The 72,089-nt window shown below is 43.6% G+C and overlaps 1 protein-coding gene across 2 annotated transcripts; it reads left to right on the top strand.

Annotated features, from left to right (window-relative positions):
* Nucleotides 1–34,816: 34,816 nt before the first annotated feature.
* LOC125522456 (KH domain-containing protein SPIN1-like) lies at nt 34,817–38,739 on the top strand. 2 transcript variants are annotated; one of them, XM_048687517.1, is made up of 7 exons: nt 34,817–35,152; nt 35,351–35,439; nt 35,755–35,918; nt 37,027–37,140; nt 37,226–37,342; nt 37,593–37,742; nt 38,314–38,739. In XM_048687517.1, the coding sequence occupies exons 1-7, from the start codon at nt 35,058–35,060 to the stop codon at nt 38,485–38,487; spliced, it is 903 nt and encodes a 300-aa protein (XP_048543474.1). In that variant the 5' UTR covers nt 34,817–35,057; the 3' UTR covers nt 38,488–38,739. The 2 variants fall into 2 exon arrangements, with proteins under 2 accessions (XP_048543474.1, XP_048543481.1); XM_048687524.1 differs by having other exon boundaries at nt 34,823–35,152; nt 37,593–37,736.
* The last annotated feature ends 33,350 nt before the right edge of the window (nt 38,740–72,089 follow it).

Raw genomic sequence — 72,089 nt, 5'->3', positions numbered from 1 at the left:
TGATTTTTTCACCCATTATATTATGCTACTTATATTCAATAAATATTTTCAACTATACAACAATAAAATAGAATATGTAGTATGTATTTTTAGGTTTAGTTCGTATCACTAGTAGAAAAAGAGTCATTTGTCCCGGTTCATAAGGGCCTTCTGTCCCGGTTTTCGAACCGGGACTAAAAGGTCGTTACTAATGCCCTTGGCCTTTAGTCCCGGTTCTTACACGAACCGAGACAGATGGGCCTCCACGTGGCCGGTGCGGCGAGCCCAGGCAGGAGGCCCTTTGGTCCCGGTTGGTGGCACCAACCGGGACCAATAGGCATCCACGCGTCAGCTGTTCAGGGGCTAGGGTTTTTGTTTTTTTCTGAAGGGGGGGGATTTGGGGGGTTTGTATGGTTAATTAAGGTGTTTCATATATTGTGTTAGGTAGCTAATTAATTAATAGAGAGAAGTGTCCTCTCTTATCTCCGTGCTTGGTCGACACTACGTACTATACGTATAGAGAGCACTCGACACGCTAGCTAGTAAGCAAAAATGAAGGAAACAGAAGATCGTCATGAACATATGCATACAGAGAGAAGTGATGTCGACATCTCCTTCTCCGAGAGATTGGTCGAATAACAAGTTTTCGTATATCTATCCGACGCTACTGGCTACATATATATAATATAAGATCTCTTACAATATAATCCCCTAATTATATATGAACATAGGGTCCACATAGTATTCTCCGTCTTTATCGATCACGTGGTCAAGAAAGAATGCCGCCAATTCCTCTTGAATTCCTCGCATGCGATCTGGTGCTAGGAGTTCATCCCGCATCCAAAACATCTAATTTGAAGAAGGGGGTCAATACATATATATGAATGAATGAAACTCAACACAAAAGATGGTAAATAAAGTTAAATTCTGAATATTATTGCTTACGCACTTCATATTATTTTTTAGTGTAGCCCCGCTCACAGGTCGTGTGGCGGATGGACTCGCAAATGTAGTATCCACAGTAATTATTCCCGGCTTCCTGCCACAACCACTTTACAAGAAATAGAGGTCAATCAAATTGATAAGAAAGCATGCTAAAATGGTATTGATGAAACTAGCACTTGAATCACTAGGAGATGCGCGGAACATGCTAGTAGTACTTACTTTCGGGTGTTTAAATTCCAGCTTCTTCGGCAGTCCCGGAGCTTTTGAGGTGAATTTTTTCCAAACCCTGCCAGACAAAGAAAACAATTACTTGATATCAGGAAGTGAACAAAGTTGCCGATATGGTGCGATAATGATCGATTTAACTTACTTCTCGAGAATTTCAGTCATGTCCGCATACTTCTTGGGATCTTTTCGTCTCGAGTCTAAGACGGTTACTAGTCTCTGCTCGAGCTTATTCTCTAGGAGAATATAGTGGAACCTGCGCATGCATGCATAACTCATCAATTACATTACCATAACCTCGATTAATAAGGGAAACCGAATATGCACAAGAAAGTAACACTCACTTGAAGTTGTAAGGAAAGAGTATTATAGCTTTGTTTTGATTTAATACCAACGATCGTAGAAATTTGGCCTTGGTTTCTTTTTTCTTAAATTCAACCGAATATGCATCTATGATATTTCTGTTAATGAACACAATATCACCGACTTGTCTTTTCTTCAATTCGGCGATCTTCAATCTGCATAATATAAGGAGGATAATTATAAATACATGCAATGAAAGAGCTGGCCTATATATAGAGACTTAATGACAGAAGTAGTACTTTGATGTCTACTACACAACCTTCTTCTTGTAGACGTTGTTGGGCCTCCAAGTGTAGAGGTTTGTAGGACAGTAGCAAATTTCCCTCAAGTGGATGACCTAAGGTTTATCAATCCGTGGGAGGCGTGGGATGAAGATGGTCTCTCTCAAGCAACCCTGCAACCAAATAACAAAGAGTCTCTTGTGTCCCCAACACACCCAATACAATGGTAAATTGTATAGGTGCACTAGTTCGGCGAAGAGATGGTGACACAAGTGCAATATGGATGGTAGATATAGGTTTTTGTAATCTAAAAATATAAAAACAGCAAGGTAACTAATGATAAAAGTGAGCGTAAACGGTATTGCAATGCGTTGAAACAAGGCCTAGGGTTCATTCTTTCACTAGTGCAAGTTCCCTCAACAATAATAACATAATTGGATCATATAACTATCCCTCAACGTGCAACAAAGAGTCACTCCAAAGCCACTAATAGCGGAGAACAAACGAAGAGATTATGGTAGGGTACGAAACCAGCTCAAAGTTATCCTTTCTGATCGATCTATTCAAGAGTCTGTAGTAAAATAACATGAAGCTATCCTTTCCGTTCAATCTATTATAGAGTTCGTACTAGAATAATACCTTAAGACACAAATCAACCAAAACCCTAATGTCACCTAGATACTCCAATGTCACCTCAAGTATCCGTGGGTATGATTATACGCTATGCATCACACAATCTCATATTCATCTATTCAAACCAACACAAAGAACTTCAAAGAGTGCCACAAAGTTTCTAACGGAGAGTCAAGACGAAAACGTGTGCCAACCCCTATGCATAGGTTCATGGGTGGAACCCGCAAGTTGATCACCAAAACATACATCAAGTGGATCAATAGAATACCCCATTGTCACCACAGGTATCCCACGCAAGACATACATCAAGTGTTCTCAAATCCTTAAAGACTCAATCAGATAAGATAACTTCAAAGGGAAAACTCAATCCATTACAAGAGAGTAGAGAGGAAGAAACATCATAAGATCCAACTATAATAGCAAAGCTCGCGATACATCAAGATCGTACCACCTCAAGAACACGAGAGAGAGAGAGAGATCAAACACATAGCTACTGGTACATACCCTCAGCCCTGAGGGTGAACTACTCCCTCCTCGTCATGGAGAGTGCCGGGATGATGAAGATGGCCACCGGTAAGGGTTCCCCCCTCCGAAGGGTGCCGAAACAGGGTCCCGATTGGTTTTTGGTGGCTATAGAGGCTTGCGGTGACGGAACTCCCGATCTATTCTGCTCCCCGATGGTTTTAGGGTATATTGGTATATATAGGAGGAATAAATATGTCAGGGGAGCTACGAGGGGCCCACGAGGGTGGAGGGCGCGCTTGGGGGGGGGGGTAGGCGCGCCCTCCTACCTCGTGCCCTCCTGGTTGCTTTCTTGACGTAGGGTCCAAGTCCTCTGGATCATGTTCGTTCCGAAAATCACGTTCCCGAAGGTTTTATTCCGTTTGGACTCCGTTTGATATTCTTTTTCTGTGAAACTCTGAAATAGGAAAAAAAACAGCAATTCTGGGCTGGGCCTCCGGTTAATAGGTTAGTCCCAAAAATAATATAAAAGTGTATAATAAAGCCCAATAATCTCCAAAATAGGATATAATATAGCATGGAACAATCAAAACTTATAGATACGTTGGACACGTATCAAGCACCGCCAAGCTTAATTCCTGCTCATCCTCAAGTAGGTAAATGATAAAAACAGAATTTCTAATGTGGAATGCTACTTGGCATAATTGCAATGTAATTCTCTTAATTGTGGTATAAATATTCAGATCCGAAAGATTCAAGACAAAATTTCAATATTGACATAGAAATAATAATACTTCAAGCATACTAACTAAGCAATTATGTCTCTTCAAAATAACATGGCCAAAGAAAATTATCCCTACAAAATCATATAGTCTGGCTATGCTCCATCTTCACCACACAAAGTATTTAAATCATGCACAACCCCGATGACAAGCCAAGCAATTGTTTCATACTTTTGGTGTTCTCAAACTTTTTCAATCTTCACGCAATACATGAGCGTGAGCCATGGACATAGCACTATTTGTGGAATAGAATGGTGGTTGTGGAGAAGACAAAAAGGGAGAAGATAGTCTCACATCAACTAGGCGTATCAACGGGCTATGGAGATGCCCATTAATAGATATCAATGTGAGTGAGTAGGGATTGCCATGCAACGGATGCACTAGAGCTATAAGTATATGAAAGCTCAACAAAAAGAACTAAGTGGGTGTGCATCCAACTCGCTTGCTCACGAAGACCTAGGGCATTTGAGGAAGCCCATTGTTGGAATATACAAGCCAAGTTCTATAATGAAAATTTTCCACTAGTATATGAAAGTGATAACATAGGAGACTCTCTATCATGAAGATCATGGTGCTACTTTGAAGCACAAGTGAGGAAAAAGGATAGTAGTATTGTCCCTTATTATTATTATTATTTGGGGTCTTCTTTTTTTGGCCTTTCTCCTTTTTTTCTTTTTTTGGGGACAATACTCTATGAATGATGATCATCACACTTCTATTTATTTACAACTCAATGATTACAACTCGATACTAGAACAAATTATGACTCTATATGAATGCCTCCGGCGGTATACCGGGATAGCAATGCTGCATGAGTGACTTGCACGAAAGAATTATGAATGGTGTCTTTGCCACAACTAAAATGTCAACTACATGATCATGCAAGGCAATATGACAAAGATGAAGTGTGTCATAATAAACGGAACGGTGGAAAGTTGCATGGCAATATATATCGGAATGGCTATGGAAATGCCATGATAGGTAGGTATGGTGGCTGTTTTGAGGAAGGTATATGGTGGGTGTATGATACCGGCGAAAGGTGCGCGATATTAGAGAGGCTAGCAGTGGTGGAAGGGTGAGAGTGCGTATAATCCATGCACTCAACATTAGTCATAAAGAACTCAAATACTTATTGCAATAATCTATTAGTTATCGAAGCAAAGTGATAACCCAGAAGTATAGGGGATCGCAACAGTTTTCGAGGGTAGAGTATTCAACCCAAATTTATTGATTCAACACAAGGGGAGCCAAAGAATATTCTCAAGTATTAGCATTTGAGTTGTCAATTCAACCACACCTCGAAACTTAATATCTGCAGCTAAGTGTTTAGTAGCAAAGTAATATGATAGTAGTGGTAACAGTAGCAAAAGGTAATGATAGCAAAAGTAATGTTTTTGGTATTTTGTAGTGATTGTAACAATAGCAACGGAAAAGTAAATAAGCGAAGAACAATATATGGAAAGCTTGTAGGCAATGGATCGGTGATAGAGAATTATGCCGGATGCGGTTCATCATGTAACAGTCATAAACTAGGGTGACACAGAACTAGCTCTAATTCATCAATGTAATGTAGGCATGTATTCCGAATATAGTCATACGTGCTTATGGAAAAGAACTTGCATGACATCTTTTGTCCTACCCTCCCATGGCAGCGGGGTCCTATCGGAAACTAAGGGATATTAAGGCCTCCTTTTAATAGAGTACCGGACCAAAGCATTAACACATAGTGAATACATGATCTCCTCAAACTACGATCATCACCGGGAGTGGTCCAGATTATTGTCACTTCGGGGTTGCCGGATCATAACGCATAGTAGGTGACTATAGACTTGCAAGATAGGATCAAGAACTCTCATATATTTATGAAAACATAATAGGTTCAGATCTGAAATCATGGCACTCAGGCCCTAGTGACAAGCATTAAGCATAGCAAAGTCATCGCAACACCAATCTCAGAACATAGTGGATACTAGGGATCAAACCCTAACAAAACTAACTCGATTACATGATAAATCTCATTCAACCCATCATCGTCCAGCAAGCCTACGATGGAATTACTCACGCACGGCGATGAGCATCATGAAATTGGTGATGGAGGAAGGTTGATGATGATGATGGCGACGGATTCCCCTCTCCGGAGCCCCAAACGGACTCCAGATCAGCCCTCCCGAGAGGTTTTAGGGCTTGGCGGTGGCTCCGTATCATAAAACGCGATGAATCCTTCTCTTTGATTTTTTTCTTTTCGAACACGAGTATATAGAGTTGGAGTTGAGGTCGGAGGAGCTTCAGGGGGCCCACGAGGTAGGGGCGCGCCCAGGGGGGCAGGCGCGCCCCCCACCCTCGTGGCTAGGGTGTGGGCCCCCTGGTCTTCTTCTTTTGTAAGGATTTTTTATTATTCCCAAAAAGACATTCCGTGAAGTTTCAGGTCATTCCGAGAACTTTTGTTTCTACACATAAATAACACCATGGCAATTCTGCTGAAAACTACGTCAGTCCGGGTTAGTTCCATTCAAATCATGCAAGTTAGAGTCCAAAACAAGGGCAAAAGTGTTTGGAAAAGTAGATACGACGAAGACGTATCAACTCCCCCAAGCTTAAACCTTTGCTTGTCCTCAAGCAATTCAGTTGATAAATTGAAAGTGATAAAGAAAAACTTTTACAAACTCTGTTTGCTCTTGTTGTTGTAAATATGTAAAGCCAGCGTTCAAGTTTTCAGCAAAGATTATGCACTAACCATATTCACAATAACGCATAGGGCTCATGTTTACTCATATCAATGGCATAATCAACTAGCGGGCAATAATAATAAATCTCGGAAGACAACACTTTCTCAAAACAATCATAATATGATATAACAAGATGGTATCTCGCTAGCCCTTTCTGAGACCGCAAAACATAAATGCAGAGCACCTTTAAAGATCAAGGAATGACTAGACATTGTAATTCATGGTAAAAGAGATCCAGTCAAGTCATACTCAATGTAAACTAACAGTAATGAATGCAAATGACAGCGGTGCTCTCCAGCTAGTGCTTTTTAATAAGAGGGTGATGACTCAACATAAAAGTAAATAGATAGGCCCTTCGCAGAGGGAAGCAGGGATTTGTAGAGGTGCTAGAGCTCGGTTTTGAAATAGAGGTGAATAATATTTTGAGCGTTATACTTTCATTGTCAACATAACAACCAAGAGATGGCGATATCTTCCATGCTACACACATTATAGGCGGTTCCCAAACAGAATGGTAAAGTTTATACTCCCCCTCCATCAACAAGCAACAATCCATGGCTTGCTCGAAACAACGAGTGCCTCCAACTAACAAGAGTCCCAGGGGGAGTTTTGTTTGCAGTTATTTTGATTTAGTTTGCATAAAGCATGGGACTGGGCATCCCGGTGACCAGCCACTTTCTCGTGAGTGAGGAGCGGAGTCCACTCTTCTTGAGAATAACCCGCCTAACATGGAAGATACGGACAGCCCTAGTTGATACATGAGCTATTCGAGCATACAAAACCGGATATTTATTTCAAGGTTTAGAGTTTGGCACATACAAATTTACTTGGAACGGCAGGTAAATACCGTATATAGGTAGGTATGGTGGACTCATATGGCATAACTTTGGGGTTTATGGGATTGGATGCACAAGCAGTATTCCCGCTTAGTACAAGTGAAGGCTAGAAAAAAACTAGGAAGCAACGACCAGCTAGAGAGCGACAACAGTCATGAACATGCATTAAAATTAATCAACACCGAATGCAAGCATGAGTAGGATATAATCCACCATCAACATAAATATCGTGAAGGCTATGTTGATTTTGTTTCAACTACATGCATGAACATGCACCAAGTCAAGTCACTTAAATCATTCAGAGGAGGATACCACCCTATCATTCCACATCACAACCATTTTAATAGCATGTTGGCACGCAAGGTAAACCATTATAAGCTCCTAGCTAATCAAGCATGGCACAAGAAACTATGATCTCTAGTTGTAATTGCAAACATGTTTATTCATAATAGGCTGAATCAGGAACGATGAACTAATCATATTTACAAAAACAAGAGAGGTCGAGTTCATACCAGCTTTTCTCATCTCAGTCAGTCCATCATATATCGTCATAATTGCCTTTCACTTGCATGACCGAATGATGTGAATAATAATAATAGTGCGTGTGCATTGGACTAAGCTGGAATCTGCGAGCATTCAATAAACAGGAGAAGACAAGGCAATATGGGCTCTTTTGTCAGATCAACAATAATGCATATAAGAGCCACTTCAACAATTTAATTATGGTCTTCTCCTATCAACCCCTAAAGAAAAGAAAAAAATAAAACTATTTACACGGGAAAGCTCCCAACAAGCAAAAAGAAGAACAAGAAATCTTTTTGGGTTTTCTTTTTAATTACTACTACAGGCATAGGAATTAAATCTAGCTAAAAGCTACAACTATTTTTTTTTGTTTTTCTTAAGGTTTATTAAACACACAAGAAGAAAGCATAAAAAGGAAATAAACTAGCATGGATGATACAATGAAAAAGTATGAGCACCGACATCTAACAATGAGTGTGTGAACATAAATGTAATGTCGGTGAGAAATATGTACTCCCCCAAGCTTAGGCTTTGGCCTAAGTTGGTCTATGGCCACGGTTGGCCTGGCGGATATCCATAGTAATAGTTGGGGTCATACTGCGATGCAGCGGCTATCGTCTCCTGAGCTGCAGCATGGCGGCGAGCTGCCTCCGCCCTCCTCTCATACTCATCTGCCTCCTCTCTGGTAATAAAATGTCTTCCTTCTGTCTGATAATCAAAGAAGGCGGGAGCAGGGAGAGTAATACGGACAGCACGACGTCTGTCAAAGATTAAGCGATACTGGAGAGGTGATTCATTCCTCTCGACAAACTGGTGGTGAACCATATTATTAAAGTCAAGGTAAGCAGGAGGCAATTCAATATCATCATTACATATGGTTACACCGAGAAAATCAGCTAAGCGGGTTGCATAAATTCCACCGAAGAAATCTTCATTAAATCTATTATTATGCAACCTACGTGCAACAATGGCTCCAAAATTATAAGATTTGTCTCCTAACACAGCACTCCTAAGAATACTGAGGTCAGGGACACACATATGGCATGCTTCATCTTTACCATTTATGCACCTACCTATGAAGAGAGCAAAATAATGTATAGCAGGAAAGTGAATGCTCCCTATGGTAGCTTGTGTTATATCTCTAGATTCCCCCACAATTATACTAGCAAGAAAATCTCTAAATTCAGATTTGTGAGGTTCACTAACACTACCCCATTGTGGAAGTTTGCAAGCAGTGGTAAAATCCTCTAAAGATCAAACATGACAGTTGGAGAATTACGTGAAGATGAAAATTCAAACCTCCTCACAAAGGAACTAGTGAGATGGTGGTACTGGCGGCACTTTTCTTCCTCGAAGCTCACAAGACTAGTGTTATGCAAATATGCGTTAAATTCTTCCTTAATTCCCGCTCGATCCATAAAGTTTTCCGAAGGCCATTCACAAGGCCGCACTGGAGCGTCCCTTGGTGGCTCATCGTTAGCATCACGCATTGCAAGCCTGGGTCCTTGCTTCCTTGAAGAACCACCTTGGTACATTTTCCTAAGCATATTTCTCCCTCTGGAAAATTTCTGAAATTTTTAGTAACTTCAAATAAAAGTAAACCAAACTCAACAAAATTGATAGCAACTACTCCTATAAGTGCCTAGAGCCTATGTCATGCATCAAAACTACTTGGAACCATATAAATTTGACATGCAAGCTCAAGAACAGGGTCACCTAAGTAGCACAAATTTGCAATGAATAAAGCAATAGAACAAAAACTAATTGGACCAATGGAGGAGTCACATACCAAGGAACAATCCCCCAAGCAGTTTTGTGAGAGGTGCTTTGAGCAAGGAGATCGAAAATGGCGGCAAAATGAGCTTGGACTCGGGTTTGAACTGGATAATCGTGTTTGTGGGAGGAAGAAGGAGTGTGCGGGTGCAAGAATAAGTGGAGGGGAGCCACCATGGGCCCACGAGGTAGGGGGGGTGCCCAGGGGGGTAGGGCGCGCCCTCCACCCTCGTGGCCAGGTGGATGCTCCCCCTGCTTTGTTCTTAGTGCCAGATATTCTCAAATATTCCAGAAAAAATCATATTTAAATTTCAGGGCATTTGGAGAACTTTTATTTTCGGGGTATTTTTATATTGCACGGATAATTCAGAAAATAGACGGAAAATTCTTATTTTATTTTATTTAATATAAATAACAGAAAGTAAAAGGAGGATACAGAGAGTTGTGTTTGAAAGTGCGTTATATCGACTAGAGGGGGGGTGAATAGGCGATTTTTATGAAAGTCTTCAAAACGTGAGAGTTATGAAGACAAACAGTGAAGATTATGCCTATTACTATGCAGCGGAAGTTAGATTACACTAGGGCAGCCATGGTCATGTATTCAATAGAGTGAAAGCGCAATGACAAACCGCTTCAGTGTAATAAGGATCAGGTAGGAAGAAGTTATGAAGCCGAACAGATCATACATTCATGTTGTGAAGACAAAAGATAAAGCAAGCATGCAATGGCTTCACAATGAATAACTGTAAATGAAGGGAAGTGAAGATGAAACCAGTGACACGTTGAAGACAATGATTTGTTGGACCAGTTCCAGTTGCTGTGACAACTGTACGTCTGGTTGGAGCGGCTAGGTATTTAAACCGAAGGACACACAGTCCCGGACACCCAGTCAAGGACACTTAGTCCAAGACACCCAGTCCTCACCGTTTTCTCCTTGAGCTAAGGTCACACAGACCTCGCCCAATCACTCTGGTAAGTCTTCAAGGTAGACTCCCAAACCTTCACAGACTTCGTTCACTGGCAATCCACAATTTCTCTTGGATGCTCAGAACGCGACGCCTAACCGTCTGGAGGATGCACAGTCCTCAAGTGTAATAAGTCTTCAAATCACACAGACACGAAGACTTAAGTGATGCCCAATTTACTCTGGCTCTGGGTGGTTAGGGCTTTTCTCCTCACTGGGAATTTTTCTTTCAAAGGCTTCGAGGTGGGTTGCTCTCAAACGACAAAAGCCGTGCACTGAAATCTGAGCAGCCAACCATTTATGGTTGTGGGGGGGTGGACTATTTATAGCCACTTGGCAACCCGACCTGATCTGTCCGAAATGACCCTGGGTCACTAAGGAACTGACACGTGTACCAACGGTCGGATTTCAAACTCACACGGCAACTTTACTTGGGCTACAAGTAAAGCTGACTTGTCTGACTCTGGACAAGATTTTCTCTCATAGGCTTCGCTCGAAGACATAGGATTTGAATTTGGCATCACTTCAGTCATTCTGACTGGTTCTCTTCGACCCCACTTAACAGTACGGTGGTTCCTATGACACAACATGAATGAAATAAAACTACGAAGGATCTAGGTCTTCGAGTTCCAAAAGCTTCATAGGGAGTCTTCTCATGTCATCGTCTTCAATATGAATATCTTCATAAACCAGCATTGTCTTCAATGTCTTCGTACATTTTTAGGGGTCATCTCTGGTAGTGAAACCGAATCAATGAGGGACTTCTACCTGTGTTTTCCTGCAATTCTCACAAACACATTAGTCCCTCAACTAGGTTTGTCGTCAATACTCCAAAACCAACTAGGGGTGGCACTAGATGCACTTACAATCTCCCCCTTTTTGGTGATTGATGACAAACTAGTTGCAGTTTTCAACGGGGAACATAATTTGTGAAATAGTAAAGGAATTTGTCTTCATAAGTTGCAAGGGCTCCCCCTGAAGATGTGCATATAAGTAATTCGCCTTTTGAATGCAAATGCACATGGCAGGTTGTACTTGTGGAGATCCACTTCAACTTATGATGACAATCCACTATGCATGTGAAAATATATGAAGATAATGTCATGCATAATGGAAAATGGACGTCTGCAGTAAGAGATAAGTGCGGAATTTATCATCGCACATGCGGAATTTATCTTCGCATAACGGAGTGACAAGCAGGTAGCAGACGGCCATCAAGGCTAAGTGTTACAACTCAAGAAGCAAATGTAGCAAAAACGGGAGTTGTAAGCACGAAGCAAAATGTAGCAAAATAGAGTGGCACCCGCCCAAAGTGACCCGCTTGAAGACTATAACCATCATATGCTTCTCCCCCTTTTGTCAGTGATGACCAAAAAGGTTTGAAGACTATAACCATCATATGCTTCTCCCCCTTTTGTCAGTGATGACCAAAAAGGTTTGAAGACATAGAGGTTTCTACACGTTCCCAGGCGCAGCAGGGTCGGTGGAGTTGTTTGGCGGTGGTGCAGACGAGCTTGGTGCAGATTCGACGCGCGTTGAAGCAGGTGGAGATGATGTCGCGTCGTCTTCTTCTTCAATAATACGGGCAGACACGGTGGCAGCAGAAGAAGAGAACTCTGACTCTTCAAGTGATGGTGTGCTGCGCATCACCGCTCTTCTTGGAGGCGTGGAGTCAAATTTGAAGTGCTCTGTGAAGCCATCCTCATGCAGTGCAGCTTCAGGGCACATCATGGTGAGGCCCTTCCAAGTGCGGAGACAGGTCTCGTGTGTGACAAATGCATTCTTGGTTGCCATATTTCTGAGGCGATTGACGTCTTGCATGATGCTTCTCATCTGCCTCTTGAGCCAGTCGTGATGCCTATCTTGCTTTTGGTGAAGAGCCACAAGAAGCTCTCTGTCATTGAGTGCACGAGTGTGCTTCTTGGGTCTCTTTGCAGCTGTGCTGTTGGTGGCTTCAGTTGAGGCAGGGGCACGTGTGGTGCCAGCCATTGGATACACGCGAGAGAGAGCTTCAACACCTTCAATATTTTGAGTGAAGCTCTGGTGTTCTGCATTCTGAAGACTTAGTGGTTGCTTGGCTGGCTCTGGATATATTGCTTCAGCAGATGTGTCCATATCAGGCAAAAATATCCTATGATTGCGGGCTGAGGGTTGATAGGAGATTGCAGAGTGAAGCTTGATTAGCCTCATAACCCAAAGAGCATAAAAATTTAAGCCAAACAGTTCTGAAGCAGACGCAGCAAATTGACGGATGAAGAGATCCTGTGCATTGAAGCATTTGCCATGAAGAATGCAGAAGATGAGAGTCTTCATTGCACCATCAATCGTTGCATATCGAGAGTGTCCCTTGACTGGCCAGAGAGTCTGCCTTATGATGTGATATATTGTTCTGGGCAGGTACTCTAAGTCTTCAACGAAGAACCTAGTTGGATAGGGTGCATTTGGAGGAAATGGCTTCATCATTGAGAGCATCTGACTCATATCTGGCTCAGGACGCTGAAATATGCTCTCAATGGCTTCAGCATGGAGTTGGCACCCTTCTTCAAAGAATTCTCCAGGAGTGGGAAGGCCGGTAAGCTCAATTAGGTCGAAAGCATTGGCTTCATGATGGATATTGCCTGTCATCCACTCCAGGATCCATGTCTTCGGATCTCTGTTATAGCCTTTGATATGCAAAGTGGCATAGAACTGGAGCAGAAGCTCTTCGTTCCAGTGCTCTTCGTCAGTGATAAATGGCAGCAAACCCACTTGCTTGAAGCAATCCAACGCTTCTTCTAGACCAGGCAGACCTTCAACAGCTTCAACCTCAAGGCGCTTGTGAGGAAAGATGCGGCCTTGGTTGTAGAGGATGCATGAATAATAGCTGCGCTGTTGATGGCTCCAGAACCTATCTGATACAATCCGTTCCCTTGAATAAGGGTTCTTGGAGCGGTCGAAAAACGTGTTATCTGCCCTGAAGCCGTTGATGTTGAAGGAACCAGGAGCTGATGCAGGACCTGGGAACCTTGGTAGTCGTGGGATCGGCTTCTGGACCTGGGGCCTGTGCGCAATATGATAGTGGAATTGTGGTCCGGCAGCAGACTCAGGCACAGAATGTTCAGGAGCAGTAGCTTCGGTGTCTTCTGAAGCTGTTGTTGGGGAGGGCTCCACATTTGCTTCGGCGTTGTTTGTGGCAGCCTCAACATTTTCAGCTTCAGGCATGTTCTCCTTGAGAACTGCTTCTTGTTGGTGCGGGGGAGTTGGAGCTTGTGGTATTTCTGCTTGCTCTTCGGCTGATGCAGCCGGAATGTCTTCAACAGCCTGAGCCCTTGGCCCTCTGCGAAGCCTATGGAGGGTAGGTGCCGGTGGAGTTGCAGTGGGTTGGGGCTCATCTTCCTCCTGTGGGCGATCTGCCCACGACGCATCTTGTGTGATTGGTGTCAATGGACGACCAATACTGATCTGTTCGCTTGTCTCAAGCTGAGGAAGGGCTGCATCACCTTGCACATTGTCTTGGGGACCAATGTCTTCAGCAGCATTAGGGTTGGCTGCTGGAATGTCTTCAGCGTGCGGAGCCTCTATGTAACCAGGCTCATGCACTGTCATCTGACGATCTGCGTCAGGATAGCGGACGCAGAGTGGTTCAACTATTAGGGGCTCTGTGGGAGCAGCCCGAGATTTCTTGGTCTTGCGCTTCTTGATAATGGGTTCAGAAGGAGAGGCTTCAGAATGTTTTCTCTTTTTAGCCTTAGCCTCTGCAGTCCGTGTCTTCTTGTGCTGTGAGGCGGTTGATCGACTCTTTGGCTTCGAGCCAGTCGTTGCAGCGGGGAAGACAATCGGAGCATCAGGTTCTGACCTTGGCGCTTCAGGTTCGGTCACAGCCACCTTCTTTTTCTTCTTCGCGGCCATCCTGGGGTCAATGCCGGGACGCCCAAGTGCCTTGCGCTTTTCTGCCTCATTGTAGGCCTGCACGCAACGTTCAGCCAAAGTCTTCATGCGTTCTCGTGAGCCTTGAGCTTCGGCACGCGTCTTCAGGAAGTTTTCTTTCAGCTCGTGCAACATGATCTTGAAGTTTTTCACTTCTTGCACACTGGGCTTGGCCACGTGCTTCTTGAACTGAGCCTTTTCATGATCAATTTTCTGCTTCAGTTCTACAATTCGCTGGGCTATTGCAAGTTCTGAAGCGATTGCACCTTGAAAGGCAACGCTGAGGCCTATGGGTAGCTGCAGATCATTGAAGCTTATGTCTGGTGTGTCAAACCATTCATCGATGAAGTTGTGGATGATGGCGACATCAAACAGAGGCAGATTGTTGAAGATTTCAGCCTCCTCCTTGCTCTTGATGAGCTGCTCAAGAGCATCATCTCCAAGATCTTCATCGCTTGAGAGATCAATGGCTTCGCAGCGCAGAATGTCAACAGTTGTGAGCTCTTTGCCTGTGTGTGGCTGAGGCTTCTTGGCTTTTTGGGGCTTGGACACTCGTGATAAGCCTTCTGACTGCACACTGGCTTCAGGAGGTGCAGTTGCTAAAGGCTTCACTCTTGCGATCTTGGGAGAAGCGGCTGGCTTTGAAGCTTTTGGAGCTTTTGGCTTCTTCTGCTTTGGCTTCGAAGCAGCAGGGGCGTCATCTGACTCAGTATCTGCTGGAGGGTCATTCACAGCAGTCCCTTGGACTAGGATGCGAGTGATGAGGCCTGCAAGATTGGCATACGGCCCGATGATATTGGGATTGGCGTTGCGTGTGCCATCTGCCCTTGGTGAGGAGGGACCAGGGTTGAAGTCAAGCCCAAATTTCTTCTTGTTTATCTTCGCTGACTGTTGTGCAAACTGAAAGTTGCGCTTGAAGAGATTATCATCGCGGCACCAGAGAAGTGATGACGGATGCGTCTCATCTGGCTGTGGTCCTCTCACCATGCATGGATAGAATCCTTGAGCAATGGCTTCGTCTTTGGACTTGGGTACGAGATTTTTGTATAATACATCTCCCCACGGTCTCTTGATGGCGCACTTCTCCGCATATTCCTGAGTGACGAAGCGGTAGTGGAACCATTGCTCTGCCCAATATCTTCGAATCCATTGGATTCGTGTCTTGCGCTGACCATAGCTTTCTTCAGGATCAGTTTTGTACATCTCTGCCAATTCATCAGGCAGATCTTTGGACGTTTCACCACGTCGCTGTCTGCCTCCCTTCCTTGCTACTGTTTCTGAAGCCATGAATAACTTGGAAGGCTTCAAGATGTTCAAAGGCTTCAAAGGATTCCTTTTGCAAGAACTGGCTTCAGGCGAGTTGATGTGATGCTGCAAGTACTCTGCAAATGAATGCAGACTATGAGAACCGAAGGATTCTCCCACGGACATGTACCTGTGACAGCATTAAGGTGCGAGGGAAGGGGAAGAGGTCATATGCATTCTCAGAAGATTTTGAAGATAAATCGGTTTAGAAGACATTGACCTTATTATGCGAAGACATTCACTTATAGATAAGAAGTTGGTTCCAGATTTGTACGAACCCATAGATCAGTACAAGTGAGGAATCTAACTACTTTATGAAGCACAAGTGAATATACTAGGCATGTTATGAGATGCAGCGAGAGATTTAACTGGTGTGAAGAGAAACTTCTTATGGCAGAAAGTGACTGAACTGTAGGATCAAAAGAAGCTGTAAAAAGAGGTTTTATTTACCACACTTGGAACTGCTAGACGAAGTGAGAGTTGAGGCCGAGCAGTTCGATCCTCCGTGCCCTAACTTGGCGACGGAAGACACCTACGGCGATGGCGGAGAAAGTGATGTCCGCTGTCAGCGTGAAAACGGCGTCGGAGAGGTTGCGGCAGTGAAGCGCTTCGTCGCTGGCGTCGTCGAGTGCTAGCGGTGGCGCTAGGGTTCGTGCGAGGGTGGAAGAAGGAGATAATGACCGCAGTGAATCGTGTATTTATAGGGATAGAGGCGGCACTGCGCTATTACGCAGGTACCCCTGGCGGTTCACATTTGAGGCACGCGTGGCCAGTTAGAGGAAGATTGGGATTTGTTCCATGTCCCACGCACGCCTAAATTGTCGGGCGATCGTTCCTTCTTCTCCGGATCTTATGTGGAGGAATGAGCATTAAAAACGGACTTTTATGGTTGTCCTAATGTCTTCGGCTGACAAGGACAAAGTGAAGACATTCGACAGTTTCAACAGAATGCATATGACTTGGAGAGATAGAGTTTGAGATAGAAAGCATAGAGAGGTTAGGGTCCGATCACATTCACTTAGTTCAAAAAGATTCAACCAAGAAGACATAGCTATAAGTGAATGCTGTAGAGGACAGAACATCAGTACATATATATCCATATAATCAACGCAGTGAAGATAATCATGAAAACATACAGAGAATGAAGCCAAACCAATTGTGAAGACATTGAGAGGTAACGCCATGAGAGAAACACTTCAAAATGGAACATTTGGTGGTGGCGTTACCCACCGTATAGGAAGTATTAGACCCAGACACGGCGCACAATTATCGTGGCGCTCCAAAGACAAATTCCATATTAATGTATTCACACTTAGAATGTATGTCTTCATTGATTGAAGATATACGCTACTTCGTGTGTTGCACATCTAAGTCATCAATATGCATAAGTGTTAGGATGTGTGCCTGATCACAGGACATTTGAGGATTCCAAGATATTTAGCTCACACCGTAACTTGCAAAATCTCTTCTCATCCAAGGGCTTTGTGAAGATATCTGCCAATTGCTCTTCAGTGTTGACGTGTATGATATCAATGTCTTCCTTCACAACATGATCTCTGAGAAAGTGATGACGAATTTCAATGTGCTTTGTCTTCGAGTGCTGAACTGGGTTGTTGGCAATCTTGATGGCGCTTTCGTTGTCGCAGTAAAGTGGCACTTGCTTCAGATGAATGCCATAATCCTTGAGTGTTTGCTTCATCCACAGAAGCTAAGCGCAGCAAGATCCAGCAGCAATGTATTCAGATTCAGCAGTGGAGAGTGATACACAGTTCTGCTTCTTTGAAGACCAACATACAAGTGATCGTCCCAGAAAATGACATGTGCCTGATGTAGATTTGCGATCAACTTTGTCACCAGCATAATCAGCATCCGAAAATCCAACCAGATCAAACTCTGAGCCCTTTGGATACCATAATCCTAGAGTTGGGGTGTGAGCCAAATATCGAAGAATTCGCTTCACAGCTAAGTGATGTGACTCCTTTGGTGTCGCTTGAAATCGAGCACACATGCAAACACTAAGCATGATATCTGGCCTAGATGCACATAAATAAAGCAAAGACCCAATCATGGAGCGGTATACCTTTTGATCGAACTCTTTACCATTGTCGTCGGGACCCAGATGATGCTTGGCTGGCATTGGTGTTGTGAAGCCTTTGCAGTCTTGCATACCGAACTTCTTCAGGCACTCTTTAAGATATTTCTCTTGAGATATGAAGATGCCGTTGCGTTGTTGCCGTATTTGAAGACCGAGAAAGAACTTCAGCTCCCCCATCATGGACATCTGATATTGCTCTTGCATCATGTATCCAAACTCTTCACTATACTTCTGATTGGTGCAGCCGAAGATAATGTCATCCACATATATTTGGCACACAAACAGTTCACCATCATATGTCTTCGTGAAAAGAGTGGGATCCAGGGAACCAGGTATGAAGCCTTTGCTTTTCAGAAAGTACTTGAGTGTATCATACCAGGCCCTAGGGGCTTGTTTGAGGCCATACAGTGCCTTGTTGAGCTTGTATACCATATCAGGATGTTTTGGATTTTCAAAGCCAGGTGGTTGTGCAACATACACTTCTTCTTCAATCTTGCCATTGAGAAAGGCACTTTTCACATCCATCTGATAGAGAAGTATGTTATGATGATTTGCATAGGCCAGTAGTATGCGTATGGCTTCAAGCCTAGCCACAGGAGCAAATGTTTCATCGAAGTCAATCCCCTCCACTTGAGTATATCCTTGAGCAACTAGACGAGCTTTGTTTCTGACAACTTGACCATGCTCATCTTGCTTGTTGCGGTATATCCATTTGGTGCCTATTATGTTGTGCTTCCGTGGATCAGGGCGCTTAACCAGTTCCCATACATTATTCAGCTCAAACTGTTGAAGCTCTTCTTGCATAGCTTGAATCCATTCAGGTTCCATGAAGGCTTCTTCAACTTTCTTGGGTTCTGATATTGAGACGAATGCGAAATGCCCACAGAAGTTTGTTAGCTGAGTTGCCCTTGAACGAGTGAGTGGACCAGGTGCATTGATGCTGTCCAGTATTTTGTCAATTTGTACTTCATTTGCAACACGAGGGTGTGTGGTGCGAAGACTTTGCTCTTGCTGATCTATGTGATCATTTGAAGGTACATCTTCAGTCTGAGCATTGTCTTCATGTGGATCAGGGGCTGAGATGATAAGTTCTTCTTCAGGTTGAGCTTCAGAAGGTACAATTTCTCCAGTTCCCATAAGCTTGATTGATTCATTTGATGGAACTTCATCTAGCACATTTGGCAATTGCTCTCTTTGTGATCCATTGGTTTCATCAAATCGCACATCCACTGTTTCAACCACTTTGTAGTGGAAGAGATTGAAGACTCTGTAGGAGTGCGAATCCTTTCCATATCCAAGCATGAAGCCTTCATGTGCCTTTGGAGCAAACTTTGAGGTGTGGTGTGGGTCCTTGATCCAGCATTTTGCGCCAAATACCCTGAAATAACTGACATTTGGCTTCTTGCCAGTTAGGAGTTCATAGGATGTCTTGTTCAGGAGCTTGTGAAGATAAACACGATTGATTGTATGGCATGCAGTATCAATGGCTTCAGTCCAGAATTTTCTTGGAGTCTTGTATTCATCTAGCATTGTTCTGGCCATCTCAATGAGTGTTCTGTTCTTGCGTTCGACGACGCCATTCTGCTGTGGCGTGTATGGAGCTGAGAATTCATGTGTGATGCCCAAGGTGTCCAGATATGTATCAAGGCCAGTATTCTTGAATTCGGTGCCATTGTCACTTCTGATGTGTTTTATCTTGGCGCCAAAATTGTTCATAGCTCGATTTGCGAAGCGTCTGAAGACATCCTGCACTTCAGTCTTGTAAAGGATTATGTGTACCCAAGTATATCTAGAATAATCATCAACAATTACGAAGCCATAGAGGCATGCAGAAGTAGTAAAAGTTGAGTAGTGAGTGGGACCGAAAAGATCCATGTGAAGCAGTTCGAAGGGTTGTGTAGTAGTCATGATTGTCTTCGAAGGATGTTTTGCCCTTGTCATCTTCCCTGCTTCACAAGCACCGCATAAGTGATCTTTCTTAAACTTGACGCCCTCGATGCCTATGACGTGCTTTTTCTTCGCAAGGGTGTGGAGGTTCCTCATGCCAGCATGCCCAAGCCTTCGATGCCAAAGCCAGCATTCTGAAGCTTTTGCAAGAAGACATACTGCAAGTTGTGGTCCTACTGAGAAATCTACCACATACAAATCACCTTTCCTATACCCTTCAAACACTAGAGATTTGTCAGATTCCATTAGCACCAGGCAGCGATATTTGCCAAACATTACAATCATATTCAAATCGCAAAGCATTGAGACAGACATTAAGTTGAAGCCAAGGGATTCAACAAGCATGACTTTATCCATGTGTTGATCCTTTGAGATTGCAACTCTACCTAGACCCAATACCTTACTTTTACCAGTGTCAGCGAATGTAATGTGACTCTTGTTGGATGGACGTAAAGTTGAGTCCATAAGAAGGCTTCTTCTGCCAGTCATGTGATTTGTACACCCACTGTCAATAATCCATTCTGAAGACTTTGAAGTCGCTGGTATCGTACCCTACAGTGCAGTTAGGGGGATAGGCTTCACGAAGAGTGTTGTGAAGCATAAACATTTGACGAACCAGTGGGTTATGAAAACTTAGATCCAGATTAGGACTAATGGGAAGAGTAGCATGCGATTCAGGAACGAAGTACATAATGATGCCATTTGGGCATTTTATCTTGCGCCCCACAAGATTTTTATGGTCCCCAGCAATAGCATCAGAAGATTTTGTTTTTGTGCTGGAGACCTTTCCCTGCAAAGGAGAGTTAAGCTTTCTTAACCACCCACATCTTCAAGGGTGGCTTAGAAGCTATAAGTCTAAGTGCAGCATCTGAGAATTTTGGCTTTGAAACCTTAGCAAACAGTCTAGCAGGTGGACAATAATACTCATAGGAATAAGCAGAATAATTTTTGGTCATATGAACATGACGGTTCGATGAACCACTCTCATATTCATATGCCTGAGTATGGTTCCCCTGCAAAACATTTTTGTTAGTGCGACTCAGGTGAGTCCCCTGTTTGTATGAAGCATTTGGACCATATGAAGCCTTTGGTCTGAGGTTTGTCTTCTTCAAGTGAGGTGTCATGAAGACATTCACAGGAAGATTTTCCAGACATGTTTTCGGAACCCAGATCTTCTTCATGGGCGGTCCATTCCTGTAGTTAGTACCAATGTACCTGGCAAACACTTTATCATTCTGATTCTTAAACAGTTTATAGTTTGCATCAAAGGATTCATCAATGATAATTGGGTTAGCACAAATGAAGCCAGACAGATTGGATGGATCTGCTGAGGATTCCTTTGCAGCAACCCATGTGGTTTTGGGGTACTGCTCAGGTTTCCAGTAAGACCCATCTGCATTAATTTTCCTCACGAACCCAACACCCTCTTTCCTAGGGTTTCGGTTCAGAATCTGCTTCTTAAGGACATCACATAATGTCTGATGCCCTTTCAGACTTTTGTACATCCCTGTTTCAAGCAATGTCTTCAACCTAGCATTCTCATCAGCAATAGCAGTGGTATCCTCAGCAGAGGGGTTAGTTACCACGTCAACAGTTGAAGATATTGAAACGGTAGTAGCAGTGGAACATTCAGCAACAGAAGCAGCATTATCACGCTCAATGCATTTAAGACATGGTGGTTCAAATCCTTCCTGAGCGGGACTGATCTGTTCAGCGCGAAGTGACTCGTTTTCCTTTTGAAGATCTTCATGAGCCACCCTCAATTTCTCAAGTTCTTGCTTCCTTTGAAGATAATCATAGGAAAGCTTTTCATGAGTTGTTGAGAGAGTATCATAACGATCTTCAAGTTCCTGATACTTAACGTGAAGGTTTTTTATGTCTTCAATTAAGGATTCAGATCGAGTCATTTCAGCACCCAACAGATCATCGCTTCTGTCTAACAATTTTTGAATATGTTCCATAGCTTTTTGTTGTTCAGTTGCAATTTTAGCAAGTGTTTTGTAGCTAGGTTTTGAATCACATTCAGAGTCATCATCACTTGATGTTTCATAGCGAGTAGTGCATGTGTTTACCTTGGCACCGCGTGCCATGAAGCAGTAGGTAGGAGTGGAGTCGTTCTTGTCATTTGCGTCGGTGTCGGTGATGCAGTCATTGTCTTCAGTATTGAAGATGGACTTGGCGACGTATGCTGTAGCCAGACTCGCAATGCCAGAATCAGACTCCTCCTCAGACTCCACCTCTGCCTCCTCAGATGCGGACTCCTCCTCTGAATCCATCTCCTTTCCAACAAACGCACGTGCCTTGCCAGATGAGCTCTTCTTGTGTGATGAAGACTTCGATGAAGTTTTGGAAGAAGACTTTGAGTATTTCTTCTTCTTCTTGTCGTCAGAATCATATTCCTTGCTCTTCTTCTTCCTTCTGTTCTCATTTTCCCACTGTGGACACTCAGAGATGAAGTGTCCAGTTTTCTTGCACTTGTGACATGTTTTCTTCTTGTAGTCATGAGCAGAAGCTTCATCATTCCTTGAGCTTGATCGTGAGGATTTCCTGAAGCCTTTCTTCTTAGTGAATTTTTGGAACTTCTTCACTAGCATTGCAAGTTCTCTTCCAATGTCTTCAGGATCATCAGAACTGCAGTCAGATTCTTCTTCAGATGAGGAGACAGCTTTTGCCTTCAAGGCACGAGTTCGCCCATAGTTTGGACCGTAGATATCTCTTTTCTCAGAAAGCTGAAACTCATGTGTGTTGAGCCTCTCAAGTATGTCAGACGGATCGAGTGTCTTGAAATCAGGACGTTCTTGAATCATCAGGGCCAGGATGTCAAACGAACTATCAAGTGATCTCAGCAGCGTCTTGACGATTTCATGTTTGGTGATCTCAGTGGCGCCGAGGGCTTGAAGCTCATTTGTGATGTCAGTGAGCCGATCAAAGGTGTGCTGGACATTCTCATTGTCATTTCGTTTGAAGCGGTTGAAGAGATTGCGAAGGACACTGATTCTTTGATCTCTCTGGGTTGATATGCCTTCATTAACTTTGGAGAGCCAATCCCAGACCAGTTTGGATGTCTTCAAGGCACTCACACGGCCATACTGTCCTTTGGTCAGATGACCAGAGATGATATTCTTGGCAGTAGAGTCCAGTTGAACGAACTTCTTGACATCAGCAGCAGTGACACCTTCTCCAGCCTTGGGAACGCCGTTTTCGACGACATACCATAGGTCGACGTCAATGGCTTCAAGATGCATGCGCATCTTATTCTTCCAGTAGGGATATTCAGTTCCATCGAAGACGGGACAAGCAGCGGAGACTTTGATTATCCCTGCAGTCGACATAGCTAAAACTCCAGGTGGTTAAACCGAATCACACAGAACAAGGGAGCACCAAGCTCTGATACCAATTGAAAGTGCGTTATATCGACTAGAGGGGGGTGAATAGGCGATTTTTATGAAAGTCTTCAAAACGTGAGAGTTATGAAGACAAACAGTGAAGATTATGCCTATTACTATGCAGCGGAAGTTAGATTACACTAGGGCAGCCATGGTCATGTATTCAATAGAGTGAAAGCGCAATGACAAACAGCTTCAGTGTAATAAGGATCAGGTAGGAAGAAGTTATGAAGCCGAACAGATCATACATTCATGTTGTGAAGACAAAAGATAAAGTAAGCATGCAATGGCTTCACAATGAATAACTGTAAATGAAGGGAAGTGAAGATGAAACCAGTGACACGTTGGAGACAATGATTTGTTGGACTAGTTCCAGTTGCTGTGACAACTGTACGTCTGGTTGGAGCGGCTAGGTATTTAAACCGAAGGACACACAGTCCCGGACACCCAGTCAAGGACACTTAGTCCAAGACACCCAGTCCTCACCGCTTTCTCCTTGAGCTAAGGTCACACAGACCTCGCCCAATCACTCTGGTAAGTCTTCAAGGTAGACTCCCAAACCTTCACAGACTTCGTTCACTGGCAATCCACAATTTCTCTTGGATGCTCAGAACGCGACGCCTAACCGCCTGGAGGATGCACAGTCCTCAAGTGTAATAAGTCTTCAAATCACACAGACACGAAGACTTAAGTGATGCCCAATTTACTCTGGCTCTGGGTGGTTAGGGCTTTTCTCCTCACTGGGAATTTTTCTTTCAAAGGCTTCGAGGTGGGTTGCTCTCAAATGACAAAAGCCGTGCACTGAAATCTGAGCAGCCAACCATTTAAGGTTGTGGGGGGTGGACTATTTATAGCCACTTGGCAACCCGACCTGATCTGTCCGAAATGACCCTGGGTCACTAAGGAACTGACACGTGTACCAACGGTCGAATTTTGAACTCACACGGCAACTTTACTTGGGCTACAAGTAAAGCTGACTTGTCTGACTCTGGACAAGATTTTCTCTCAATAGTCTTCGCTCGAAGACATAGGATTTTGAATTGGCACCACTTAAGTCATTCTGACTGGTTCTCTTGACCCCACTTAACAGTACGGTGTTCCTATGACACAACATGAATGAAATAAAACTACGAAGGTCTAGGTCTCGAGTTCCAATAAGCTTCATAGGGAGTCTTCTCATGTCATTCGTCTTCAATATGAATATCTTCATAAACCACCATTGTCTTCAATGTCTTCGTACATTTTTAGGGGTCATCTCTGGTAAGTGAAAACCGAATCAATGAGGGACTTCTACCTGTGTTTTCCTGCAATTCTCACAAACACATTAGTCCCTCAACTAGGTTTGTCGTCAATACTCCAAAACCAACTAGGGGTGGCGCTAGATGCACTTACAGTGTTTTCTAGTTTCATCCATCTCATGCTCATCAAAAGGAATCCACTAACAAGGTTGATCAAGTCTTGTTAACGAACTCATTCCGAATAACATGGAACCATAGAAATTTCGAATAACACTATGTTACCTCAACGGGGATATGCACATCCCCAATAATAAAAACATACATCAAGTGGATCAATAGAATACCCCATTGTCACCACGGGTATCCCACGCAAGACATACATCAAGTGTTCTCAAATCTTAAAGACTCAATCCGATAAGATAACTTCAAAGGGAAAACTCAATCCATTACAAGAGAGTAGAGGGGGAGAAACATCATAAGATCCAACTATAATACAAATCTCGCGATACATCAAGATCGTACCACCTCAAGAACACGAGAGAGAGAGAGAGAGATCAAACACATAGCTACTGGTACATACCCTCAGCCCCGAGGGTGAACTACTCCCTCCTCGTCATGGAGAGCGCCGAGATGATGAAGATGGCCACCGGTGAGGGTTACTCCCTCCGGCAGGGTGCCGGAACAGGGTCCCGATTGGTTTTTGGTGGCTACAGAGGCTTGCGGCAGTGGAACTCCCGATCTATTCCGCTTCCCGATGGTTTTAGGGTATATTGGTATATATAGGAGGAAGAAATACGTCAGGGGAGCACGAAGGGCCCATGAGGGTGGAGGGCGCGCCTGGGGGGGTAGGCGCTCCCCCCTACCTCGTGCCCTCCTGGTTGCTTTCTTGACATAGGGTCCAGTCCTCTGGATCATGTTCGTTCCAAAAATCACATTCCCGAAGGTTTCATTCCGTTTGGACTTCGTTTGATATTCTTTTTCTGCGAAACTCTGAAATAGGCAAAAAACAACAATTCTGGGCTGGGCCTCCGGTTAATAGGTTAGTCCCAAAAAAATATAAAAGTGTATAATAAAGCCCAATAATGTCCAAAACAGAATATAATATAGCATATATATAGAGACTTAATGACAGAAGTAGTACTTACAGACAGTAGCAAGTGACCGTTAATTTATCGAGGGCCCTCTGATTGAAAAACTGGAAGAACTCCTCAAATGGAACATTCAACAGATCAGTTCCAACGAGGTCATGCTCCTCTTTAACTCTTAGCATCAAAGTATTCCTCCCCCCAGACTCTCTGCAGGTTTTCATGTACCAATCATGGAATCTTCGCATCATCGTTGTTAGAGACCTTTCATCTTTGACGAGAGGCTTCCCGTACTCGTATATGTGTTCTTCCACCTCCAAGAATTCATAATGTACATCGTTGGGCAGGTAATCTTCAAGATTGTTATAACCGGGACCATCCTCGAATCGTTAGCGACGATATCGCTAGACACCTTGAGCGGGGGGAACGATTGGTTCGCTTGTTCGCCGAGCTGGGCAATTTTTTCCCCGGCTTGTCATTCCGCTGACCTTTGATCACTGACAGTACTTCCTGACCGCTCCGCTTCGATAAATGACCTTTCAATAATGCGCTCATAGTTGCCTTTCAGCGGAGACTTTGGTGGTTCCTTCAGGGCTTCCAGAGTGCGCTTCGCTTTCACCGGATCTACCTTCTCCTCCGGAGGTGGATGTTTGTTTGCTTTCACCCCTTCAAAGAAGTTCCTCACTTCGTCTCGCACGATCTTCTCGTTTTCCTCTGGGGTCCTCTCGTATGGTAAGTCTCTGGAGTCTTCAGAGAAGGGTCGAATCTGTATTGCCTCCCGCCTTTGGATGTACTACTAGACGCCAGAGCAGACGGAGTGGCTACGGCTGTATTCTTTCCTTGCTTACGAGGAGGAGGACTATGACGCGCCGGAGCAGCCGAAGCAGCGGCGGGGCTCTTCCGCCCTTGCTGACGAGGCGGAGAAGGAGTAGGCTGGCTGCTCGGTCGCGCCAGCGCAGGCGGAGAAGGAGGCGGAGTGCCGCCACGCGCCGGAGAAGGAGGCTGAGTGCCCTGATCACTCGCTAGAGGAGGAGGCGGAGTGCCCTGACTCACCAGAGGAGGAGGAGGAGGCGGAGGCATCCATTTCAGAAGGTTGATGAGCTTCTTCCGCCATAGGCATGGAGTCTTCAGAGCAGAACCCAGCCGAGTCTCCCCTTCACCGGTAGGTGGTCAAGCTGGAGGTCCTCAAATCCCTCCGTTATTTCATCCACCATCACCCTAGCATATCCTTCTGGAATCGCGGCAGTGAAAAGTTGCGCCAGGTTCAGGAGTGCAACAGAGCCAACAGCCGCCTTGACTTTCATTTTCATCCATTGCGTCATAAGGTGGCAATTTTGAGACTCCGTGATTAAGTCCACGGGGTAGCTAGCAGGAGCCATGAAGACAGGCTCCAGCTGCTGCAGCTCGGTGGAAGCCACGCTGCTTCTCCGCTGAGATGGCGGGGTAGCTTCGGGGGAAGCTTCGGCGGGTCGCTTGTTGCGATCTGCTTCTCGTTGCTCTATCGCTTGTACCCTTGCGTGCAGCGCCTGAATTTGGATCTGCTCCACTTTCTTCCTCCTCTCCTGACATTTGTAACCGCCTCCGTCCGGAAACCCAGCTCTCCACGGAACGGAGCCTGGCGTGCCTCGTGTCCGTCCAGGGTGCTCGGGATTCCCGAGGCCATTGTGAGCTTGTTGTTCTCTCTGTCTGGAACGAACGTCCCTTGCTGGGCTGCATCGATATACTCCTGAAGCCTCGTGACTGGTATTCTCATTTGCTCGTTCGTCCAAACGCACTTCCCTGATACAGGGTCCAAGGTTCCACCAGCCCCGAAGAACCAAGTCCGGCAACGGTCTGGCCACCTCAATGTCTCTGGTTCGACCCCTTTATCAAGCAGGTCATTCTCAGCCTTGTCCCACAACAGCCGGGCTTTGAGGTAGCCACCTGACCCCGTGCAATGGTGAAGCTTCTTCTTCGCAGCATTCTTCTTGTTTGTCACTGACATCTTCTTACTCTTGTCCGATGTCTTGTGGGCCACAAATGCGGGCCAGTGATCTCTGATCTTCTCATACCGGCCGATGAATTCTGGTGTCTCTTCTTCGTCGACAAATTTTTTCAGCTCATTCTTCCACCTCCTGAATAGTTCTGCCATCTTCTTAAAGAGCATGAGACTTGATCAATTGCTCTTTAACTGGCTTCTCCAGATCCTCCTCTGGCGATAGGGTGAAATTTGCCTTCAGCGCGGTCCAAAGATCATCTTTCTGGATATCGGAGACATAAGACACCTCAGGGTCTTCTTTAGCTGGCTTTAACCATTGGTGGATGCTGATCGGGATCTTGTCCCTAGCAAGAACCCCGCACTGAGCAGCAAATGCTACCTTTGTCCAGATGGGTTCAATCGGCATGCCATCGCGCGCGATTTCTATGATCTCAAACCTTTCATCTGAGTGCAACTTTTTCTTCGGGCCTCGTCTCTTTGCCGAAGTTGTGCTCGATCCGAAGGGCTAGAAAAAAGAAGAAAGACGAGAGTTCATTAATATATGTGTACATACCAAAAACAATTAATGCATCAATTAGCTAGCTATAGTCAACACATGCTTAATTAATATATATACCTGGCCGGACTCCGTTAGGTCACCGGAGCCGTCATCACGGTGTCCTTCTTGCACCGGCATTGGGTCACCGGAGCCATCATGATCATGTCCTTCCTCCTCCATTGTTCGATCACCGTAGTCTGCTTCTTCACTCTCTCCTTCCAGACCATCGGTGTCATTGAGAAACGACAAGACGGCCTCAGTTCCGTGTGCGATTATGTCCCCCAAAATCACTTCTGTTGCTTCGTCTCGGGGGTCCATAGTTTCTGCAAATTTTTACAACATGGAAATTATTATTCAAACATGACAGATGGATATATTAGTGGCAAGCGTAGAACTAGCTAGCTAATCACAATAAGGAATCATATTAATTAGTGGCCTCGACGCTGCTTCTCTAGGGTTTGGAGTGGCCTCGATCGGCAACGCTTCAAGGGTTTGAGGTGGCCTCGACAACGCTTCAAGGGTATGGGGTGGCCTCGACGACAACGCTCTTTTTACTTGGTAAATTTTGGTGGCCTCGAGAGAGTTTGTCCGGTAGGGGCGCGGCGGGAGGGGGTAGGAGACCGACATCGTTTTTTTCTATGGTTTGGGTATCCTCAAGAGTTTTGGTCGAGCGAGAGGGCCGGGGGTGCTCCCGTGGTATAAGTTATCACGGTCGAGAGGGGGTATATCGACAACGACGACATACAATGACCCCTCGACCCTCAAACCCTCGGCGACCCTCGACCCCTCGGTGACCCTCGACCCTCTACCCTAGCTAGTCCTGACCCTCGCCCCTCGAACCCTCGGCGACCCCTCCCCCCCTCATGTCAAAGTTATCGGGGACGGGGTATATCGACAACGACATACCTGATAAAAAATAAGAAGACGAAGAAGAAATAAAAAGAGGAGAAGAAGAAAGGAATAGAGGAGAAGATTGAAGGAAAAAAAAGAAAAAAAAAGAGGAGAAGAAGAAAGGAATAGAGGAGAAGAAGAGAAAATAGAAATTTTTCTATTTTCTCTTCTTCTCCTCTATTCCTTTCTTCTTCTCCTCTTTTTTCCCCTTTTTTCCTCTTCTTATTCATTTCTCCTCTTCTTCCTCTCCTCTTCTTCTCCTTTTTTTCCTTCTTCCTAAACTAAACATAAACTAAAATAGTCCTAAAACTAAACGAAGTTATCGGGACGGGGCATATCGACAACGAAGAAAAAAAAGAAGAAAAAAAGAGGAGAAGAAGAAAGCAATAGAGGAAAAGAAGAGAAAATTTTAATTTTCTCTTCTTCTCCTCTATTGCTTTCTTCTTCTCCTCTATTGCTTGAAATTTTCTCTTCTTCTCCTCTATTGCTTTCCTCTTCTCCTCCTCTTCTTTTTCTTCTTTTTCCTCTTCTTATTTATTTCTCCTCTTCTTCTCCTTTCTTCCTCTTCTTATTTTTCTTTTTCCTCTCATTCCTTTTCTTCTTCTTTCCTTTCCTAGCTAGATATATAAAACTTTTCTAAAAATGTAACTTTTTCATATATAAAACTTTTCACTCTACATTTTCGTACATATGAAAAAAATAAAGTTTCTATACAAAAGTGCACAATTTTTATAAACAAATTACAACATCTAAATTAACTAGACATCTAAATAAATATAACTACACATCCGAAATTTTCCTAATCTTAAAACTAAACTAAACATTAACTAAAATAATCTAAAAACATGTAAAAACATCTAAGAATAGCATCTAAAAACATCTAAAAACATATACAAATATAATAGCACCGCGCAGGGGCGGAGGGGCACGATGGAGGGGCCGGCGCCGGTGCCGGCGGGGCAGGGTAGGGGCGCAGGGGCGCGGGACAGGGGAAGGGCGCGGGAGCAGGCTGGTGCTCATAGGGGGCGTCGGGGCCGGCAGGGGCGCGAGGGTCGACGCCGTCGTCAGGGCAGAGGGCGTCAGCGGCGACGACGGGGACGTTGTGCAGCCTGACGGCGTCGGTGGCGGCGGCGACGGCAAGGTGGAGCAGGGGCGTCGGGCGGCGACGGCAACGAGGAGGAGCAGGGGCGTCGGGGGAGAAGAAGTGATGGATTTCATCAAAACTGTTAAGTGTTCTCTTATATACCCAGGGCATTGGTACCGGTTCGTGGCACCAACCGGGACCATAGGTCTCTTTTCAGCAGCCCAAAGGGCGGGAAGCGGAGGCCTTTGGTCCCGGTTGGTGGCACCAACTGATACCAAAGGGTGGCATTCGTACCGGTTGGTGGCACAAACCGGTATTCGTACCGGTTTGTGCCACCAACCGGGACCAAAGGCCACGTGCTCCCCGTGGCCAAAATTTTAGTCCCACCTCGCTAGTTGAGAGGGGCGCGAAGTGGTTTATAAGCCCCACTGCCGCACCCCTCTCGAGCTCCTCTCGATTGCAGGCTTACGGGCCTAATTTTCACTGATATGCCTGATGGGCCTACTGGGCCTTCTGCGGGCCTGAATCCTGGCCCAATGGTAGGGTTTCTAGTCGTATTCAGGCCGTGGTGGCCGAGTAGTTGGCACTTTTTTGTTGCTTTATTTATTTATCTATTTTTGTTTCTACTTACAACAAAAAACTTACTGTTGCTATTTTAATTTATTTTATTAAAGTTTATTTATTTTATTAAATTTTATTTATTTTACTTTTATAAAGTTTTTTGTTTCTACTTCTTTATTTTATAAAATTTTATTTTATTTTATTTTGTTTCTACTTATTTATTATATTAAATTTTAATTTGTTTTATTTTATTTATTTTATAAAAGTTTATTTTATTTATTTTATTAAAGTTTATTTATTTTATTAAAGTTTATTTATTTTACTTTTATAAAGTTTATTTTATTTGTACTTATTTATTTTATTAAATTTAAATTTATTTAATTTTGTTTCTACTTTTTATTAAAGTTTATTTTGTTTCTTTCTGCTTTTCATGTTTTGGACAGAAAATACTTTGATAATTTCAGTGGCACGAATTTTATATAATTTTAGTTTAAAAAATACTAGAGGTTTATAAAAGCATTTTAGTTCATTCCTTTTGCTATTAGAGTTTTATAAAAGTTTTTGAGTTAATTTTCTTTTTGCATGGTATCATCATTTCATCCACATAGTATGTGCAAGAAAGTAGAGAGGGTTACGGCAAAAACTGGATGCACTTCGTGTACAAGACACACAATCTCTTTTGAAGTATGAGGATTTCATACGGAAACTCGTCTGTTACAAAGGGATTTCATTTTTTAAACTTATTTGAACTCCGGAGTTTTTCTGTGTTCAAAATGCACCAGTGAAAGCCACATTATCAATTTTCAACCTTTTCTGACTTCATTTGTTATTTTTCATGCATTTATTGATTACTTTGAGCTATAAGACCCTGAAATTGAAAAGCATTTCAAATGAACTATGAAAATGTTGAAAAGTTGGCATGGTATCATCATTTCATCCACATAGCATGTGCAAGAAAGTAGACAGGTTACAGCAAAAACTAGATGCACTTCATGTACAAAACGGACAATCTCTTTCGAAGTATTAGGGTTTCATACGGAAACTCGTCTGTTACAAATGGATTTCATTTTTTTAAACTTATTTGAACTCCAGAGTTTTTCTGTGTTCAAAATGCACCATTCAAAGCCACATCATCAATTTTCAACCCTTTCTGACTTCATTTGTTATTTTTCATGCATTTACTGATTATTTTGAGCTATAAGACCCTGAAATTGAAAAGCATTTCAAATGAACACTGAAAAGGTTGAACGTTGGCATGGTATCATCATTTCATCCACATAGCATGTGCAAGAATGTAGAGAGGGTTACGGCAAAAACTAGATGCACTTCGTGTACAAAACGGACAATCTCTTTTGAAGTATGAGGGTTTCATACGGAAACTCGTCTGTTACAAAGGGATTTCATTTTTTTGAACTCCAGAGTTTTTCTGTGTTCAAAATGCACCATTCAAATCCACAACATCAATTTTCAACCCTTTTTGACTTCATTTGTTATTTTTCATGCATTTACTGATTATTTTGAGCTATAAGCCCCTGAAATTGAAAAGCATTCCAAATTAACTCTGAAAAGGTTGAAAATTGGCATGGTATCATCATTTCACCCATATAGCATGTGCAAGAAAGTAGAGAGTATTACGGTAAAAATTGGATGCACTTCGTGTACAAAATGGACAATATATTTCGAAGTATGAGGGTTTCATACGGAAACTCGTTTGTTATAAAGGGATTTCATTTTTTTAACTTGTTTGAACTCCATAGTTTTTCTGTGTTCAAAATGCACCATTCAAAGCCACATCATCAATTTAGTACATATAACTCTCATGAATAGATAAGTGACCAAATTAATAGAAGTTCATCATCACATTAAAACACAAAGTACATACATAGTTCTCATTGAACAACATATAGCTCTCCAGAGCATCTAGTTAAACCATACATTGAAACTATGTAAAACCTTTCAATGCAACAACAAATGCGATCATAATCACAACCAAGGTAAGAATTGATCCAACGGCATAATGATACCAAGCCTAGGTATGAATGACATATTTTCTAATCTTTCTAATCTTCAACCGCATTGCATCCATCTTGATCTTGTGATCATCGACGACATCCGCAACATGCAACTCCAATATCATCTTGTCCTCCTCAATTTTTTTCCTTCAAGTAATTGTTTTCTTCTTCAACTAAATTTAACCTCTCGACAATAGGGTCGGTTGGAATTTCCGGTTCAACTACCTCCTACATAAATAAAATCTATGTCAACTTGATGGGCATAATTGTCATAAACAATAAATGAACCAAATAGTTATAAAAGATAATATATACCACATCCAAATCATAGCCAGGACGAGGGCCGACGGGGGCGGATACCAAAACCATCGCACTATATAATTACAAGCAATAATAAAAGTAAGAAAATTAGACAAGTATCTATCTAAAGTAAGAATTTTTTCTTTCAGAAGAAGATAAGAACAAGAGGCTCACCACGGTGGTGCAGGCGACGAGATCGGCGCGGGCGATCGACGGCGGTGAAGACGGGGACGGGACGCGACGGACCGCTAAACCTAGACAAATCTCGGGGAAAATGGAACTTGGAGGTCGAGCTTCGAGAGGATAAAGCTTAACTAGCGTGGCTCGGGCATTTCATCAAACACCTCATGTGCATAGGAGGTGAGCTAGAGCACCCAAATGCCCTCTCCTCGCCAGCCAGAAAAAACAGAGCACTATGGAGTGCTCTGCTGCGGCGACGTGGTATATATAGGCAACTCATTTGTTCCGGTTCGTGGCTGGAACCGGGACTAAAGCCCAACCTTCTGTCCCGGTTCGAGCCAAGAACCGGGACCAATGTTTGTGGGCCAGGAGCGAGGCCCATTGGTCCCGGTTCGTGCCTAGAACCGGGACAAATGGGTCCATACGAACCGGGACCAATGCCCACAAGGCCCTGGCCGGCCCCCTGGGCTAAAGAACCGGGACGAATGCCCCCATGGGTCCCGGTTCGTGAGTGAACCGGGACTAATGGGCTTGTCCTGCCCGAACCAAAGCCCTGTTTTCTAGTAGTGTATATTGTTAGTCCAAATATTCATGTGTTCATATAACCAAATTTCATTGAAATAAATTGCAACCAATTTGCACGACATCACGCGGGGGATCATCTACTCCCTCCGCAAATAAATATAAGATCATTTTAGTGATCTAAACGGTCTTATATTTATTTACAGAGGGAGTAGTTATTTATATGGACTGTACATTATGACAAAGACATCATCCTCAAGTCATATGAGATCTAGCTATCTATAGCAAAAAGTAATTGTATATACCTTTCGAAGAATAGTGGAGCACGGAGAAATTTGCAGAAGCACATCATACCTAAACTATCTAGTGTGGCCTAAATGTGTCACTAGTTATGACCTGCCCTAGCGATACGACACTATCCTATCTTGAGGACATGGTGTGCTGAAACATGTATGTCGTTATTACACACCGTCAACTCTAGGGTGCATGTGACCCTAGTTACGACCTACCCTTGCGATACGACACTATCCTATCTTGAGGACGTGGTGTGCTGAAACATGCATGTCGTTATTACTCATCGTCAACTCTAGGGTGCATGTGACCCTCCCAAAAGATCTAACCATCCGCCGCTAAAGCTATCGCCCGGATAGAGTCAGATATCGGCAATGCAACGCGACACAAACCGCGTCTACAGCTATCGTCGGTTCTCGTAAAACAAGATCATCACATCACGACTATCTGTTGTGACACAAACTTTGTTTCTAGTACTCACCAACCGCTCAAAACCAAGGGCCACCGAATTCTAAAACCACTGGCTATATTACCACCACAACTTTCCAACAGTAACTCGACGTGTACGTCAAGTTATCAACGAACCGACAATATGGTATACAATCACAGTACGCACCTTCTTTTCCAGCAAAGATCGAACCTTTTTTATCCAATAATATTTGTTGAAAAATATTTACATTTTCTAAAAGACAAGGTAATGAAGCCAGTCATAGCGGGGAGGTGGTAATTTTGCATGGAACAAAACAGAGGAGCACTACATAATGGTTTGCTATAATAAGCCCAATACCATCACAAAATCATGGAGCACATTAATTCACAGCAAAGCTTCATGTGCACAACATCAAGACATGCCCCTTGCTTGACAGCAATGGTAGGAATTTATTCACAGATATGGACCCGGTGGACTGGTAGTCCTCTGGGAGTAGCAAGTAAAAAGAGGGGGAAAAAATACAGAAGACCGGGCAGGGCAATGCAGGCCGGTGCGTATCTGGCGGGTGTCAGCCGCCCCAGGGGCCTGGGTTGGTTATAAACCCTAGCGTAGCGGCGGCGGGGCAAAGAAGGGTAGAGAGAGAGAGATTGAGCGCCCGTCGGACGTCGTGCGCGGCGCAGGGTTTTGCCGAGATTTTCCTAAAAAAGGGGCGTCGCCACCGTACCGAGAAAAGAAAAGGGAATACGAGGCGAAAAAACACACAAACTCCTCTCCTCATCGCCTCTCCTCGCCCCCTCTGCCCTTCCTCATCTTCCTCCCGTTCGGTTGTGGCTCCGTCTTCCCTCACGATTGGTGCCCGGGCGCCGCCGCCATCGCCATGGACGGCCTGCACGGCGCCGACGCCTGCTTCTCCCCCGGGAGGGCCATGTCGCCGCAGGTCCGGCCCCCCGCCGGCCCGCCGGACGTAGGCAGGTAAGGACGGTCGGACGGTCGGACGGACGGACGGGCGGCGGCTGAGATTGGGTCTCGCCGCCTTCTTCTTCTTCTTCTTCTCTCTGGTTGAGAAAGATTGGTTCTTTCGGTGCGTTTTGCTGGGTGGACGGCCTCGCTGAATTGGTTGCCTCTGTTTTTCCGTGCCCGTCGGATTGGATGGCGTCGGTGCCGCCGCAGCCACTACTTGGCGGAGCTGTTGCAGGAGCACCAGAAGCTCGTCCCGTTCACGCAGGTGCTACCAATCTGCAGCAAGCTGTTGAGCAACGGTGAGAGCCTCGATTCGCTTCCTCGCCGCCGCCGCCCCGTCTAGCATTATTGGCCTAGATTGGAATTCGTCCTTGCTGACTCGTCGTCGCCTGATTGCTTTTGTTTCTCTCCTGTTGATGCAAACCTGCTCTGCTTGACTCTGTTTTGGCCTCAAGGCGCAGCCCTCTGTGTCTCTCTGTGTGTGTCGTAGGTCTTTAAAGCATGGAGTAGTATGTAGCTTGATTCATACGATTCTTCAGTGTCAGCAAGTTTTTCATGTACGTTTTCGTGCTAACGCTGTCTTCTGATGTTTGCTCTTGTGCTCATGCTGCCAGAGATAATGCGGGTGACCTGCCTGCTTAAGCACCAGCATGGCGGGGACTTTGAGAGGCTGCCGCCGATGGCGAGTCCAAACCAGATGCATCATCATCCGTCGCCCCCAATGCCTAATTTCTGCGGAAATGGTTTTGGCCCGTGGAACCACGGGGCGCATCCAGAGGTAATTGCGTTAGTTATCTGAGATGATGACATGAGGGTGGCATATTCAGTCATCTATCATATCTGATCGCATCAGCTGGTAATTAATCTTTAAAAGAGAAAGAATGATACACAAGATCCTCTCTTGGTGATGTGATGGTTGCAGCTACTTTGTGCATGTTAATTGTGTACTTGTGTATCATTCCGTTTAACGATAGTATGGATGCGATAAGTTGCATCCTCACCATCACATCTGATCGCATGGTATTCTTAGGAACGTAGTCGTAGTCTCACCCTTAAGCCTATCTCTCTTAATTGCATATTTGCCATGGAGACAGAGCTCCGAGGCGTAAGCTGAGTTGATTCAGAATTGCTACCTGAATTTTCTGTTTCGATATGATATTACCATCTGCTGGTTTGCGCTCAGCTCAGTTTCTAACAAAGTTGCAGTGCACTGGAAACATATACAGGTTCCTTTTATTCTGTTCCACCTTTCCCTCTGCTGTAAATGCTTGCCGAAAATTGGCAAGTCTCTCTCTTCAAACGCACCAGGTGGATAATTGGGTGTAAATATTTTTGTGCTGATTGATGTGGCGAGCTTACAAGCAAGATATATTCTTGATTTTCCCATTAACGCAGTGGCCGTAAATAAATAAGCAGATATGCCTATAACAAGTCAAATATTGCGTCGGAGTCTTTTTCAAACTGAAGTTCTATAAATTCTGGTGGAATATTAAGCTGATTTCTTTATTGATTGCTCCTGTTTTAGAATTCATATCATGCTCTTCCACAAAGAGGCAATCCATATTATTGTGTCTTGATCTAATGAGGGGTAGCTGCTATCTTATGCATGTTTTATTCCTTAATGAGACTTGAAATGCGCAAGTTCAGTGGATTTGTTTTGAACAAAAAGACACTTGACGCTTAAGATTATTGTATTGAACTAAATCCTTATTTGTTTGGGAAGCATTAAGAAACTGGATTGACTTGAACATAATCAAATTTGGATCTTTAGTTATGTTTGTCCTACCTGTTTGCAACTGGTTACACCGCACTCTCAATTTTTATGTTATGCTTATTATGTCCTAAGATGTGCATGTGCAAAGCCTTACAGTTCTGTGGTTGATCAGAGGGTAGGTTTTCCTCAAGGACCTGTGGGTTGGCAAGGAGCACCACAAAGCCCCTCTTCATACATTGTCAAGAAGATTTTGCGGTTGGAGATACCAACAGATACTTACCCTAATGTACGTTATTATTTCCATACTTGCAATGTTTACTAGTATGGAATCATTATTTACTCTGCTTACTCTGCTTGCCATACTTGTTCAGTTCAATTTTATTGGCCGTCTTCTTGGGCCAAGAGGAAACTCGTTGAAGAGGATTGAAGCCTCTACGGGTTGTCGTGTTTTTATCAGAGGGAAGGGCTCAATTAAAGATCCTGGGAAGGTAAACATAATTCTTGTATGGAACCTCACTCTGGAACCTGGCATATATATACATATATTGCTGTGTATGCAACTATACATATCTGAAATTCACTACATCACTAGTATAAAGTTATACTCCCTCGTTGAGTCACTTATTTTGGGACGGAGGGAGTATTTTCGTAGTAGGCAATTTGCAGTTGTGTACTGATCTTCTCAGTGTGTTCAGCAAGCCTGCAATGCTCATCTGTCATTGTTATCATTTCTTGAAGGAGGAACAGCTGAAGGGAAGACCTGGTTACGAACACTTGGATGATCCCCTGCATATCTTGATTGAAGCAGAGTTACCTGCCAATGTCATTGATGCAAGACTCTCAAAAGCACAAGAGATCCTAGAAGAGTTGTTGAAACCAGTGGTACGCGTGCGTGTCTCAACTAACTTTTATTGTTTTTCTATCATTGTTCATTATATTATATTATGTAGCCATTTAACAAAGTAGCAAGTTGAAACATCTTAATACGAGTCCTCCAGAGATTAGCATTATACTCCCTTCTATCCCATCTTAATATGAGTCCTCCAGAGATTAGCATTATACTCCCTTCTATCGAAAATAAGTGTCACGGTTTTGAAATTAGCATTATACTCCCTCCGATCCAAAATAACTGTCGCAGTTTTGAACTAAATAAGTGTCGCAGTTTTGAACTAAGGTTGAACTAACCTTAGTTCAAAACTGCGACACTTATTTTGGATCGGAGGGAGTATTATCTTCGCTTGATTGTATTTCTCCTGCTTCATTTCTCACAAGTTTATTTTCCTATCACAGCTCCTATTTTTGTCCTAGAGCAGTACTAATTATTCACCCACTAAAGCTAAAGCAGTAGTTTTGCACGATATAATGAACAAAACTAATCAAGTGTGGTTTCAGAAAGGCATGCAGAGTGAACTTATGTCCTTCTGTCTTTCTAAATCTTGCCTCTGTCATATTTTGTTAGGATGAATCACAAGACTACTACAAGAGGCAGCAACTCCGTGAGCTTGCCATGCTGAACTCACCGCTCCGAGAGGAGAGCCCTCGTCTAAGCCCGCATCCAAGTCCGCACCCAAGCCCGCATCAAGGCGGCGCTTCACCCTTCAGTAACGGTGGGATGAAACGAAGCAAACAATGACTGCAGAGGCCTGCTCCTCCCAACTTTGACCCTTCCAGAAACCTGCTCTCAATCGGTGCCCTCACAACCTAATTTTTCATGAGCAAGCTTTCATGATGGTGTTGGCATCCGTGCGAAACCTGTGTTACTAGTAGAATTTTGATGAGTCTCCCTTGTGACATTAGCCTGTGATGACTGACTGAGAATGATCTATGATAGCGAATCCTCCGCCTTTATAATTAGAACATTTGATTTATTTGTTGTTGGTAATCATCAGATATGGCACTGTGCAGAATTCCGAGTTGCTGTGGGCTAGGGTGCTGGGATTTTTATCCGACTTTGGTGACTTTTCCTGAGTCTGAGCCACAATGGGAGTAGTGTTTACCAGTTACCAATTTGTGGTATTCATTGCCGTAGTGCTGCATCGCGCTGCCAGCTAAATTCTCCTGCAGTTGGTGATATTCTGCAAGAGAAACCTAGGAATCGAGACCCATTTTACCTGCTTGATGACTATCTTATGAGGGTCACAGAGCAGCAGTCTTCATCAACCCCCAACTTTCTAAAATAGAACTCCCAACTGCCCTCTCTGCTCACCCTCCTGCAGCAGTTCCTTCCTTCCGCTGTTGCTGGTGCTACACAGCTTCTCCTAGGACCACCCCTACATTAGAGTTAGGGGCAGGGTCTCCAAAGACTTGCGCATGAGGATATGGTGGCGGTGTATTATGGCAAGGTGGTAGCAGCTGCCTGATACATGGGAGGTGGGAGGCTGCATCGGCATAATCGCGTCGGCATACTGTGATTAGAATGTAGGGGGAAGGGTGTCGAGGGCGGAGATGAGGATGCAGGAGAGAATATCCGTTGGAAATCATCAAGTTACAGTGAAAACTATGTTTTGAAGTTTCAAAAAAGTACGATATGTTCAGGAAGTGTACTATTAGCATGTAAAATTTCAAGTTCAAACTCTAATTCAGACGTTAATAGAACACCACCCTTACCATACTGTATTTTTTATGGGACATTTGAAAACTTCCAAATTTGGCCTCTTTGAAGTTCTTGTTATAACTTGTTTTCATCAGATACTTCTCTTACGGCAACGATGCACCAAATGGGTGATTTTCCAGATAGAATAGAAATACGATTTCTGGGGGGTTGTTGTTTCTTGTGCTCTTGCTCCTAGCGAACAACAGTTTGTCATCTTACTCTGCTGGCTGCTATTGGGATAGGGCCGCGCTACGCGGAAGATTCGTCGCCTCGGCAACCGTCAGATGTATAGTTATCCAGCGTTCGACGTTGTTCTCACCATTGCAACAAGGACAGTGTTGCAGAATACTTTGTAAAAAATACCATGTTACAGAAATCTTTTGAACATAGGTGATGTTGCAGATGTTTTTCTTCACTTTTGTTGCAACATGGGTGTTGTTGCAGAAAAAAGATGCAATAGAGATAATGTTGTAGAAAATATTTGCAATATTTTTTCGTCTTTATTTTTTGCAACATGATTATTGTTGCGGAAGGCATTTTTGCAACACAGATGATGTTACATCACATAGAGAAGGCTGCGGATGGCTCGCGTGCGATCCGCCGCCTGAAGGTAAGCATTTCCCATTGGGATATTTGGTAAACACATGCATTGTAGAACCCTCTATGTACTTGTTTAAAATGTGCATAACACACTATACTACATTTAACTGGCACACATTCTCTTATAGATGGATGTTATTTTTTAAATACTTATGCTTTCTTTAGATTTAGATGGAATCAATTTCAACAAATTCTGCTAAATTAAATTTCAAAAATAAGAAATTTACTGTGCCATGGGGGAGGAGGGTCGCTTTAGCATGAACAGAGTTTGAATGATAATGTGTTCGAGTTGTGACTTTGACTCTGAGTATTATTATCTGACTACTAATGCTGCAAGATGCAAACCGGCAAAAAGGTCAATTAAATTGAGATTAAAAAGGAAAAAAAGTCTAGTATAAATCAGCTGAGAGAGCATGAGACAAGACATCCGGTCTCATCGATCTTAATAATGTCGTCATCATTTCTGTTGTGTCGTATTGAGTGGTTATTTTGACACCAGCCTCCCTGATATGTGCTTTCACATTAGGGATGGATAGATGAATGCAAAACACTAAAAGATGGATGGGATATCATGCTCGTCTGCTCAACCATAAGAGATGAGATCAATGAACACAAACACAAAGTTTTAGCGAAACCACCCCGGATGTCTAGCATATCATATATATGTTGAAATCTAGTGTGACACCACTCTATCATTGGTGCAATTGGTAGCCATGACCGCATGAGCAAACAACCATGAAGCAACACTACTAGGAAAAAGGCTATAGGTAGATACTTAGTAGTAGCGTGGGGTGAGCTTTGAACAAGCGCTACAGGCAGTACGTAACAGTAGCGCGGGATACCCCAACAAGAGTTGCTGCTAAGTGGGCTCCGCAGTACCCCCACGGGCTGGCCACAGTAGCAGCATGGGTCGATGGCCCGCGCTACTGCTAAGCCCGTTAGTAGTAGCGCGGTGCTACAACCCCCGCTGCTACTGTGGCCAGCCCGGGCCCAGCTCCCCGGCCCACTTAGCATCAACGAGTGCTCTGACCCCGTGTTACAGCTAATTGGCTTAGCAGTAACGTGGGCCCGTACCCCGCTCTACTGCTAAGCTAGCCCTTTCTTCTTCCTCCATGGCCCATTCCACTACCTCTCCCTCACTCTTCCCTCACACTCTCGCTCTCTCTCTCTGCCGCCACCGTCGCCCGTCGTCGCCCCCTAGCTATCTTCCTCCCTCCTCTCCCCTCCCGCCGTCCATGCCCGCCTCCCTCCTCCTCGTCACCCACGGTCCTCCTCCCTCCCTCCCCCCATCCCGGCCTCCTGCCTCCCTCCCTTCCTTCCTTCCTCCTACCTCCCTCCCTCCGTCCCTCCCTTCCTTCCTCCCTCCTCCCTTCCTCTCCCCCATCTATGTTTTTTTTGAATAAAATAGAACATATAGGTTATATGAATAGAATGTAGGTACTTTGAATAGAATAAAATAGAAAATATAGGTAGAATAGAGGTTTTTTGAATAGAATAGATAGGTAGAATTTTGTTGTAGAATATGGATAGGTACGTAGAATGGTCTTTTGAATAGAATAGAAAACTAGTGAATAGGTTTTTTGAATATAAAAAAATCTAGTAAAAAAATATAATAGAAAATTTTCAATTATAGAAATGTATTGGAATGGTATATGAGAAATTGTTAGGTATCATATTTAGTAATAAAAAAATTAGTAAGAAAATTTAGGTATAGAAATTTTTAATAATTTTGTTTTTCAATATAGAAATGTACTGGACAATTTAACTACTTTTATGTCATTATCACTTTGTCATAGAAAAAGAGATTTGATGATCTAAAATTTTCACTCGGTGGAATATGCAGGCTTTGTAGTGTTGCGTCTTCCTGGAGTGATCGTCGTTGGAGCTACCTCTACTTCCTCTACACCCGAGTCGGTGAGCTAAAAGTCCGCCTCCTCCTTCTCTTCTCCTCGGTGTTGAATAGAGTAGAACTAAGTCAATCTCACATTGCCAAATTTAGAGAGAGGGAGAGAGAGAGATACCTACTTCCTTGAAGAAATAGGGTATTTAGTTATGCTTTTTGTCCAAATGAAATGTTTGGGTTATAAGATATATTGAAATGTTTTTGTCAATATTGAACCATTGCAATGCAATGAGCACCAAGTTTGAATGCTCCTGTGTTAATGCTTATGTGTGGCGCATGGTAGATCACCGACAAGCCGACCGACAACGCCCAGAAGATCACCAACGACACCCGCGTCCGGTCGACAGCCATCGTCTATAGTGAGTAAACATGGTCTATGTGGTTGCTTAAAAGCAACCACATAGACATTTTGGTGTGATGCACTTTCGAATGAAAGTAGGAGCTACCATCACCTACGGTCGCAAATGCCAGAGAGGAAGAATCCCGACTGTCATCGTGGGTTAGCTTCTCCTTCGTTCCTGTGTGCTAGACATTTTGGTGTAATGCACTCGGAGATGAAGGGAGGAGCGACCATCAGCGATGGTTGAATATATCAGAGCGGGAGTGCCCACCATATACACCATGTGAGATGAGAGTTTTCAAGGAAGACTCGACAGACCGAAAGTCAATCGTGATGAATAATAATGATTTGTGTGTTGAGTTCCTGGTAATTGCCATCGATTTATAATTTTTGAATTTCGAACACAGGAAATGTCTGACGATGATATATAGGATCCCGGAGTGTGAATACCGCTACAATGACCGGGGTTTGTGCGAAAGGGAGCCTCACCTGCAAAATGGCATGTTCTTCACCGTGAAGCTGGAAGAGACCTTCGATGTTTGTATGGTACGCAACGACAAGTATTTCATCGTAATTAATCATGACTTGTGCTTCTTTGCTTCAATGTGTAATTTCTGTGTTTTTTTCAATTCGACTAGTACGTTGATGACCCACAAGTATAAGGGATCAATTGTAGATCTTTTCAATAAGTAAGAGTGTCGAACCCAACGAGGAGTAGAAGGAAATGAAAAGTAGTTTTCAGCAAGGTAATGTCTGCAAGTGCTAAAATTGTAAGTAACAGAGTAGTTTGATAGTGATAACCCACAGGTATAGGGGATCGCAACAGTTTTCAAGGGTAGAGTATTCAACCCAAATTTATAGATTCGGCACAAGGGGAGCCAAAGAATATTAGAAGGTATTAGCAGTTGAGTTGTCAATTCAACCACACCTAGAGATTAATTATCTGTAGCAAAGTGATCAGTAGCAAAGTAGTTTGATAGTTTTGATAGTACTGACAGTAGCAACGGTAACAGTAATAGTGATAGCAGTAGTTTGTAGCAGAAACAATAAGGATAAATTCATAGGCATGGGATCAGTGACATGTTGGATGATATTCATCATGAGACAGTTATAACATAGGGAGATATGACACTAGCTCCAGTTCATCGATATAATGTAGGCATGTATTCCGAAAATAGTCATACGTGCTTTATTAAAAGAACTTGCATGACATCTTTTGTCCTACCCTCCCATGGCAGCGGGGTCCATGTTGGAAACTAAGGGATATTAAGGCCTCCTTTTAATAGAGAACCGGAACAAAACATTAATACATAGTGAATACATGAACTCCTCAAACTATGGTCATCACCGGGAGTGGGTCTGGTTGTTGTCACTCCGGGGTTGCCGGATCATAACTGTAGTAGGTGACTATAACTTGCAAGATCGGATCTAAAACATGGATATAATGATGAATTCATAAACGTTTCAGATCTGAAATCAAGGCACCCGGGCCCAAAGTGACAAGCATTAAGCATGGCAAAGTCATAGCAACATTAATCTAAGAACATAATTGATACTAGAGATCATGCCCTAACAAAACTAACTCGATTACATGATGAATCTCATCCAACTCCTCACCGACTAGCGAGCCTACGAAGGAATTACTCACTCCTGGTGGGGAGCATCATGGAATTGGCGATGGAGATAGGTTGGTGATGACAAAGATCGAAGACCCCCCTCTTCGGAGCCCCAAACGGACTCCAGATCTGTCCTCTCGAGGAAGAACATGGCTTGGCGGCGGCCCCGTCTCGTGGATCGCGATAATTCTTTCTCCCTGATTTTTTTCTGAAATAATGTGAATTTATAGTATCAGGGGGGTCATCGGCGAGGCCAGCAGGTGGGTACAACCCACCTGGGCGCGCCAGGAGAGGGGGGCGCGTCCTGGTGGGTTGTGCCCACCCAGGGGCCCCTCTTCGGTGGGTCTTGGCTCCAGAAATTCTTATTATTGGTATAAAATATCCTCAAAAAGTTTCGTTCCATTCCGAGAACTTTTATTTCTGCACAAAAACAACACCATGGTAATTCTGCTGAAAATAACGTCAGTCCAGGGTTAGTTTCATTCAAATCATGCAAATTAGAGTCCAAAACAAGAGGAAAAGCGTGAGAAAAAGTAGATACGTTGGAGACGTATTAGATAGCAAGATATTTTGTAACGAGCAAGTAATGATAATAGTAACAAAAGTGCAGCAAGGTAGCCCAATCCTTTTGAGGCAAAGGATAGGCCAAAATAGTCTCTTATAATAAGCAAAGCGTTCTTGAGGGTACACGTGAATATCATCTAGTCACTTTCATCATGTTGATTCGATTCGTGTTCGCTACTTTGATAATTTGATATGTGAGTGGACCGGTGCTTAGGTGCTATTCTTACTTGAAAAAACCTCCTACTTATGATTAACCCCCTCGCAAGCATCCGCAACTACAAGAAAAGTATTAAGGATAAATCCTAACCATAGCATTAAACTTTTGGATCCAATCGGTCCCTTACGGAATAGCGCATAAACTAGGGTTTAAGCTTTTGTCACTCTCGCAACCCATCATCTAATAACTACTCCACCATGCATTCTCTTAGGCCCAAATATGGTGAAGTGTCATGTAGTCAATGTTCACATGACACCGCTAAGGGAATCACAAGATACATACTATCAAAATATCGAACACGTATCAAGTTCACATGATTACTTGCAACATGATTTCTCGCGCGACCTCAAGAACAAAAGTAACTACTCACAAGTGATAAACATGCTCAGTATCAGAGGGGTATTAAATAGCATAATGGATCTAAACATATAATCTTCCACTAAATAAACCATATAGTAATCAACTACAAGATGTAATCAACACTACTAGTCACCCACAAGCACCAATCTATAGTTCCGGTAACAAGATTGAACACAAGAGATGAACTAGGGTTTGAGATGAGATGGTGCTGTTGAAGATGTTGATGGAGATTGCCCTCCCCAAGATGGGAGAGTTGTTGGTGATGATGATGACGATGATTTCCTCCTCCGGGAGGGAAGTTCCTCGGTGGAATCGCTCCGGCGGAAGGGATAAAGTGCTCCTGTCCAAGTTCCGCCTCGAGACAGCGACACTCTGCCCCGAAAGTCCTCTCCTTATTTTTTCTAGGTCAAAATGACTTATATACCAGAAGATGGGCACCAGAGGTGGGCCTAGGTGAGCACAACCCACCAGGCGCGCCTGGGTTGTGCCCACCCGGTGGGCCCCCTCTGGTACTTATTTGCTCCAATATTCTTCATATATTCCATAAAAATTCTCTATAAAGTTTCAGCTTGTTTGGAGTTGTGCAGAATTGGTAGCCTGACGTAGCTTTTCCAGGTCCAGATTTCCAGCTGCCAAAATTCTCCCTCTTTGTGTATACCTTGCATATTATGAGAGAAAAGGCATTATAATTACTCCAAAAATCATTATTATGGATAAAACATCATAAATAACAGTAGGAAAACATGATGCAAAATGTGTGTATCAACTCCCCCAAGCTTAGACCTCGCTTGTCCTCAAGCGAAAACCGAAATCAAAAAACATGTCCACATGCTTAGAGAGAGGTGTCGATAAAAACAAAATACGGACATAGAAGCATCATGTTGATTATTATAACAGCAACAAACTTAAACATAAGACTTCATAGAACTTTTATCATAGATTTCTCATGAACAAGTGACAATTCATCACACTATTGAAGTATAAAGCAAAAATCCTATTAGAAACTAACAAACTATGTTCTCAGTCAACTTTCAACTACAATTCATCATCTTTCCAGGAAGGGTCACATATTGGAGCCTTTAGGCAAGTCCACATACTCAACCATCATATAGTCTTCCATGATTGCTAACACTCACCGCGTACACATGAGCAAAACGTTTCAACCGGACACATAAAAAAATATGGGCTTGTAGTTTCGCCTCCCAACATATTCACCTCAAGGGTGATGTCAACAATAATAACTCATGCTATCTATATTCAACTGGACATATGTGCCTAGATCTTTCCTCGCCACATGATGCTTTCCAAAGGAGAAAAATAAAAAAGGAATAGAGAGAAAACTTTTAACTCTTTGCATAAAAGTAAAAGATAGGCCCTTCGTAGAGGGGAGTAGAGGTTTCCATGTGCTTATTTGTTGGTATGCTCAACCCCTTAGTGCAAAAGAACGTCACGTTGTATTACCCCTTGTGACGGCAACCTTTATCATGTAGTCTGCCACTTTTATTCTTCACCATCACAAGTTCGTACAACGTTCAATTTTATCTTACACTGAATGATCTCCCACTTTTAGAAGCAATTTTTATTGCCTTATTGCACCGATGACAACTTACTTGAAGGATCTGACTCAATCCTTAGGTAGGTATGCTGGACACTTGAAAATAAGATTTGGGTTTAAGGGTTTTGGATGCACAAGTAGTATCTCTACTTAGTGCGGAATTTTTGGCTAGCAAAGATAGGGGTCAAGCACCACATGTTAAAGGATCCATGACAATATGACTTCTATGTGAATATGAACAAACATAAATAATTAAGTTGTCTTCCTTGTCCAAAGTCAACAATTTTGGCATATAATATTTTGATGGGGGCTCACAATCACAAAAGATATCCAGGATAGTGTATTTATATGTGAATATTCTCTTCCCTTATTATTTCTTTCATGAGTTGCATCATTGTCCAATGCTATGTTTGTCAATCTCTAATGAAATTTTCTACTTATACTTTTCCTTATGTGGTGTCATCACCTACCATAAGATTAGCATATGATCTTCTTGATTTATTTCCTTTCTTTTTATTTATTTTTCTTTTTATTGCAACATGAATTAAAGAAAGCAAAAACTCACACTAAACTTTGTTATATATCTAGCACACGATTACAAGGATAGATCACTAAGCAAACTCTCGAAAAGAAAGGATCAAACTAAACTTTTATTCATCTAAAGCAAAAGATAACTATGGATCGAACTAAAATAAGTAAAGGCAAAAGATAGTGGGGATGATACGATACCGGAGCACCTCCCCCAAGCTTGGCAGAAGCCAAGGGGAGTGCCTATACCCGATACTCAATTTTCTTTTGGTGATGAAGAAGAAGGTGGTGGCGATGAAGAAGAGATCTTGTCCTCGGGTTTCCATGGCAGAGGTCCACCATCGTAAGAGGAGGAGTGTGTCTCACGGGTCCTGCAACCGGCAACCAAACTCATACCTTTAAACCTGGCCTCATATTCAAAGACTTGGTTTTGGAGATCGTAGATCTGGCTTTGGAGGAAGTTGATTTGCTCGTTGAGGGTGAAGATGATGTCCTTCATGGACTTGCCATCCACCTTGAGATCACGGGAAAGGTCCGTGATCATGAGGTGATTGGCATTGAGTCAACACTCCACCATCCCTTGCACCGGAAGACCTCCTGCTCCATAGCTTCAAGCCTGGCCTCCATGGTTCCCGTCCCCTTAGGACCTAGCACATCGCGGAGGTGAAGCACCCCCTCATGCATCTGAATGACCTAAGGGTGCTGCACCCCCCCGTAAATACGGGTTGATGACATTCTTAAAGAACTTGTCCTTGGCGGAGCTTGAAGCGGCCATGGCAGATGGGATCTGACAGAAAACAACAAGGAAAAGAAAATAGAAGATTTCTCCGTGATACGGTGACTAATAGGTTTGGGGGGTATATAAAGATTTTTTATCTTGGGGGACAAGTAAGCTGTAGAAAAACGGAGTCCGGAAAGTACCTGAGGTGGGCACAACCCACTTGGGCGCGCCTGGCTTGGCGCGCCCTAGTGTCTTGTGCCCACCAGGGTATGCTTCCTGGTTGTTTCTTATTTTCCTAATTTTTGTTATATTCCAAAACTAATAGAAAATATTTTTGCGGACTTTTCGGAGTCCGTTTACTTACCGTATCACGTACCTCCTTATTTTCACGATTCTGGTGTGTTCCGGCAGGACTCTTTTATGTGTTCTTTCGTTGTCATAGTTTGGATAATATTATTTTCAACATTAATGGGCGTACCTGAGATATAATGTTTTATTCGTTACCCATTAACAACCTTCGGGTTAGTACCTTTGGCATTATTTATTTTGATGGCTCCAGACCGATAAACCTCCTGGATAACATAGGGTCCTTCCCATTTTGAGAGGAGTTTTCCTGCAAAGAATCTGAAACGAGAGTTGTACAAAAGAACATATTCTCCAACTTTAAACTCACGCTTTTGGATTCTTTTATCATGCCATCTTTTAACGTTTTCTTTAAATAACTTGGCATTTTCCTAATATCAAATAACCTATTTTCACCGGCAAGTTTGAAATCATAGTTGAGTTCTTTGATTGCCCAATATGCTTTATGTTCTAACTCAAGAGGCAAATGACAAGCTTTTCCATAAACCATTTTATAAGGAGACATACCCATAGGATTTTTATATGTTGTTCTATAAGCCCAAAGTGCATCATCTAATTTCTTAGAACAATTCTTCCGGGACCTATTGACAGTATTTTGCAAAATTAATTTTATTTCTCTATTGTTAAGTTCAACTTGACCACTAGACTGAGGATGATAAGGTGATGCAATTCTATGGTTAATATCATACTCTTGGCAAGCAGCAAGTGAATAATTCATAGGCATTTCTTGACGCTTACATATATTACCTATTCTTTGGCATTCATCACAAGATAAGACGAACTTACGGGCATCCTTAAAGAGAGTAGGCCAATAAAATCCAGATTGCAATACCTTGTGAGCAGCTCTATCTCCAGCATGGTGTCCTCCATATGCTTCAGATTGATATTTCCGTAGGATTTGTCCCTGTTCATGCTCAGGTACACAACGTCTAATAATACCATCTACTCCTTCTTTATAAAGATGTGGGTCATCCAAAAGTAACGTCTTAAATCATAGAAGAATTTTTTCTTTTGTTGGTATGTAAAGCTAGGTGGTAAAATTTAGCAACAATGTAATTAGCATAGTCAGCATACCAAGGAGTGTTATGAGCAACATTTATTGCAGCTAACTGCTCATCGGGAAAACTATCATCAATAGGTAGTGGGTCATCAAACACATTTTCAAGCCTAGACAAATTATCAGCTACGGGGTTCTCAGCTCCTTTTCTATTAGTGATATGTAAATCAAATTCTTATAGCAAGAGAACCCATCGAATAAGTCTAGGTTTAGCATCTTTCTTTTCCATAAGATATTTAATAGCAGCACAGTCGGTGTGAACAATTATTTTTGAATAAAAAATGTAAGATCTAAATTTATCACAAGCAAACACCACTGCTAGAAATTCTTTTTCAGTAGTAGCATAATTTCGTTGAACACTGTCTTGAGTTTTACTAGCATAATGAATGTCATTTAGTTTCTTATCAACTCTTTGTCCTAGAACATCACCAACAACATAATCACTAGCATCACACATAATTTCAAAAGGCAAGTTCCAATCAGGTGGTTGAACAATAAGTGCAGAAATTAAGGCTTTCTTGAGTGTTTCAAAGGCTTCTAAACAATCACCATCAAAAACAAAAGGAACATCCTTTTGCAAAAACTTTGTAAGAGGCCTAGAAATTTTAGAAAAGTCTTTGATAAATCCCCTATAGAAACCAACATGACCTAGGAAACTACGAATACCTTTGATATCTTTAGGACATGGCATTTTCTCAATTGCATCAACCTTAGCTTTGTCCACTTCAATACCTTTTTCAGAAATTTTATGACCTAAGATAATACCTTCATTGACCATAAAGTGTCACTTCTCCCAATTCAAGACAAGATTTGTTTGTTCACATCTCTGCAAAACTCGATCAAGATTGTTTAAACAATCATCAAAAGACTTCCCATAAACAGAGAAGTCATCCATCAAAACCTCAAAAATCTTTTCACAAAAGTCAGAGAATATAGCAGTCATACATATTCGAAAGGTAGCAGGTGCATTGCATAAACCAAAAGGCATACATCTATAAGCATAAGTTCCAAAAGGGCAAGTAAAAGTGGTCTTTTCTTTATCAGGTTGAGAAACATGTATTTGTGAAAAACCAAAGTATCTATCAAGGAAGCAAAAATGAGTGTGCTTAGATAGTCTTTCTAGCATTAGATCAATAAAAGGCAGAGGGTAATGATCTTTTCTAGTTACTTTGTTTAATTTTCTAAAACCAATTACCATTCTATATCCTGTAACAATTCTTTGTGGAATAAGTTCATTCTTATCATTAGGAACAACAGTGATACCTCCTTTCTTAGGGATACAATGAATAAGACTTATCCATCTACTATCAGCTATAGGATAGATTATACCTGCTTCTAGAAGTTTTAATATTTCCGTTCTTACCACTTCCTTCATCTTTGGATTTAACCGACATTAGTGATCAACAACGGGTTTAGCATAAGGTTCCATATTAATCTTGTACTGACATAGAGTGGGACTAGTGCCCTTTAAATCATCAAGAGTATGTCCAATGACAGCTCGGTACTTCCTTATAACTTTCAATAATCTTTCCTCTTCATGTTCTGAAAGGTTAGCACTAATAATAACAGGATATATCTTCTTTTCATCAAGATAAGCATATTTCAAAGTGTCTGGTAATTGTTTTAATTCAAACACAAGATCACCTTAGGTGGAGGAGGACCTCCTAGAGTTTCAATAGGCAAATTGTGTTTAAGAAGAGGACGTTGTTCAAAGAAAATCCTATCTATTTCATTTCTTTCATGCATATGTAAATCATTTTCATGGTCTAGCAGATATTGTTCTAATGGATCGGTAGGAGGCACAATAGAAGCAAGACCAATTATTTCATCCTTACTAGGCAATTATTTTTCATGAAGCTTTCTATTAAACTTGGAAAAATTAAACTCATGAGATTCATCACCAAAACTAACACCGATAGTTTGTTTCTCACAATCTATTTTAGCATTAACGGTGTTCAAGAAAGGTCTACCAAAGATAATGGGACAAAAGTCATCTTGTTGGGAACCAAGAACAAGATAATCAGTAGGGTACTTTATTTTCCCACACAAGACTTCAACATCTCTAACAATCCCAGTTGGTGATATAGTATCTATATTAGCAAGTTTAATAGTAACATCTATGTCTTCTATCTCAGCGGGTGCTATGTCATTCATAATTTCATGATATAAGGAATAAGGAATAGCACTCACGCTAGCACCTAAGTCACATAAACCATGATAACAGTGATATCCTATTTTAACTGAGACAACAGGCATGCCAACAACAGGTCTATGTTTATCCTTTTTACCAGGTTTGGCAATTCTAGCAGCTTCTTCACAGAAGTAAATAGCAAGCACATCTATATTTTCTTCCAAGAGATCCTTAACCATAGCAACACTAGGTTCTACTTTGATTTGTTCATCAGGTTTAGGTGTTCTAATATAACTTTTGTTGACCACAGTTGAAACTTTAGCATGTTCCTTTATCCTAACAGGGAAAGGTGGTTTCTCAATATAAGCAGTAGGAACAACTGGATCAACATTATAAAGCATAGTTTCTTCCTTAGCTAGTTCTGGTTCTTTAATTTCTTCTTTATTAGGTGGGTGATATTTAAACCACTTCTCTCTAGGGAGATCAACATGAGTAGCAAATGATTCACAAAAGGAGGCTACTATCTCAGAGTCAAGTCCATATTTAGTGCTAAACTTTTGAAAAGCATCAGTATTCATGAAATATTTAACACAATCATACTTAAGCTTAATACCCGACTCTTTACCTTCGTCGAGTTCCCAATCGTCATAGTTGCGTTTAATTCTTTCTAAAAGATCCCATCGGAATTCAATACTCTTCTTTATAAAAGAACCATCACAGGAAGTATCAAGCATGGATCGATCATTATGAGAAAGCCGAGCATAAAAATTCTGGATAATAATTTCTCTTGAGAGCTCATGATTGGGGCATGAATATAACATTGAATTAATCCTCCCCAAGCTAGAGCGATACTTTCTCCTTCATGAGGCCAAAAATTATATATTTAATTCCGATCGTGATGAACTAGATGCATGGGATAATTTTTTGGTGGAACTCCAATTTCAATCGATTCCAATTCCAAGATCCAATATCATGGCATGACCTATACCATGCCAATGATTTTCCCTTCAAAGATAAAGGGAAAACCTTCTTCTTAACATCATCTCCGGGTAAACCTGCAAGCTTAAACAATCCACAAATTTGTTCCACATATATCAAGTGCATATCACGATGTTCGATTCCATATCCTGCATAAGGACTAGCTAGCAGTTGTTCTATCATACCCGAAGGAATTTCATATTCAATATTTTCAGTAGGTGTACTAGGTTGAGGGGTAGCTAATTGTGGTTCTGTTCGAGGTGAAGATACCCCGAACAAACCCCTCAAAGGATTGTTTTCCATAGTAACAAGTGACAGTAAATTTCAGCACACCATATAAATGTTTCCTTACCAAATTCCACTTACGAAAGGCGCTTCACTCCCCGGCAACAGCGCCAGAAAATAGCCTTGATGACCCACAAGTATAGGGGATCAATTGTAGCTCTTTTCGATAAGTAAGAGTGTCGAACCCAATGAGGAGCAGAAGGAAATGACAAGTGGTTTTCAGCAAGGTAATGTCTGCAAGTGTTGAAATTGTAAGTAACGGAGTAGCTTGATAGCAAGATATTTTGTAACGAGCAAGTAATGATAATAGTAACAAAAGTGCAGCAAGGTAGCCCAATCCTTTTGAGGCAAAGGACAGGCCAAAATGATCTCTTATAATAAGCAAAGCGTTCTTGAGGGTACACGGGAATTTCGTCTAGTCACTTTCATCATGTTGATTCGGTTTGTGTTCGCTACTTTGATAATTTGATATGTGGGTGGACCGGTGCTTAGGTGTTGTTCTTACTTGAACAAACCTCCTACTTATGATTAACCCCCTCGCAAGCATCCGCAACTACGAGAAAAGTATTAAGGATAAATCCTAACCATAGCATTAAACTTTTGGATCCAATCTGTCCCTTACGGAATAGCGCATAAACTAGGGTTTAAGCTTCTGTCACTCTCGCAACCCATCATATAATAACTACTCCACAATGCATTCCCTTAGGCCCAAATATGGTGAAGTGTTATGTAGTCGACGTTCACATGACACCACTAAGGAAATCACAACATACATACTATCAAAATGTCGAAAACGTATCAAGTTCACATGATTACTTGCAACATGATTTCTCCCGTGACATCAAGGACAAAAGTAACTACTCATAAGTGATAAACATGCTCAAGATCAGAGGGGTATTAAATAACATAATGGATCTGAACATATAATCTTCCACCAAATAAACCATGTAGTAATCAAGTACAAGATGTAATCAACACTGCTAGTCATCCACAAACACCAATCTATAGTTCCAGTAACAAGATTGAACACAAGAGATGAACTAGGGTTTGAGATGAGATGGTGCTGTTGAAGATGTTGATGGATATTTCCCTCCCCAAGATGGGAGAGTTGTTGGTGATGATGATGACGGTGATTGCCCCCTCTGGGAGGGAAGTTCCCCCGGCGGAATCGCTCCGTCGGAGGGAAAAAGTGCTCCTGCCCAAGTTCTGCCTCAAGATGGCGGCGCTCCATCCCGAAAGTCCTCTCCTTATTTTTTTCTAGGTCAAAATGACTTATATACCAGAAGATGGGCACCGGAGGTGGGCCTGGGTGAGCACAACCCACTAGGGCGTGCCTGGGCTCCCTGGCGCGCCCAGGTGAGTTGTGCCCACCTGGCAGGCCCCCTCTGGTACTTATTTGCTCCAATATTCTTCATATATTCCATAAAAATTCTCTGTAAAGTTTCAGCTTGTTTGGAGTTGTGCTGAATAGGTAGCTTGACATAGCTTTTCCAGGTCCAGATTTCCAGCTGCCGGAATTCTCCCTCTTTGTGTGTACATTGCATATTATGAGAGAAAAGGCATTAGAATTACTCCAAAAAGCATTATTATGCATAAAAACATCATAAATAACAGTAGGAAAACATGATGCAAAATGGACGTATCATACATCCCGTGCCATGCAAGATCGTATGTCTTTGAAGAAACTCGGCTTCCAGGACTTTGAGAATATGGAGAGGAGGAGGGCTCACCTCGGGACTAAACATGGTTATGTTTTTCGGGTTAAGTTCTACAATGCACTTAATAACTCATATTTCGGTTGCTCTAATTGGGAAGCTCTCTGCAAGGCCTATGAATTTCAGGAGAATATGCCTCCGGTTTACCTATTTTATGCTATTTTACCTAGGAGAGAGGAGTAGGTCCTATGTATTAAGAACAGTTAGTTAGTGTTGATTATGACTATGATGATGATGAGTTGTTATTATGATGATGATGAGTTATGTGCTACAATGTGTTAGAATGATGAGTTGTTATATGACTCATAGATGATGATAATGATGAGGAGTTGTTATATATATGACTATGGTGATGATGATGAGTTATTATTATTATTATTATTATTATTATTATTATTATTATGAGTTATTATATCATTGGATGAAAGAAACACAAATTAGATTCAAGTGGATGGATCCAAAGTGACCAAGTTGGATTAATATATAGGAGGACCAAGTTTGGATCGTCCTACTAATCCAACTTGGTCACTTTGGATCCATCCACTTAAATATAATCCACGTTTCTTTCACCCAATGATATAATAAGTCATCATTATCATAATGATATAACAATCTCTGAATTGCTACTGTATCAAAACTTATATAATGGTGTATAAATACAGTATAAAACAAAAGATATGAAATACTGACGAATAGTTGTAGCGCGGGGTTAAAGCACATGCTATTGCTATTTAGCAGTAGCGCGGAGGGAACCCATGCTGCTGCTAACTCACTTAGCAGTAGTGATGGTTTAAACGCGCGCTACTGCTAATAGTTAGCTGTAGCGTCGTAGTAGTAGCGTGGGTACCCGCGCTACTGATAGCCTCAAAACTAGTGCCACCACCAGGGTTTTCCCTAGTAGTGCAATAAGGGCACCACCCACAAAGAGGCCACCAGTCGCCACAATCCATGCACATAACGAGTGTAGGCCACCAACCGCCACGGTCCACACATATCACGAGTGTAAGGTCGTCCATGCGTCCAAGAGCCTACAAGAGGCCATCCGGTAGCGCCACAACATCTTCACTCCATGAAGAGGGGTTTTAACACCCCCCGAGAGTTCTTCGCAGAGAACAAGTCAATAGAAAAACAGACAACTAGGAAGGATAAGAATAGAATGAATGATTATCTCCAAAACGTTGTCATTTGAGTACATCACTTATTGAATCCAATTTTTACTGAAATATTTGTACCCACAAAAGAGACCACACACGAACATGTATATGGCTCCTATTTTACGAATACATTACGAACATTTAGAGCATATCCAACCGGGCGCCTCATACCGGCCTCAAATGTCCGGGTGCACGACCCGGTTACCGACCAGCCAAAAAAAGCAATCTAGCTAGGCTCCTCATACTAACCCTAAACGGTCGGGCTGACTAGCTAGCACCCCTCATATCTAGAGGCAGATACATCACAGGTCATGGGTGTACAGATGTACACCCTAAATTTTCTGCAAACAAATTCGTATATATAGAATATGACAAAAAATACTAGCGTACATGCTAGAGAGCCTAAGCAGTAGCCCACCCATAGCCAACAAGTGAATAGCCCACTAGGCAGCAGCCCAGCAGCAACAAATAGACACTTTTATCCAGAGCCTGATGCCCTCAATATCAATCTCCAACCCTAAGGTAAATCCCCTAAAGAAAAGGTAAATCCCCTCCAAAGTTTTAGGGCCTGCTTGGGACTAGTCCGCTCCTTGAAATTTAGCTCCACTCTAGAAAACGCAAGCCAAACGGGGTAGCTCCACGATATGCCGGTTTGTAAAAAGAACGAGAATCTGGAATATAACTCCCTGATTTGTGTGAAGCTCTTCAGGGAATGCTCCAAAAAACTCTAGAAGTTGTAGTTTGGGGGAAATCACCCACCATTGCCACCCGTAAGTGTATATCCCTCCATTTCTCCCCTCTCATCCAATAAAATAGACCATTTTCACCAAATTTCTCATTCTTGAAGCTGGAGCTAGATGAAAGCCAAACATTATCTTTGGTAGAGCCGCAACTCCTATATGGAACTGCTCCAAAGTGAATTTGGTGAAGTCAAACTGATTTTGGTGGAGCGGAGCTGTCCCAAACAGGTTAATCTGAATTTGCATTCATTGACATGTACATGTGTAGCTTCTGCTTGATTTTAGAGAGTATAGCTCTACATGCCACTGTCCTTATCTGATTGATTTTATTAGTAAAAAATAACAAATGAATTTTTGAAGTGTAACACAAGGCTGGGGGTGATGTTAGGGTGAAAAAAATCAACTTTATCCAACCCAAATCTAGGGCAGATACAAGGAGGCCCGGGCTTGTCTGCCACATAAGATCCGGCCCATGTTGGCCCACCCCAACCCCACATATATTCGTCCCCATCCACTTGTCGAATCAGACCCTAGCCACTCCACTTCACTCCACTCTTCCCGCTTCACCTCCAAGCTCACTTCCGACAATATCTGGTCATCTTCAGCATGGTGAGCAGCGGATCCGAGTCCTCCGTAACTGGGACCTCATCCCAGTCGAGCCGGAGGAGGAGATGGTCACCCGCATTGCGCTTTGCCACACCCGACAGGAGAACGCCCAACAACGGTCAAACTCGATCCAACGGGAATCCATAACGTCCGCCCAAATGGCGCATGGATCCAACGCGAGGTGCATCGTCGCTGCCTTGCCGGAGGCGGTGAACTTCGTCTAGCATCCAAACACCATAGAGGCACAGTCCCTTCATTGGTGTGCCGACGACGAGGCCATCCGTGGCCCAATTGTGCCGGAGCCTAATATGTCGCAGCGTGTCTGTCATGCAAGACAGAGGGCGCGGTAGCCCTTGCGGCGGATGTCGGCGAGGCGAATTCGCACCCTCCGGCGCTGATACAGGTGACCGACAACCCCGTGCGCCACAAGTGCGTCTTGGTGTACGTGTTAGCCTCCAACCATGACAGATCCATCGTTGACCTCACTTCGAACAACGAGGAAGTGTAGGGCATGGGAGACGGCCGTGTCTCGAGTCTCATGAACCGGTGCGTGTCCCATGTCCTACTCTACCTCGTCGGAGACTAAACCAACACTCTGAGGGTGCAGCCAGCCGTCAGACATGCGGACACAGCCGGATGAGCTCTGCTTAAGATTAGGTTTCACGTGCATGTTATTGTATGGATTTGAGGACTCATAATTGAGGTATCCAGTTGTGGAAAACGCTAGTTGAGGTCTGGCTATTCACTACCCATGGACGCACCCGATGGACTTTTAAGGGGTCAGATTTGGTAGATGCTCTTAGTTACCATTGTACGAGGGCAAATATGACATATACTTGGACATGTTTCAAATCAATCTGGGGCCTAATGTTGGGGATATAATTATTAGGCATGACCCGCCCAGGAGGGCCCGGGTTATCCCTATGACGATTCCTCGCAATGAAGCCAAGATCATATGGTGGTTCATAGGTAGGCTTAGTAGAGGGCCCAGACCCGAAGGCGGTTTAAGGCCCATAGATATAAACCGCCATGTATGTAAAGCTTGTATTGTAAGGTATGTAAGAATGGTCACCGAGCCGGATACGTTGTATAAGCCGGCCGGGACTCTAAGGGCCGTAGGGCGTCAACCCGTGTATATAAGGGGACGACCTAGCGACGGCTTAGGAGAGAAAACAACAGATCGAGAGCTGGGTCAAGCATATTCGCTCCCTGCTCATCGAAACCCCAGCAATACCAACCACAAACTGGACTAGGATTTTACCTCCATCGCAAGGGGCCGAACCAGTATAAACTCATCGTGTCCTTTGTCCTGATTAACCCCTTTAAGTTAACCTCAACGCGATGGCTCCACGACTAAGTCCTCACACTAGGACATCTGTCGTTACAATTCCACGACAGTTGGCGCCCACCGTGGGGCTATCGCATGATGGTTTCGAGTTCTTAAAGGGCAATTTTGAAGGGATCAAGGGATACACCGTGGGCCGGATGACCAAGAGTCGCCGCGGAAAGCTCTACATCGATGACGCAGGCTGGGGCCCCGAGGCCGGCTCAATTGAGTACGGGTACCGGGTCCCTGATGACCCACAAGTATAGGGGATCGCAACAGTTTTCGAGGGTAAAGTATTCAACCCAAATTTATTGATTCGACTCAAGGGGAGCCAAAGAATACTCTCAAGTATTAGCAGCTGAGTTGTCAATTCAACCACACCTGGAAACTTAGTATCTGCAGCAAAGTATTTAGTAGCAAAGTAATATGATAGTAGTGGTAACGATAGCAAAAGGTAACAGTAGTAAAAGTAATGTTTTTGGTATTTTGTAGTGATGATAGCAATAGCAACGGGAAAGTAAATAAGCGAAGAACAATATATGAAAAGCTCGTAGGCAATGGATCAATGATGGAGAATTATGCCGGATGCGGTTCATCATGTAACAGTCATAACCTAGGGTGACACAGAACTAGCTCCAGTTCATTGATATAATGTAGGCATGTATTCCGAACATAGTCATACGTGCTTATGGAAAATAACTTGCATGACATCTCTTGTCCTACCCTCCCGTGGCAGCTGGGTCCTTACTGAAACTAAGGGATATTAAGGCCTCCTTTTAGTAGAGTACCGGAACAAAGCATTAACACATAGTGAATACATGAACTCCTCATACTACGGTCATCACCGGTAAGTATCCCGATTATTGTCACTTCGGGGTTAACGGATCATAACACATAATAGGTGACTATAGACTTGCAAGATAGGATCAAGAACACTCATATATTGATGAAAACATAATAGGTTCAGATCTGAAATCATGGCACTCAGGCCATAGTGACAAGCATTAAGCATAGCAAAGTCATAGCAACATCAATCTCAGAACATAGTGGATATTAGGGATCAAACCCTAACAAAACTAACTCGATTACATGATAGATCCCATCCAACCCATCACCGTCCAGCAAGCCTACGATGGAATTACTCACGCACGGCGGTGAGCATCATGAAATTGGTGATGGAGGATGGTTGATGATGACGATGGCGATGGATTCCCCTCTCCGGAGCCCCGAACGAACTCCATATCAGCCCTCCCGAGAGGTTTTAGGGCTTGGCGGCGGCTCCATATCATAAAACGCGATGAATTCTTCTCTCTGGTTTTTTTCTCCCTGAAACACAATATATAGAGTTGGAGTTGGAGTCGGAGGAGCTCCAGGGAGCCCACGAGGTAGGGGGGCGCGCCCCCACCCTCGTGGACAGGTGGTGGGCCCCCTGGCCTTCATCTTTTGCAGGTATTTTTTATATTTTCCAAAAAGTTGCTCTGTGAAGTTTCAGGTCATTCCGAGAACGTTTGTTTCTGCACATAAATAACACCATGGTAATTCTGCTGAAAACTGCGTCAATCCGGGTTAGTTCCATTCAAATCATGCAAGTTAGAGTCCAAAACAAGGGCAAAAGTATTTGGAAAAGTAGATACAACGGAGATGTATCAGTCCCCTTCGGTGGAATCCACGTCTTCATCGGCAAGATCAGCAAACCGGGCCCTGAGCCGGACATCTGCACCGACATCGTCGAGACGGCTCAGCATGCGAGACCCGCCCGTGTTCGGCCTGCCATGAATCGTGCCTTCGTGGGATTTATCCATGGAGTGGAATCTGAGGACAGGCCGACATCTGGTGATGAGACCGTCGTTTACTCTGATGGCGAGTCATCCACCGGTGAGACAGAGTCATTATATCAACCACCGGCCGGCCGGCTTGGGGGCTGTTCTGATGGTGACAGTATTCCGGACCCCTGTGAGCCGCCGAATCAGGTTGCAATCTTCATGGCCGGTACACAGCCCATGCAGCATTCATCTACGGTAGCGGAGTTGGTTTCCGGGTCAGCAGCGGCTGCTGGGGCAGGAGGCCCTGAGCGCCCGCTGGCTCAAGCTTTAACTGACTTGCTGGATAAGCTGACAACGCTGTTAACAACGATGGTTAACCCGGCAGATCAAGATCAGCATAATGCGGCAATCACAAAACTGCGTGATGAGATAGCGCAGGCCAAGGAGGAGCTGAACGTAGAAAATGTCAGGATGGCCGAGGAGCGGACCGCTTTGGATGCTCAGGCTCAACGGATTCAGTCTCAATCTTACCGGCTCATGCTAGATTAGAACGCTTCCAATGAAGTCATGAGGAGGCATCAGACTCGTCTGTCTTCAGTTTATGAGGCAAGGAATCTCTTTAACACGCCAGGAGCAGGAACCAGTAACCCGGCAGTAGCAAACCGGGTCGAAGCACCAGGGACATGAACGCCGGTTCAGCCGCGCACGATGGACCTGCCTCGTCAGAACAATAACCCGCCGCAGCACATGTCGACGCCACCGGGTCATTACTCTAACCCTTTGGATAACATGATTGATGCGGCATCACGATTGGAGGCTATCCCAGTTGTAGGCGACTCACCAGTGGCGGTTGAGACACGGAGGGTTAGAGATCTCCTTCAGACAGCGCTGGTTCAGCAGCAGGCTTATTCTTACAGCCATGATAGGGTTCATTCCACCCCTCGCCCAAGCCGGAGTTACAGCAGACATCTGGATGAGCCGGCGGTGTCAAGCAGTGGACGTAACCATAACCCGCCGTGTGGGCATAACCCGGCGGGTGGTGGTGCTGATGCTCAAAATGTAGTGGATCAAGGGAGAGCTCGTCGAGATGCCGAGTTAGCGGCACAGCGTGCGGCTCGTCAACCAACTCCGGTTTGTCCAACCACCTCTGTGGAGCCAGCTATGACCTTTAGAAATTTGGGCGTACCATGCTTAGGGCCGGATCTGCATAATGAGCGCTTGCCCAAGGATTTTAAAGGTCCTCGCAAGGTGCCCAACTATACAGCTGATTTAAGTCCAGAGGCATGGATTGAGAGTTACGAGATGGCCATGGAGTTACTGGATGTTAGCGAGGCCGCATGTGCTAAATATTTCCCCCTGATGTTAGAAGGGACGGCCCGCACTTGGTTGAAGGGGCTCCCTGCTAACTCCATCGAGTCATTTGCCGAGTTAAATGCCCGGTTCATCCAGAACTTCAAAGACACACGCAAAAAACCCATGTTAATTGTGGATCTGGCCTCCTGTGTTCAAGAAGAAGGTGAGTCCACGACCCATTGGATGCGTCGGGTCTCAACAATCTTGCACTCGTCGGATCGCATCAATGCCGACTCAGCAGTATTGACGTTGGAGAACAATTGTCGTTTCATGCCCTTAAAGCAGAAGCTAGGGCGGCTCAAACGTCATTGCAATGACATGGGGATGCTCATGGAGGCTCTCGTTAAGTATGCTGATTCTGATATTACCAAGGACCCCGAGTGTGATGATGAAAAGCCGGGGAAGGGAAGAAAGAACAGCAATGCTAAAGGGCAGCAGTATAACCAGGGAGGCAACGGTAAGCGCAAGGCTGATAATAGTTTTGATTTTGTGGCTAACACCAATGCACAAAATAATGGTCAGCATTGTAAGGGTAAGCCACCCCCACGGGCCGGAATATCTGGTATCAATCTTGAACATATGCTGAATCAGCCTTGCCCAAAGCATGGTATGAAAGAAAGACCATCCGGGCACCTATGGGAGGATTGTCACATTATGAAGGAGTACAAGAACTCAAATTTTTTTCATGACAGCCATGGGCCAGGTGGTGGCTCTGGGCTCGGCTCTCACGGTCCGGGTTATGGTGGTGGTGGCTCTAATTCTGGGTTCCAAGGAAATCAAGGTAATCACAGCAACCAGGGTGGTTACAACCAGCAGAGTAATCAGGGGGCCAGCAACATCACTAGTCTGGTTATCAGAGCAACCCGAAGCAGTTGAACAGTGGGCAGTATCATGTTTTTACCACTAGCTTGTGTAAACGAGATCAGAAGCTCCATAGGAGGTCAATCAATGCCGTTGAGCCGGCAGTTCCTCCTTACCTGCGTTGGTCGGAGCAGCCCATCGTCGGGAAGATCACTCGCCCTGGGGTTGATAATCCGGGTCATTTGGCTTTGGTGGTCGTGCCTTAGGTCGGAGGGTATAAGTTTACCAAGGTACTCATGGACGGAGGGAGCAGTATCAATATCCTTTATTATGAAACTTTCCGTCGCATGGGATTGACTGATAAAAATCTTAAGTCGTCAAACACTGTTTTCCATGGTGTGGTGCCTGGTAAGTCGGCATATCCAGTTGGTAAGATAGCTCCTAAAGTTGTTTTTGAAGATGATCATGACTCTAGGTCAGAGACGTTGACCTTTGAACTGGTCAAAATCCACAACCCGTATCACACTCTATTTGGGCGGCCGGCTTATGCCAAATTCATGGCGCGGCTGTGTTACGTGTATCTGCAACTCAAGATGCCGGGTCACAAAGGAACCATTACACTACATGGGAGCCGTAAGATAGCTCTGGAATGTGAAGAAGGGGATGCGGCTTATGCTGAGTCGGGTGTGCAACAGAGGAGTTAAAGTTTTACAAGGACAATGTTGACCCGGCAGATATGACATCTCTGAAAAAGCCAACCACAGAGCATGATCCAGTGTTAAAGTTTAAATCAGCAGATGATACCAAAATGGTTGATTTTGTTCCTACCGACTCATCCAAGTAGTTCAGTATCAATGCTAACCTAGATCCGAAATAGGAAAGCGTGCTCATCGAGTTCATCTGTGAGAACCGGGACATCTTTGCATGAAGCCTTCAGACATGCTGGGTGTACCGAGAGAACTCACTGAGCACACTCTGAATATTGATCCAAAGTTTAAGCCGGTTAAACAGTTTCTTCACCGGTTTAATGAGGAGAGGCGGAAGGCCATCGGAGAGGAAGTGGCCCGGTTCTTGGCGGTAGGGTTTATCATTGAAGTTTTCCATCATGAGTGGTTGGCTAACCCGGTGCTGGTACTTAAGAAGAATGGCACTTGGCGTATGTGTGTGGACTACACAGATTTAAATAAGGCTAATTGTCTGACTGATCCTTTTGCTCTCCCTCGTATTGATCAGATTATTGATGCTACGGCGGGTTGTGAGCGTTTGAGTTTTTTGGATGCTTATTCTGGTTATCATCAGATCAAGATGGCAGTTAAGGACCAGGAGAAGACAACTTTCATAACTCCCTTTGGAGCCTTCTGCTATGTGTCTATGCCTTTTGGGCTCAAGAGTGCCCACGCGACTTATCAGAGATGTGTGCAAAATTGCCTTCATAAGCAAATCGGGCGTAATGTTCATGCTTATGTGGATGATATTGTGGTGAAGTCCAGACAAAAGGAGACATTGATAGATGATTTGAAGGAAACCTTTGAAAATCTCAGGGTTTACAAGATGATGCTTAACCCGGACAAGTGTGTCTTTGGTGTACCGGCAGGCAAACTCTTGGGTTTTTGGTGTCTAACGGAGGTATTGAAGCTAACCCGGAGAAGATTAAAGCCATCACTTCACTGGCTAAACCGGCGTGTATCAATGATGTGCAACGCCTGGCAGGTCGTATTGCGGCGTTGAGCCGGTTCATAAGCCAGTTGGGAGAGAAGGCTATCCCTCTATATCAGATGATGAAAAAGACAAATAACTTTGTCTGGAGTGATGCTGCTAATACAGCGTTCAAGGATTTGAAGAAGCAGCTGGCTGAGCCGCCCGTGCTTGCAGCCCCTATTGATAAGGAGCCTTTATTGTTATATGTGGCTGCTAATAGTCGGGCTGTCAGTGTAGTTATTGTGGTGGAAAGAAAGGAAGCAGGCAAGGAGTATCTAGTTCAAAGGCCGGTTTATTCTATCAGTGAGGTGCTCATTGAGTCTAAGCAGAGATATCCGCACTAGCAGAAACTTGTATATGGAGTGTTCTTGGCCAGCCGGAAGCTTAAACATTATTTTCTGGGTCATCCCATCATTGTGGTCAGCTTTGCTCCTTTGGGATATATCATCCAAAATAGGGAAGCGACTGGCCAGGTTGCTAAGTGGGCTATTGAACTTGGACCTCACGGGTTAAAGTATGTGCCTCACACGGCTGTTAAATCTCATGCGCTGGTGGATTTCATCAATGATTGGACAGAGCTACAGATGCCTGAGGAAAAGCCAGATAAGATGTATTGGACTATTCACTTTGATGGGTCCAGGCAATTGGAGGGCTCGGAGGCTGGAGTTATTCTTGCCTCCCCTCGAGGTGATAAATTCTGTTATGTTCTCCGTTTGATGTTTCCTTGCACTAACAATGCAGCTGAGTATGAGGCCTTGCTCCACGGTCTTCGAATGGCTAAGGAAATGAACTTAAGCCGGGTGAGGTACTTTGGCGACTCAGACTTGGTGGCTCAGCAGGTCTCTGGTACTTGGGACTCAAAGGATCCACTCATGGCGGCTTATCAATGAGAGGTGGACGTTATTGCTAGTCACTTCAAAGGTTATCAAGTTGAGCATGTGGATAGGAGGAAAAGTGAAGCGGCGGACGCTTTAAGCCGGTTGGGTTCTCAACGTAAACCGGTGCCGCCTAATGTTTTTCTTGACGTTTTGCATAACCCGTCCGTCAAGTTGCCTACAGAGGAGGATTTGGCTATTCCTGACCCAGAGGCTCTTCGCGTGATCCCGGATTGGACAGTACCTTACTTGGCTTATATGACCCGGGGCGAGTTACCTGAGGATGAAGCCTTAGCTAGGCAGATAACTTTGCGGTCTAAGTCAATGACAATTGTTAATGAAGAGCTACATCATCACAGTGTCACAGGGGCGTTTCAACGTTGTGTTTCTCCAGAAGAGGGCTGTGAGATCTTACGAGAGATTCATGAAGGGGATTGTGGTCATCATGCCGGTTCAAAATCCCTCGTGGCCAAAGCTTTCCATCATGGGTTTTATTGGTTAACAACTCATGCTGATGTAGAGGACCTCGTCAGCAGGTGTGATGGATGTCAGAAATTTGCACGACTAGCCCATGTGCTAGCTCAAGAATTGAGGATGATTCCAATTACTTGGCCGTTTGCAGTTTGGGGGCTTGATATGGTTGGACCTTTCAAAAGATGCAAGGACAAGAAGACCCACCTTTTGGTGGCGGTTGATAAGTTCACTAAGTGGGTAGAGGCAGAGCCGGTTAGTAAGTGTGATGCAGCAACGGCGGTTCACTTCATGAAAAAGGTGATCTTCCGTTTTGGCTTTCCGCACAGCATTATAACAGACAATGGCACTAATCTCTCTAAGGGTGCTATGGAAGAGTTTTGTCAATGTGAGCATATCCGGCTCGATGTATCGTTAGTGGCTCACCCTCAGTCCAATGGTCAAGCTGAGAGAGCAAACCAAGAGATCTTGAAGGGCATCAAACCCCGGCTTATGGTTCCCTTGCAAAGGACGCCGGGTTGCTGAGTGGAGGAGTTACCTTCCGTGTTGTGGAGCATCAATACCACCCCAAACAGATCCACGGGATATACACCTTGCTTCATGGTTTACGGAGTAGAGGCAGTTCTCCCGAGTGACATACGTCATGATTCACCTCGTGTGGCAGCTTATGTTGAAGCTGACAATGAAAGAGCGCGTCAAGAAGCACTTGACCTATTGGATGAGGAGCGTGACATCGCAACAGCTCGTTCGACGATTTACCAGCAAGATCTGCGCCGTTATCACAGCCGCCGGGTTAAAACATTCAAGAAGGCGATCCGGTGCTCCGGCTTATCCAGGATCAGACTGATATGCACAAGTTATCCCCGCCTTGGGAAGGACCCTTTGTGGTCAGCAAGAATCTAAACAACGGGTCGTATTATCTTATCGATGTTCGAGACCACGAGGACTCACGCACATCAGAGGAGGAGACCCGCCTGAAGGAAATATGCCCTAGAGGCAATAATAAAGTTATTATTTATTTCCTTATATCATGATAAAAGTTTATTATTCATGCTAGAATTGTATTAACCGGAAACATAATACATGTGTGAATACATAGACAAACAGAGTGTCACTAGTATGCCTCTACTAGACTAGCTTGTTAATCAAAGATGGTTATGTTTCCTAACCATGGACAAAGAGTTGTCATTTGATTAACAGGATCACATCATTAGTTGAATGATCTGATTGACATGACCCATTCCATTAGCTTAGCACCCGATCGTTTAGTATGTTGCTATTGCTTTCTTCATGACTTATACATGTTCCTATGACTATGAGATTATGCAACTCCCGTTTGCCAGAGGAACACTTTGTGTGCTACCAAATGTCACAACGTAACTGGGTGATTATAAAGGAGCTCCACATGTGTCTCCAAAGGTACATGTTGGGTTGGCGTATTTTGAGATTAGGATTTGTCACTCCGATTGTCGGAGAGGTATCTCTGGGCCCTCTCGGTAATGCACATCACTTAAGCCTTGCAAGCATTGCAACTAATGAGTTAGTTGCGGGATGATGTATTACAGAACGAGTAAAGAGACTTGCCGGTAACGAGATTGAACTAGGTATAGGATACCGACGATCGAATCTCGGGCAAGTAACATACCGATGACAAAGGGAACAACATATGTTCTTATGCGGTCTGACCGATAAAAGATCTTCATAGAATATGTAGGAGCCAATATGAGCATCCAGGTTCCGCTATTGGTTATTGACCGGAGACGTGTCTCGGTCATGTCTACATTGTTCTCGAACCCGTAGGGTCCGCACGCTTAAGGTTACGATGACAGTTATATTATGAGTTTATGCATTTTGATGTACCGAAGGTTGTTCGGAGTCCCGGATGTGATCACGGACATGACAAGGAGTCTCGAAATGGTCGAGACATAAAGATTGATATATTGGAAGCCTATGTTTGGATATCGGAAGTGTTCCGGGTGAAATCGGGATTTTACCGGAGTACCGGGAGGTTACCGGAACCCCCCGGGAGGTATATGGGCCTTAGTGGAAGAAGAGAAGAGGTAGCCAGGGCTGGGCCGCGCGCCCCTCACCCCTAGTCCGAATAGGACAAGGAGAGAGGGGGCCGGCGCCCCCCTCCTTCTCTCTCTCTCTTTTCCCACCCCACGAATCCTATTCCAACTAGGAAAGGGGGGGAGTCCTACTCCCAGAGGGAGTAGGACTCCTCCTGGCGCGCCACACCTTGGCCGGCCGGCCCCCCTCCCTTGAACCTTTATATACGGAGGCAGGGGCACCCCTAGAGACACAAGTTGATCCACGTGATCATACTCTTAGCCGTGTGCGGTGCCCCCTTCCACCATAGTCCTCGATAATATTGTAGCGGTGCTTAGGCGAAGCCCTGCGACGGTAGTACATCAAGATCGTCACCACGCCGTCGTGCTGACGGAACTTTTCCCCGACACTTTGCTGGATCGGAGTCCGGGGATCGTTATCGAGCTGAACGTGTGCTAGAACTCGGAGGTGCCGTAGTTTCGGTGCTTGATCGGTCGGGCCGTGGAGACGTACGACTACATCAACCAAACGCTTCCGTTGTCGATCTACAAGGGTACGTAGATCATACTCTCCCCTCTCGTTGCTATGCATCACCATGATCTTGCGTGAGCGTAGGAATTTTTTTGAAATTACTACGAAACCCAACAGTGGCATCCGAGCCTAGGTTTTATATGTTGATGTTATATGCACGAGTAGAACACAAGTGAGTTGTGGGTGAGATAAGTCATACTGCTTACCAGCATGTCATACTTTGGTTCGGCGGTATTGTTGGACGAAGCAGCCCGGACCGACATTACGCGTACGCTTACGCGAGACCGGTTCTCCCGACGTGCTCTGCACATAGGTGGCTTGCGGGTGACAGTTTCTCCAACTTTAGTTGAACCAAGTGTGGCTACGCCCGGTCCTTGCGAAGGTTAAAACAACACCAACTTGACAAACTATCGTTGTGGTTTTGATGCGTAGGTAAGATTGGTTCTTGCTTAAGCCCATAGCAGCCACGTAAAACATGCAACCACAAAGTAGAGGACGTCTAACTTGTTTTTGTAGGGCATGTTGTGATGTGATATGGTCAAGACATGATGCTAAATTTTATTGTATGAGATGATCATGTTTTGTAACCAAGTTATCGGCAACTGGCAGGAGCCATATGGTTGTCGCTTTATTGTATGCAATGCAATCGCGCTGTAATGCTTTACTTTATCACTAAGCGGTAGCGATAGTCGTGGAAGCATAAGATTGGCGAGACGACAACGATGCTACGATGGAGATCAAGGTGTCGCGTCGGTGACTATGGTGATCATGACGGTGCTTCGAAGATGGAGATCACAAGCACAAGATGATGATGGCCATATCATATCACTTATATTGATTGCATGTGATGTTTATCTTTTATGCATCTTATCTTGCTTTGATTGACGGTAACATTATAAGATGATCTCTCACTAAATTATCAAGAAGTGTTCTCCCTGAGTATGCACCGTTGCGAAAGTTCTTCGTGCTGAGACACCATGTGATGATCGGGTGTGATAGGCTCTACGTTCAAATACAACGGGTGCAAAACAGTTGCACACGCGGAATACTCAGGTTATACTTGACGAGCCAAGCATATACAGATATGGCCTCGGAACACGGAGACTGAAAGGTCGAGCGTGAATCATATAGTAGATATGATCAACATAGTGATGTTCACCAATGAAACTACTTCATCTCACATGATGATCGGACATGGTTTAGTTGATTTGGATCACGTAATCACTTAGAGGATTAGAGGGATGTCTATCTAAGTGGGAGTTCTTTAAGTAATATGATTAATTGAACCTAAATTTATCATGAACTTAGTACCTGATAGTATCTTGCTTGTTTATGTATGATTGTAGATAAATGGCCCGTGCTATTGTTCCGTTGAATTTTAATGCGTTCCTTGAGAAAGCAAAGTTGAAAGATGATGGTAGCAATTACACGGACTGGTTCGTAACTTGAGGATTATCCTCATTGCTGCACAGAAGAATTACGTCCTGGAAGCACCGCTGGGTGCCAGGCCTGCTTCTGGAGCAACACCAGATGTTGTGAACGTCTGGCAAAGCAAAGCTGATGACTACTCGATAGTTCAGTGTGCCATGCTTTACGGCTTAGAACCGGGACTTCAACGACGTTTTGAACGTCATGGAGCATATGAGATGTTCCAGGAGTTGAAGTTAATATTTCAAGCAAATGCCCGGATTGAGAGATATGAAGTCTCCAATAAGTTCTATAGCTGCAAGATGGAGGAGAACAGTTCTGTCAGTGAGCATATACTCAAAATGTCTGGGTATAATAATCACTTGATTCAAATGGGAGTTAATCTTCCAGATGATTGCGTCATTGACAGAATTCTCCAATCACTGCCACCAAGCTACAAGAGCTTCGTGATGAACTATAATATGCAAGGGATGAATAAGACTATTCCCGAGCTCTTCGCAATGCTGAAAGCTGCGGAGGTAGAAATCAAAAAGGAGCATCAAGTGTTGATGGTCAACAAGACCACTAGTTTCAAGAAAAAGGGCAAAGGGAAGAAGAAGGGGAACTTCAAGAAGGAACAGCAAGCAAGTTGCTGCTCAAGAGAAGAAACCCAAGTCTGGACCTAAGCCTGAAACTGAGTGCTTCTACTGCAAGCAGACTGGTCACTGGAAGCGGAACTGCCCCAAGTATTTGGCGGATAAGAAGGATGGCAAGGTGAACAAAGGTATATGTGATATACATGTTATTGATGTGTACCTTACTAATGCTCGCAGTAGCACCTGGGTATTTGATACTGGTTCTGTTGCTAATATTTGCAACTCGAAACAGGGACTATGGATTAAGCGAAGATTGGCTAAGGACGAGGTGACGATGCGCGTGGGAAACGGTTCCAAAGTCGATGTGATCGCGGTCGGCACGCTACCTCTACATCTACCTTCGGGATTAATATTAGACCTAAATAATTGTTATTTGGTGCCAGCGTTAAGCATGAACATTATATCTGGATCTTGTTTGATGCGAGACGGTTATTCATTTAAATCAGAGAATAATGGTTGTTCTATTTATATGAGTAATATCTTTTATGGTCATGCACCTTTGAAGAGTGGTCTATTTTTGATGAATCTCGATAGTAGTAACAGACATATTCATAATGTTGAAGCCAAAAGATGCAGAGTTGATAATGATAGTGCAACTTATTTGTGGCACTGCCGTTTAGGTCATATCGGTGTAAAGCGCATGAAGAGAGCAACAGATTATGAATCAATTGGTACTTGCGAACCATGCCTCATGGGCAAGATGACTAAAACACCGTTCTCCGGTACTATGGAGAGAGCAATAGATTTGTTGGAAATCATATATACAGATGTATGTGGTCCGATGAATATTGAGGCTCGTGGCGGATATCATTATTTTCTCACCTTCATAGATGATTTAAGCAGATATGGGTATATCTACTTAATGAAACATAAGTCTGAAACGTTTGAAAAGTTCAAAGAATTTCAGAGTGAAGTTGAAAATCATCGTAACAAGAAAATAAAGTTTCTATGATCTGATCGTGGAGGAGAATATTTAAGTTACGAGTTTGGTGTACATTTGAAACAATGCGGAATAGTTTCGCAACTCACGCCACCCGGAACACCACAGTGTAATGGTGTGTCCGAACGTCGTAATCGTACTTTACTAGATATGGTGCGATCTATGATGTCTCTTACTGATTTGCCGCTATCGTTTTGGGGTTATGCTTTGGAGACGGCCGCATTCACATTAAATAGGGCACCATCAAAATCCGTTGAGACGACGCCTTATGAACTATGGTTTGGCAAGAAACCAAAGTTGTCGTTTTTGAAAGTTTGGGGCTGCGATGCTTATGTGAAAAAGCTTCAACCTGATAAGCTCGAACCCAAATCGGAGAAATGTGTCTTCATAGGATATCCAAAGGAGACTATTGGATACACCTTGTATCACAGATCCGAAGGCAAGACTTTTGTTGCTAAGTTCGGAAACTTTCTAGAGAAGGAGTTTCTCTCGAAAGAAGTGAGTGGGAGGAAAGTAGAACTTGACGAGGTAACTGTACCTGCTCCCTTATTGGAAAGTAGTGCATCATAGAAAACTGTTTCTGTGACACCTACACCAATTAGTGAGGAAGCTAATGATAATGATCATGAAACTTCAGAACAAGATACTACTGAACCTCGTAGATCAACCAGAGTGAGATCCGCACCAGAGTGGTACGGTAATCCTGTTCTGGAAGTCATGCTACTAGATCATGATGAACCTACGAACTATGAAGAAGCGATGGTGAGCCCAGATTCCGCAAAATGGCTTGAAGCCATGAAATCTGAGATGGGATCCATGTATGAGAACAAAGTATGGACTTTGGTTGACTTGCCCAATGATCGGCAAGCAATTGAGAATAAATGGATCTTCAAGGGGAAGACTGACGCCGACGGTAATATTACTGTCTACAAAGCTCAACTTGTCGCAAAAGGGTTTCGGCAAGTTCAAGGGATTGACTACGATGAGAACTTCTCACCCCTAGCGATGCTTAAGTCTGTCCGAATCATGTTAGCAATTGTCGCATTTTATGATTATGAAATTTGGCAGATGGACGTCAAAACTGCATTCCTGAATGGATTTCTGGAAGAAGAGTTGTATATGATGCAACCGGAAGGTTTTGTCGATCCAAAGGGAGCTAACAAAGTATGCAAGCTCCAGCGATCCATTTATGGACTGGTGCAAGCCTCTCGGAGTTGGAATAAACGCTTTGATTGTGTGATCAAAGCATTTGGTTTTATACAGACTTTTGGAGAAGCCTGTATTTACAAGAAAGTGAGTGGGAGCTCTGTAGCATTTCTGATATTATATGTGGATGAC

This window comes from Triticum urartu, chromosome 1 (genome assembly GCF_003073215.2).
Source record: "Triticum urartu cultivar G1812 chromosome 1, Tu2.1, whole genome shotgun sequence".
NCBI classification, from domain to species: Eukaryota; Viridiplantae; Streptophyta; class Magnoliopsida; order Poales; family Poaceae; genus Triticum; species Triticum urartu.
Note: the sequence above shows the minus strand (reverse complement) of the source record. Positions and strands in the feature narration are given on the sequence as shown.

What these genes read in the sequence shown, in the direction of transcription:
- LOC125522456 (XM_048687517.1), top strand. Translation starts at nt 35,058, where the DNA reads ATGGACGGCCTGCACGGCGCCGACGCCTGCTTCTCCCCCGGGAGGGCC. An exon ending in GGCCCGCCGGACGTAGGCAG is followed by an intron (nt 35,153 to 35,350) that starts GTAAGGACGGTC and finishes GTGCCGCCGCAG; the next exon opens with CCACTACTTGGCGGAGCTGT. An exon ending in CAGCAAGCTGTTGAGCAACG is followed by an intron (nt 35,440 to 35,754) that starts GTGAGAGCCTCG and finishes TCATGCTGCCAG; the next exon opens with AGATAATGCGGGTGACCTGC.